Here is a 72,089-nt window from a genome sequence, read left to right as displayed (position 1 = left end):
TTAGGTGCCTTTGAGTTGGTTCTGACTCATAGTGACCCTACGTACAACAAAACGAAACACTGCCCAGTTCTGCAGCACCCTCACAATTCTTACAATGTTTGTGTGTTCATTGTTGCAGCCACTGTGTCAATACATTTCATCGAGGATATTCCTTTTTCGCTGACCCTCTACCTTACCAAGTATGATGTCTTTCTCCAGGGACTGGCCCCTCCTGATAACATGTCCAAAGTATGTGAGACAAAATCTTTCCATCTTTGCTTCCAAGGAGCACTCTGGCTGTACTTCTACCAAAACAGATTTGTTTGTTCTTTTGGCACTCCATGGTATATTCAATATTCTTTGCCAACATCATAATTCAAAGGCATCAGCCCTTCTTTGGTCTTCCTTATTCATTATCCAGCTTTTGCATGTGTAAGAGGCAATTGAAAATACCATGGCTTGGGTCAGGTGCACCTTAGTTCTCAAAGTAACATCTTTGTTTTTCAATACTTTAAAGAAGTGTTTTGCGGTAGAGTTGCCTAATGCAATACGTTGGTTGATTTCTTAACTGCTGCTTCCATGGTCATTGATTGCAGATTTAAGTAAAATGAAATCCTTGACAATTTCAATCTTTTCTCTGTTTATCATGATGTTGCTTATTGGTCCAATTGTGAGGATTTTTGTTTCTTTATGTTAATGTGTACTCCATACTTAAGGCTGTAGACTTTGATCTTCATCAGTAAGTATGTCAAGTCCTCCTTGCTTTCAGCAAGCAAGGCTGTATCATTTGCATATTGCAGGTTGTTAGTAAGTCTTCCTCCAGTCCTGATGCCGTGTTCTTCTTCACATAGTCCAGCTTCTCAGATTATTAGTTCAGCATACAGATTGAATAAGTATGATGAAAGGATACAACCCTAATGCATGCCTTTCCTGACTTTAAACCAGGTGGTATCCACTTCTTCTGTTCAAACAGCTGCTTCTTGATCTATGTACAGGTTCCTCGTGAGCACAATTAAGTGTTCTGGAATTCTCATTCTTCGATGTTATCCGTGATTTGTTATGATCCACACAGTCGAATGCTTTTGCATAGTCAATGAAACATAGGTAAACATCTTCCTGTTACTCTCTGCTTTTAGCCAAGAACCATCTGACATCAGCAGTGATATCCCTCATTCCATGTCCTTTTCTAATTCAGCTTAAATTTCTGGCAGTTCCCTGTCAATGTACTGCTGCAACTGTTTTTGAATTATCTTCAGCAAAATTTTACTTGTGTGCAATATTAATGATATTGTTCAATAATTTCCACATTCTGTTGGATCACCTTTCTTTGGAACAGACACAAATTTGGATTTCTTCCCGTTGATTGGCCAGGTAACTGTCTTCCAAATTTCTTGGCACAGACAAGTGAATACCTTCAGCGTTGTATCCATTTGTTGAAACATTTGAATTGGCAAGAGCAAGTTTCAGAGTCTCTTCTGACATCCATTTTGGTCTTTTCTTTCTTTCCTGTCTTTTTAATGACCTCTTGCTTTCTTCATGTATGATGTCCTTGACATCATCTCACAACTTATCTGGTCGAAGTATCAAATAGCCTTTTCAAACGATCTGATAAAGTGGTTTATACCAGAGGCCAGAATGGAGCTTCTTCTTGAATTGGAGATAAAGAATTGAACTGCCTTAATTATCCAGGCACAGATGAAGAAGCCAAAACTCAGAAAGCAGAAACCAGCCTCAGACAGCACTCAACATCCTTTCTACACACTGACTTCTTTCCAGCAAGAACTTAAGAGAGGAAAAGAGACAAATCCACTTTTATTGCAATGATCCAGTCCCTATAAAGTTGTCCAACTTCTGTTATATTTTCTTAGATTTTATCCGTCAGATAACTCACTCATCCAGGAGTGAGAAGGAGCAAGTAAAAAGGAGTAGAGAGAGAGGTCGAGGCTCTCTTCCCAGATATTCCCTGAGAAGGTGCACAGGTAGGAAGAAGTTCTTGCTCCATAAGCTAAGGCAAGACAATGGGAAGAGGAAGAGAAGATGATTCCCGAGATAAAAAAATTATCCCAAAATTGCCCATATAAGGAAACTCACTCTGATAGATTACCTAACATTAAAAAAAAGCACAAACAGCAAAAGACAAAATAAATGGGACCGCATAAAAATTAAAAACTTTTGTTCATCAAAAGACTTTAGAAAAAAAGCAGAAAGGCAAGTTACCGACTGGAAGAGTATCTTCAGAAACCATATAACCCATAACAATCTAATAAGCAATATATATATAAAATTTCAACAACTTAAAAACAAAAAGACAACCCAATTGTAAAATGGGCAAAGGAGTTAAATAGATATTTCATCGAAGAGGACATTCACATAGCCACCAAACACATGAAAAGATGCTCAGTGTCATTAGTCATCATAGAGATGCAAATTAAAACCACATGAGCTACCATTTCATTCCCTCTAGGATGGCTAAGGAAAAAAAAAAACTGAAAATAACAAATGTTGGCAAGGATGCGGGGAAATTGGAACTCTTACCCATTGTTGGCAGAAATGTAAAATGGTAAAGCCGTTACGGAAAACAGTGTAATGATTTCTCAAAAAACTAAAAATAGAACTACCATATGACCCAGCTATTCCACTCCTAGGTATATATCCAACGGACTTGTATACTAATGTTCATTGTAGCACTATTCACAATAGCCAAAAGGTGGAAACAACCTAAATGCCCATCAACAGATGGATGGATAAATAAAATGTGATACATACATACTATGGAATACTACTTAGCCAGTAGGAGGAATGAAATCTTGATACATGGTACAGTATGGATGGAGCTTGAAGACATTAGACTGAGCAAAATAAGCCAATCACAAAATGACAAATATTGTATGACCTCACTTAATATATAAAAAGACACGAAAGGCAAATGTATAGAGAACAAAGCTTATTAGTGGTTACTAGAGGTGGGAGGGAGGGGACAAGAGAGGGTTAATGGTGATGGAAATATCGCCTAGATTAAGGATAGGGTTGCGCACCTGATTATTGTAATTGCTGTCAATAAGTTGTACACCTGTAAAAAGTTGAACTGGCAATCATTGTGTGATAGATATATTTACAACAATGATAAGAAAAAAAGTAGTTGCTAAGGCTGCTTATGGGCAACCATAATCCTCATGGGATTTGGTTTCTTGGTTTGGAGGTTTAGGGTCACAGTTTCATGGGACATCCCAGTTAATGGGCCTAATAACATGTTTAGTGCCTCTGTTCTACCTCCCAGTTTGATGCATAGTGCCTGGGGTCTTAAAAGCTTGCAAGTGGCCATCCAAGATGCAACAACTGGTCTCTATTTGTCTACAGCAACAGAAGAAGAAGGAGCATCAGGAATAGGAAAAGGATATGAAATGTGTGGCTAATTGCCTCCATGAACAACTGCCCCCTTTGCCATGAGACCAGAACTGGATGGCCCCCAGCTACCATTTCTGAACATTTTGATCAAAGAGTCTATAGAAGAATCCTGATCAAAAGGGGAAAAAATAGAACAGAATGTCAAATTGCCATGGACTCCAGACTTCTTGGAGCCATGAAGGTTGGATGAACCCCTGAAACTATTGCCTTGAGATAATCTTTAAAACTTAAATCAAGTTGAAGCCTTCTTAAAACTATAGCTTAACTAGTAAAAAAAAAAACTGCCTTGAGCATTATGCTCTTTTAAGAACTATCTACGTGGGATCAAATTGACAATAGCAACCTGAAAGATTAGATAGGAACCTTAGTGGGAGCTGAATTTATGTTAATAGGGAATAACAAATCAGAAAAAAAGGGTGAGAATGGCTACACAACTCAAAGAATGTAATCAATGTCACTAAATGGTACCTGTAGAAATTGTTGAATTGGTGTATGTTTTCCTGTGTATATTTTCAACAACAACAACAAAAATAAAAAATTTTAAAAAGAAACTCACTCTGATTTTCCTGTTCCATAATGAGGGCTCAGACATCCTCAGTTTAGCCTTTTTATTGTTCTATAATCCTGAGTTAAAGAATGTTCCCAGACATTATTATAAATAGATTTCTGGACTGGCTGGGCCCAAACAATAATTACAGTCAAGATGTTGGTCCTTAAAATGCATAATAAGAAGAAGATCATGTAACATTAATTAAGCATTTACCATATGCCAGGCACCATCCTAAAATTTTCATAAATTGAATCACTGAAGCCTTACTTGAACTTGAGAGGTTAAGGAACTTGTCTAAAGCTGCATAGCTAAGAAATAATGGAGTGTTGAATGCAAGCCAATTCTGTCTGCTACAAAATTCTGTATTTTTAACCATTAACTTCCTTATACTGCCTCCTAACCTGAAAATAAAGTAAGCTCAGAAGTTTCCCTTAAAAAAAAAAAATTTTTTTTTTCCCTTAGGCAGGTTTATTTCTACCTCACCAGGCTACACCTTACATTCATTCACACTCTCATTAAACCACCTAAACTAATATCACCCCAGATCCCATTGTTATAAATTAGGTGATTCTGCAAATTAAGAAGGAGTTGGGCAAACTAGAGTATATTCAGAAAGGGTAAATACAGGAAGTGAGAGATCTTGAAAACCATGCAATATAAGAGGATACTGAAAGAATCAAGGATATTCACTCTCATAGGTACAAGACTGGAATAGAAGGAGGAACAAAAACACTGTCTGAAATATTTAATAGGTATTTGTTTGAAAGAGAGAGCAAATTTACTCTGTGTTGCCTCTAAACAGCAATCTAAGCAGCAGTGAATTGAAGTTCTATGGAAACTCATTTCAAATCAGATTGGTGGAACAGTGTGGAAAACACAGAAAAGCCAGAGGAATAAGTAGGGTTCTCATTCTGGCTTTGGTAGGGACACATGACTGTTCCTTGCTGTGAGGTTCCATCCTCCCATGAAATAATCATCCACGCTGCCACTTTCTGCAGTTCTCCATAAGAGCAGCAAAACTATGAGACCAGAATCATGAAGCAGCATATGCCTTCTAGTTTTATTTGTAGGAGGAAGGATAGATTTGGTAGTCTTTAAGTAGGAGTTTTCATTGTCTAAACACAATCTTAATGTCTAATGTTAACTATGTGTGTGTGTTATGTATGCATCTCAGTCCACAAACTCGCATGTTAAGAAATATGCATGTCTTACAGACTATAAATCATCTCCATAATGATTCACACTGTCATTCTGTCACGCTGGTGAAATCCAACTTTAATCATTTTTGCTCCTTAAGCTCTAACCATTCTATCAGTTTCTTAGTTTAGGTTCCCTGGAATCAAAACCCTCTGAAAGGGATTTATTAAGAAATGTTACCAGGAAAAACTGGTGGGGAAGAGAAAGTGGGAAGAAAAAGAAGTTTGTTGTTAGGTGTCGTGGAGTTAATTTTCGACTCATAGCATCCCTATATGACAGAGTAGAACTGTGCTGCGGAGTTTCCTAGGCTGTAAACTTTATGGAAGCAGATTGCCAGGTCTTTCGCTCACAGAGCCACTGGGTAGGTTCAAACAACTAACCTTTTGGTGACCAGCTGAGCACTCAACAGCTGTGCCACCACCAAAAAACTAAACCAAATCAATTCCAGCTCAAAGCAACCCTATAGGACAGAGTAGAACTGTCCCACAGAGTTTCCAATGCTATAAATCCTTATGGAAGCAGACTCACAAATCTTTCTCCCATGGAGTCTTTCTTGACTCACGGGACATACGATGGCCACCTACATTTTCCACCTCTTGGGTTTATGAGAAAGCTACTATCCCACTGACTGTACGTGCTGCCAATAGGCGGGGAACTTATAACTGCTTGAAACAGAAGAAAGGGGTTTGTGCCACAAATTACTGTTTTTACAGGGTGTTATTGTATGATGTGTTGCATATTAGAGGTGTGATTGTGCAAACTTTTTGTCTCTTTTGACTTTTTGTACAGTGAGATAAGGCTTGTTAGTATATTTCCGGGCTCCTATGCATTATTTGGAAGTTGCGTTTCTTGCAATGATTCCATGTTTGCCCAAATACCACACTTTCAGGCACCATACATTGTATACACCTGTCAAGGGATCTAGAGGGCAATGTAGAGGACAGACAGACATATATGTCTCGTATAATTCTATCCGAGAGTTCAGAGGCACATATATGTCCCACAAAATATGTACCAATATCCATATTACCTACCAAAAATTAAGACACACATAATGATTCAGCATGTATTCCATTAATGAAAAAACATTATATCAACAAAAAGTTAAAAGTAGAAAATAATTCAGTCATGAAAGGGTCAGTTAGCAGATAAGCACTTAATCACTGTGCCACCATGGCTCCTTAAAAGAAGCCTAGCAAGAGAGAAATATCAAGAAAAGTTCCATGTAGGGTAACTTCAGCTCAATCCCTCAGAGGAGCTTTAGAGATAGTGTAGGTCATACTCGTTGTCCTAATCAGGAATATAGGAGCCAGAATATTTATATTCTGCCCATCCATCAGCCAGTGGTTAAGGAGACCCACTGGGGCATCTCCTGGAGGATTCTGAATTCCCAAGAATAACTGGCTCTCCATGTGGCGACAAAGCAGTTTCCAGAGACCTGAGGGCAACCCTCTGACAAAGAGATGCAGAGGCTGATATACAAATGAGATGGAGAAACTGGTATAAAAGGGATCCAGTGGGATATAGGCAGAGTATCAACAGTGTCTGCTACACTGCAGCCCTGTACTGATCAGATCTACTAATGCCGCTTGCTATCTACTCCCCTGAGTTTTCAAAATGGTGGCTGGTCACAATCTCTGGGGAAAAATAAAGACATGAAGAGAGCTAGTGGCACAGGCTATATAGCCCCTGCTACCGTAGTTGGTCTCAAGACCATAACTGATATTTACCCTCTACCTCCTTTACCGCTCGTTTCAGATTCCCCTCACCCTTGGCCAATATTCTGTCCTGGGTTGCTTTCCTAGTGTGTTGCCGTTGTTAGTTGCCATTGAATCCATTCTGACTCATGACTGCCCCATGCATGTGGAGTAGAACTGCTCCATAGGGTTTTCAAGGCTGTGGCCTTTCAGAAGCAGATCATCAGGCCTGTCTTCCGAGGCACCTCTGGATGGGTTTCAACCACCAACTTTTTGGCTAGTAGAGTACAGCACTTAACCGTTTGTGCCACCCAGGGAGGAGCCTGTCGTTATCTTGTGCTTGTCAGGTCATCTTTGTTGGAATTACCACAGTTAAAATGTGGCATGGGATCTCCAAATAATGCCCCAGTGGATCTCTTGGGTTCCATATATACTCCTTCATGCTTCCATGGAATAGCGGCAATCTTAATTCCTCATGGTGATCAAGGTTAATTATCCCGCAATATGGTAACTCCTTTCTTTATCTGCTATTCTACTGGCATGAGGAAAAAAAAAAAATCACCAGGCAGCAACCAGAGCTTTAGATTTGATGGAGCCCTGTCTGTGCCCTTGGTGGAAGCATACCTCCCCTCCCACGAATCTATCAAGTGATAGGGATAGGAATAGGGAACAGTCCCCTCCCTATGGTGAGGCCAGAGATAAAAAACCGAGGGAGAGCATTGGTGTAGAATCGGAGGTCTGGGCTACCTATTCCTGTAACTTACTTCTGCCCTCTGGACAGGCTCAAGTCTCATCCTGGATGAATCACTACCATTATTGGATGGCTTCTGGGCCAGCCTAACCTTACGACTATTCAGAAGAGGATATGGAAAAAGGGATATCATTGCTGATGTCAGAAGGACCTTAGCTGAAAGCAGAGAATACTGGAAAGATGTTTACTTGTGTCGTATTGACTATGTAAAGGCATTTGACTGTGTGGATCATAACAAATTATGGATAACATTGCAAAGAATGGGAATTCCAGAACACTTAATTATACTCACGGGCAACCTGTACATAGAGCAAGAAGCAGTCGTTCAAACAGAATAAGGGTGATACTGCATGGTTTAAAAACAGGAAAGGTGTGCTTCAGGGCTGTATCCTTTCACTATACTTATTCAATCTGTATGCTGAGCAAATAATCTGAGAAGCTTGACTATATGAAGAAGAACATGGCATTAGGGTTGGAGGAAGACTCATTAACAACCTGTGGTATGCAGACAACACAACCTTGCTTGCTGAAAGTGAAGAAGACTTGAAGCACTTGCTGATGAAGATCAAAGTCTACAGCCTTCAGTATGAATTATACCTCAACATAAAGAAAACAAAATTCTTCACAACTGGACTAATAAGCAACATTATGATAAATGGAGAAAGTATCGAAGTAAAAGATTTCATTTTACTTGGGTCCACGATCAACACCCATAGAAGCAGCAGTCAAGAAATCAACCAACATATTGCACTGGGCAAATTTGCTGCAGATCTCTTTAAAATGTTGAAAAGCAAAGATGTCACTTTCAGGACTCAAGTAAGCCTGACCCAAGCCATGGTATTTTCAGTTGCCTCATATGCATGCAAAAGCTGGACAATGAATAAGGAAGACTGAAGAAGAACTGATGCCTTTGAATTACAGAGTTGGTGAAGAATATTGACTATGCCATGGACTTCCTGAAGAACAAACAAATCTGCCTTGGAAGAAGTACAGCCAGAGTGCTCTTTGGAAGCAAATTGGCAAGACCTTGTCTCACTTACTTTGGACATGTTATAAGGAGGGACCAGTCCCTACAGAAGAACATCATGCTTGGTAAGGTAGAGGGTCAGCAAAAAAGAGGAAGACCCCCAACAAGATGGATTGACACGGTGACTGCAACAATGGGCTCAAACAGAGCACTGATTATGAGAATGGCTCAGAACCAGGAAGTGTTTCACTCTGTTGTACATAGGGTCAGGAGAAGTTGGAACTAACTCAATGGCACCTAACAACAACAACAACAGTTTTCAACAGCAGACAACAAGGTTTTACTATACAAGCCTGTGTTCTACGCTATGTATCTTCTATGTGGGCTTTCCAAAGACACCACACAGCATTTTTTATCTATGATTGATAGCTCTAGAACAAATGAGGTATGTGTGGTGATTTGGCCTGAATCTCAATAAGGCTCCTTGAACCTTAGCCTAGACCTACTGCTGAGATTTCTCTTTCTCAGGGCTCTGTTTGGGCAGCATTCTTTTACCAAAAAATAAAAATAAAAAATGGGTTGGAGCAGCAGTCTAATTATAATATATACTACTTAACTACCAAGTATCATGTCTGTTTCTTACCATAGTGTAAGGTACAGTAATTTGTCCTTTATTTTGGAAGGATGTCCCAGCATGCCCCAGATCATTAGACCTTAAAACTTCACCAATGGGTCAGCACCCTGAATGTTTGTAGAATTTATTTCTCACCCTCTGGAGCATATATATCTTATATGGGAGCCCAGAACACTTTCTAATTCCTGCTTAACAAGGTCAACCAATATGACATCATCAATACATCAAATCAATATGATGTTCTGCAGTAACTTTGGACTGTATTGTGAAAGAAAGCAGGAGCAGACCATGGAGCAGATTCATAAATTTGAACTGTTGTCAATCCCAAGTGAATGAAAACTGCTTTTGATGCTCTTTACATAAGTGTATTGAAAAAAATGTATTTGTCAAATCAAGAGAAACATAACAAACAGAAGAGCTGCTTATCTCAATTCTTGAAAGTCTATGAAAGATTTATTTAAAAAAAAGAATTCTACAACTTTAAAGATATTTAAAAATTACTGTATTATATTAAGCTTGTTAATTATATGATCAAGAAGTCTAGGGGCTTTTTATTTATATAATCTCAAGGACTAAGATATGTGGAAGCCTATTACTACTATTGTGTTATCAACTTCTATTATTTTCTCAGATACTCTAATACAATAGGTATGGGGTGGAACCCAGATTTCTGTGTTTTTAAATAGCTCCCTGCATAATTCTAATGATTGCTATTATGTCACAGAACTATGAATAAAATTCATTTGTTCATATAACAAATATTTGAGTACCTCTTATATCTCAGTATTCTAGACACATTTTTTTGTCAGTGATATATATGTGCTAACATCTTACATAAGTGTAGTATAATTATCAAAAACAGGAAATTAACATTGATATGGTATTATTTATGTCTAAAAGATGATCATTTTCTTCCTTTTCTTCTTACCTTGGTTTTGCCAATAACCTTTTTCATTTCCCTCTTTGTAAAATCTCCTGCTGATTTCCTGTTTTCTTTAATTTCCTTGAATGCGTAAAACAATTATAGTTTAATGTGTTTACTGTTTCCTAGAGTAAATGTTGCAAAATGTTCTCCTCATTCATCTTTTGCACAAAATGTCCCTTTGGTCCTTTCTTCTATAAAATGTTTACATGGTTTTCATTCTGAATGTTTTCCTGCATACTTATCTCTTAATGTAAGCTTAATATGTGCCTCAGCTTAATATGGGTAGAATCTCCTTAACCCTCTATCCTATTCATTTGAGCATTATTTTAATCTTTTCATTAGCACTAAAGTTAAAGGGCTAGATATTTGCAATATGTATTCTCTCTTCTACAATTTAGCTGCCTATGAATGGATGGCTGGGTAGGGAATTGTGCCCCTGTGCAATTGTAGCCTGGGAAGTTTGACTCTGCATTTCCTTTCTGATTTTATTGAAAATCTTGCATCATTGGCTTGTTTTGTGCTATTTCCTATTCTACGAAAGGAGTACTCCTTACATTTGGGCTTATTTCCCTGCTTCTGATATAAGATCTGTTTTCAGTATTAAGAGTTCCCATTAAAGAGTTAGCACAGGAATTCTGGAAAGATGGCATGTAAACAGACCATCGTTCCAACCCTCCCCCACAAATACATCAAGAAAACAGCACTCAGCTTTGAGGGAATTTGAATCAGAAAGCAGAGGAAAGCAGCAGGGAGCTGCAGAAAGGCAAGGATCAACAAATCAACAAGGAGTCCCCTGCTGTAGGAAAACCTCTTCTCCCACTGTATCTGCCCCTCCCCCTAGTCATGCGGGCCACCTGCTGCTGTGAACTGGGGAAGTGGCCCCAGAAAAAGAGCCCGTTTCCCTAACCACTACACCTCCTGCCTGTATAAAGAGACAGGACCCCAAGCTTCTGCTCTAAATTCAACAAGGCAGACCTTCCTGGGGGTCCATTTGGAGTGTGCCAGCACCTCTCCTGCCCAGACACTGTGGCAAGCCTACTGTGAATTGTAACAGAAGTGTAGTCTATCTCATAGTCAGCACTCTACCTGCCTCCCTGCTCACCCCATAGCTCAAGCTTTTGAAATCAACAGGAAAGTCCTCCCAGGGAGTCAATTTGCATCTGCCTGCTCCCTGTTTTGGTCAGTGCTAAGGACTGCTGACTGAGACTTCTATGTACTAGGAAGCAGACACCTTGAATGGAGGCTACGCCCACAGCCAACAACTACAAGGGGGGCTCTGATAGCAACAAGACAGACCTCCCTGGGGGTCTGTTCAGAGCATGACAACCTCTCTTCCACTTGGACACTGTCACCTGCAAGCCTGCAGTGAATTGCTAAAGAAGGCCCCTTACGTGGAGTCTGCTCCAATAGTCAGCACTCTACCTCTCTAGGCACCCCATAGCTCAGGCTTCTGAAACCAACAGGACAAATCTCCTGGGGGTCAACTTGGGTTAATCGGCCACCACTTCCAGTTGGCACTGAGGACTGCTGTCTGAGGCTGCTGTGTGCTAGGAAGGAGATATCTTGAGTGAAATCTGCGTTCACAGCCAACGATCTACTGGAAGGTGGGGGAGTACTGTGGCAACCAGGCAGACCTCTGTGGGGATCTTACCAGAGTGCAGCACCCCCTCACCACCACCACCAGCTAACTGTTGGTTGCCAGGGGGTTGCAAACTGCTACAGAAGGCTCCTGGAGTGGAGTTTGCTCCCACAGTCAGCACTCTAGCTGCCTCCCTGTGCACCCCATAGCTCAGGCCTCTGAAACCAACCGTACAGACCTCCCTGGGTCTGCCTGCTTCCCCTTCTAGTCAGTGCTGAGGAGTGCTGGTTTAGGCTGCTGTGTGCTAGGAAGTAGGCACCTTGAGTGGAGGCTATGGGACGGCTCTGATAGCAACAAGGCAAACCTCCTGGGAGTCCACTCAGAGCATGACAATCTCTCCCCTACGCAGTAACTGTTGGCTGCCGGACTGATACAAGCTCCTATAGAAGGCCCCCTACAGTGAATCCAGGAACAGAGTCACCTAAGAGGAGACTGCCCTTGCTCCAATCACCGCAAGAACACTGGAGCTCTGAAGCCAACAAGATAGATCTCTTGAAAGTCCTACTAGGGAGTGCCAGCCCCTTCTCCTGAAACAGAGGAAAGTCAGCTTGTGCTGTCCCTGAAAGCCAGCTTGGATAGCAGCAACCTCCACAGAGTAGGTAAGGAAGGCTTGGACAAAACCAGAAGGCAACACCCAGCCAAAAAGCGGTGTCCTTGAGCATGGGTTCTCTGACTGAAAAGTGGTCACAGAAACAGGGAGGGGAAGGGAGTAGTAACCAGAGAGAGAAGACTGAGCCCCCTGGTGGACAAACTAATTATCGTACAATATCTTGCCTGAGTGGTAGGGCTGACTGGTAGACGGACTGATCACAGCATGTTTTCTGGTGTATTTGGGAGATATTGAAAGTTGAAAAACTGACATCTGGAACTTTCAAATACTAGTTAAATCCAGGAGGGAAAAGGAGCTATCACAGAGGAAGAGGAAATGGTAAGCAAAACCTGAAGGCGCCGCCCACCTAAGAGTTTTTTGCAGAAAGTTATGTGGCCAAAACCACAAAATACTGGGGAGAACAGAGAAAGTTAACACCTTCAAAAACCAATGCCCCAACAAAAAAAATCACAAGACATGCAAAGAACATAGAAACAATGACCATCCAAATGAACATGACAGAGGGAATGAAAGTGCATCTAAGGATGACCAAATAATGAAAAAAAAGGAGGAATATAATAAAACAATGTTAAACATAATGAAAGACCTAAGAAAAAACATAGACAAAGAGCTAAAAGAAATAAGAAAAACACTGCAAGAACAAAATGAGGCTCTAAAAAAAGAAATATTGCAAATGGAAGGGACAACAACTGAAGCAAGAAAAACAATAGAAAGACTTAACAACAGATTTAATTAAGCAGGAAAAAGAATCAGTGAATTAGAGGATAAGATACTTAAAATTACAGAGACTGAAGAGCAACAAGAACAAAAGCTCAGGAAGGCTGAGCAGAGTTTAATGGAATCACGAGACAACAAGAAACCTAATATGCGTATCATATCATGGGAACTCCAGAAGGATATGAGAGAAAAGGACAGAAAGAGTATTTGAAGAAATGACAGAAAATTTCCCCAATCTAATGAAGGACATGAATCTACAAATCCAAGAAGCTCAAAGAACCCTAGGCAGGATAAACCCAAAGAGATCTACACTGAGACACATCATATCAAGCTCTCAAAAAGTAAGGATAAAGAGAGAATCCTACCATCCCATCCCAACATTACTAGCACTAATCAAAAACAAAAAAAGGATAAAAAAAAATTTAGGCTGTGGGGAAACTGGAACTCTTATGCATTCCCGGTGGGAATATAAAACGGTACAACCACTATGGAAAATGATATGATACCTCCTTAAAAAACTAGAAATAGAAATATCATACTATCCAGCAATCCCACTCCTAGGAATATATCCTAGAGAAATAAGAGCCATCACATGAATAGACATATGCACACCTATGTTCATTGCAGCATCATTCACAATAGCAAAAAGATGGGAACAGCCTAAGTGCCTATCAACAGATGAATGGATAAACAAATTATGGAACATACATACAATGGAATGCTATGCAATGACGAACATTGATGAATGTGCGAAACATCTCACAACATGGATCACGGTGGAGGGCATTGTGTTGAGTGAAATAAGTCAATCACAAAAGGACAAATATTATATGATGCCAGTATTATAAATATTCAAGAAAAGGTTTATACACAGAAAGAAACAATCTTTGATGGCTATGAGGAAGGGGAGGGGTGAGGGGAAAATAACTAGATAGTAGGCAAGTGTTAACTTTGGTGAAGAGAAAGGCAACACACAATGTCGGGGAAGTCAGCACAACTCGATCAAGGCAAAGTCTTAGGAGCTTCCTAGACACTTCCAAACACCTTGAGGGACCAAGTTGCTGGGGCTGGAGGTTGGGGACCATAGTCTCAGGGGACAGCTAGGTCAATTGGCGTAACATAGTTCATAAAGAAAATGTTCTTCATCCTACTTTGGTGAGTAGCATCTGGGGTCTTAAAAGTTTGCAAGCAGCCATCTAAGACACATCTATTTGTCCTATCCCACCCAGAGCAAAGGAGGATGAAAAAAACAAAGCTGCAAGGAAAATATTAGTTCAAAGGACTAATGGACCACATGAACCACAGCCTCCACCAGCCTGAGCCCAGAAGAACTAGATGTGCCCAGCTACCACCACCTACCACTCTGACAGGGATCACAATAGAGGGTTCCAGAGAGAGCAGGAGAAAAACGTAAAACAAAATTCAAATTCATAAAAAAAAAAAAAAACAGACTTACTGTTCTGACAGAGACTGGAGGAACACCCAAGAATATGGCCACTGGATGCCCTGCTAACTCAGAACTGAAGCCACTCCTGAAGTTCACCTTTCAGCCAAAGATTAGACAGGCCTATAAAAAATAAATAAATAACACATCTAAGGGATGTGCTTCTTAGTTCAATCAAGTATACAAGACCAAATGGTCAACACCTGCCTAAAAGCAAAGAAGAGAAGGCAGAAAGGGACAGGAAGACTGGGCAAGTGGATACAGGGCACGAGGGTTGGAAAGGCAGAGAGTGCTGGCACATTGCAGGAGTTGTAACCAATGTCACAAAACAATTTAAGCATAAATTTTTGAATGAGAAACTAATTTATACTACAAACTTTCACCTAGAGCACTATAAATTTTTTAATATAAATATATAAAACCCAAGGATAAAATTATGTTAAAAGCAAGGATAAAATTATGTTATAGGGCACACAATATGTAGGGAGATAGTTAGTGATAACAACAACAAAAAACAGCAGAGGAATGGTATAGATATAGAACTTCTTGTGTGTTACTGAAGTTCAGTTGGTACCAACTTATCTTAGAATATTATAAATACAAGCTGTTAAATGTAATATTCTAGGTAAACACTAAGAACAAGGTAAAAGACAAAGAAGGTTTAAGATACCCAAAAAAGAAATAACAAAAAGCCCCTTCTTATCAGTAAATACAGTGAATGTAAATGGACTAAATGTTCCAGTCAAAAGACAGAGAGTAGCAGATTGGATTAAAAAAAAAGATCCAACTATATGACCCTATAGGTAGTAAATTCCAAAGAGTCCACAAGAAAACTTCTAGAGCTAATAGAGGTATTTAGCAAAGTTGCAGAGTACTTGGTCAACAAATTAAATCAGTTGGGTTTCTACACACTATCAATGAGAGATTTGAAAGGGAAATTAGGGAATCAGTTCCATTTACAATAGCATCTAAGAGAATAAAACGTTAGTTGCTGTCCAGTCAGTTTCAACTCATAGTGACTCTGTGTACAACAGAATGAAACACTACCCAGTGCTCACAGTCATTGCTCTGTTTGAGCCCATTGTTGCAGCCACTGTGTCAAATGAGGGTCTTCCTCTTTTTTGCTAACCCTCAATGTTACTAAGCATGATGCCCTTCTCCAGGGACTGGTCCCTCTTGACAACATGTCCAAAGTAAGTGAGACGAAATCTCACCATACTCGCTTCTAAGAAGCATTCTGGCAGTACTTCTTCCGAGACAGATTTGATTGTTCTTCTGACAGTCCATGGAATATTCACTATTCTTTGCCAATGGCATAATTCAAATCCATCAGTTCTTCTTGGTCTTCCTTATCCACTGTCCAGCTTTCACATGCATATGAGGCAATTGAAAATACCATGAGTTGGGTCAGGCACACCTTAGTCCTCAAAGAGACATCTTTGCCTTTCAACACTTTAAACAGGTCTTTTGCAGCAGATTTGCCCAATGCAATGCATTGTTTGATTTCTCGACTGCTGCTTCCATGGGCATTGATTGCAGATCCAAGTAAAATGAAATCCTTGACACCTTCAGTTTTTTCTTGTTTATCACGATGTTGCTTATTGGTCCATTTGTGAGGATTCTTGTTTTATGTATGTTTAGGTGTAATCCATATTGAAGGCTGTAGTCTTTGATCTTCATCAGCAAATGATTCAAGTCCTCTTCATTTTTAGCAAGCAAAGTTGTGTCATCTGCATACTGCAGTTTGTTAATTAGTCTTCATCCAATCCTAATGCCCCCTTCTTTATATAGTCTAGCTTCTTGGATTATTTGCTCAGCATACAGATTAAATAAGTATGGTGAAAAGATACAACCCTGATGAACACCTTTCCCGATTTTAAACCACATAATATCCCCTTGTTCTGTTCAAATGACTGCCTCTTGGTCTATGTACAGGTTACTCATGAGCACAATTAAGTGTTCTGGAATTCTCATTCTTTGCAACGTTATCCATAATTTGTGATTCATGTAGTCCATAATAATCCATAATTGTGATCCACACAGTCAAATGCCTTTGCATAGTCAATAAGATACAGGTAAACATCTTTCTGGTATTCTCTGCTTTCAGCCAAAATCCATCTGACATCAGCAATGACACTTCTCCTTCCACATCCTCTTCTGAATTTGGCTTGAATTTCTGGCAGTTCCCTGTCAATATACTGCTGCAACCACTTTTCAATAATCTTCAGCAAAGTTTTACTTGAATGCAATATTGATACCATTCAATACTTTCCACATTCTGTTGGGTCATCTTTCTCTGGAATGGGCACAAATGTGGATCTCTTCCAGTCGGTTGGCTAGGTAGCTATCTTCTAAATTACTTGGCATAAGCAAGTGCACACTTCCACTGTTGTGACACTTTTTGTTGAAACATCTCAATCGGTATTCCATCAATTCCTGGAGCCTTGTCTTTCACCAATGCCTTCAGTGCAGCTCAGACTTCTTCCTTCAATACCATAGGTTTTTGATCATATGCTACCTCCTGAAAAAGGTTGAATGTCAACCAATTCTTTTTGGTATAGTGACTCTGTGTATTTCTTCCATTGTCTTTTGATGCTTGCCTCATTGTTCAACATTTTGCCCTTAGAATCATTCAATATTGCAACTTGAGCCTTGAATTTTTTCTTCATTTTTTTCAGCTTGAGAAATGCCAAGTATGTTCTTCCCTTTTGGTTTTCTAAATCCAGGTCTTTGCACATTTCTTTATAATCTTTACATTGTGTTCTCAAGCCACCCTTTGAAATCTTCTGTTCAGCTCTTTTATTTCATATTATCCTATCACTGACAGTATTGTACTTCAGGATAGATTTTGAAACACTCTTTTTTACACTGAATATGACGCTTTTCCTCTCCAGTTTGTCATTCCCAGGATAATAGACCACATGATTGTTTGATTAAAAGTAGCCAATACCAGTCCATTTCAACTCACTAATGTCTAGGATATCGATCCTCAAGCATTCCATTTCATTTTTGACAACTTCCAATTTTCCTAAAATCGTACTTCATACATCCCACATTCCAATTACTAAGGACATTTGCAGCTATTTCTTCTCATTTTGAGTCATACCATATCAGCAAATGAAGGTCTTGAAAACTTTACTCCATCCACATTATTAAAGTCAACTTTACTTTGAGAATAAAATACCTAGAAATATATCTAACCAGGGACATGAAGTTCTCATACAATGAAAACTACAAAACACTGCTGAAAGAGTTTAAAGAAGACTTAAATAAATGGAAAGATACTCCATGTTCATAGAATGGAAAACTTAATGTTGTTAAGATGTCAATACTGCCTAAAGTGATCTATAGATTTAACGCAATACTGATCAAAATTCTAACAACCTCCCTCACAGAAGTGGAAAAACCAATCCTCAACTTTATATGGAATGGAAAGAGGCCCCAAATAATTAAAGTAATGTTGAAAAAAAAGAACAAAGTAAGAGGACTCACACTTCCTGATTTTACAACGTGCTATTTTTTTATACAGCTACACAGTAATTAAAACAGCCTGGCACTGGTGTAACAATAGACACATAAAAAAAGAAAAAAAAAACACGTAGACCAATGGAATTGATAATTCAAAAACAAACCCACACATTTATGCCAACTAATTTTTTACAAGGATGCTAAGTCCATTCAATGGAGAAAGAAGAATATCTTCAATAAATAGTGTTGGGAAATTGGATTTCCACATGCAGAAAAATGAAACAGAACCATGCCTCACACCATCCACAAAAACAAATTCAAAATGGATTAAGGACCTAAATGTGCAAACTAAAACCATAAAATTCTTAGAAGAAAATGTAAGGGCAATATTGTCAGGCCCAGCTTTTAACAATGGATTATCTAATATAACAACAAAAACACAAGGTGCAAAAGACAAATTAATAAATAGGACCTCATAAAAATTAAAATATTTGCTCATCAAAAGACTTTACAAAAAAAGTGAAAAGACAAGTTACTAGCTGGGAGACTACTTAGGAAACCATGTATACGATCAGAATCTAATAATCAAAATGTACATAAAACTTTGACAGCTTAACACAACAGCAAAAATAACCCAATCATAAAATAGGCAAAGGATTTGAATAGATATTTTACCAAAAGAGACATTTTTGGCCACCAAACACATGAAAAGATGCTCAGCTCATTAACCATCAGGGAGATGCAAATCAAAACTACAATGTGATACCATTTCACTCCCACTAGGATGGCTAAGAAAAAAACTGAAAATAACAAGTGTTGGTGAGGATGTGTGAAAATTGGAACCCTTACCCATTGCTGGTGGGAATGCAAAATGGTAAAGCCATTGTGGAAAACAATGTGGCAGTTCCTCAAAAAACTAAAAATAGACCTACCATATGGCCCAGCAATTCCACTCCTAGGTATATACCCAAAAAACTGGAAAGCAAAGACTCAAACAGAGATTGTACACCAATGGTCATTGCAGCATTATTCATAATAGCCAAAAGGTGGAAACAAACTAAATGCCCATCAACAGACAAATGGATAAACAAAATGTGGTACATACATACAATGGAATACTACTCAGCCAGTAGGAGAAATGAAGTCTTGATACATGCTACAGCATGGATGGAGCTTGAAGACATTATACTGAGTGAAATAAGCCAATCACAAAATGACAAATATTGTATGACCTCACTTATATAAAAAGACACGAAAGGCAAATGTATAGGGAACAAAGCTTATTAGTAGTTACCAGGGGTGGGAGGGAGGGGACGAAAGGGGCTTAACAGTAATGGAAAAATCACATTGATTAAGGGTAGGCTTGCACAACTGATTATTATAATTGCTGTCAATAAGTTATATACTTGTGAAAAGTTGAATCGGCAAAAGTTGTGTGATATATTTATAACAATTACGAAAAAAAAAAAAAAGAGTAGCTGCTGAGGCTACTTACATACAACCAAACACTTCATGGGATTTCGTTCCTTGGTTTGGAGGTTTGGGGTCATAGTTTCATGGGACATCCCAGTTAACTGGCCTAATAATGTGATTGGTGCTTCTGTTCTACCTCCTAGTTTGTTGCATAGTCCCTAGGGTCTTAAAAGCTTGCAAACGGCCATCAAAAGTCAAAGGCACAAGAATTAGTCTCTATTTACCTGGAGCAACAGAAGAAGGAGTCAGGAACAGGAGAAGGATACAGAAACTGTGACTAATTTTTTTTTTGTTTTTTTATGAATAACTGCCTCCTTTACCATCAGACTGGAAGAAATGGATGGTGCCTGGTTACCATTACTGAACATTTTGATCAAAGATTCTGAAGAAGAATCCCGATCAAAATTGGGAAAATGTAGAACAGAATTAAAATTCTCAAAGACTTCAGACTTTCTGGAGCCATGGAGGGTGGGTGAGCCCCTGAAATCCCTGAGATCATCTTTAAACCTTAAACCAAAAACGCCCCCTGAAGTCATCTTAAAACTGAACAGTAGTTTAGCTTATAGCTAGTGAAAAAAAGTTCTACCTTGAGCATTGTTCTTTTAAGAACTATCTATATGGAATCAAATTGACAACAGCCACTCAAAAGATTAGGTAGAAACCTTAGGCGCAGCGAGTTTATGTTAATGAGGGGGGAACAACTCAGAAAAGGAGGGTGAGAAAGGTTGTCCAACTCAAAGAACATAATCAATGTCACTAAATGGTACATGTGGAAACTATTGAATTCGTGTATGTTTTGCATATATTCTCGACAACAACACAATTAATAAATAAAATTTAGCAATAAAAAAAAGTTTAGTTTTATGTCAGTAATATTATTTCTGGTTCACAAGCTGCAAAAAAGATCCATCTATAGGTTCTTACTGCTTAGGAAGTTAGGTCAGAGAAACATAATGGCATTATTTAGTCACACACTTTCTCTTCCAGCATCCTCTCCACTCCAAGTAAAACTTCCATTCTTCCTGCAGCCCATCAATATCACTGGTCTCTGCTCTTCTAGTTGGTAAGTACCACTGAGGTTCTTCCATACCATCTCCTCCCACTTCCCATCCCAACCACAGCCCAGCCTGCCATGCTCATGAGCAAGCGAATCATATGACTTCCCTTAGCATCCTTCTCCAGAGACTATACTATGAAGTAAGCCCTATATTCAGTATTAATGAAGTTTTCTTCTTCTTAATTGGTTCTTTTGTTTCATGTCAGTAAATACTGAGCGTGGATAAATGTGCGCTTACGCCACCATCTTTCCCATTAATCCAATTACTTTCATAATCAAAAACAAACAAAAAGGCTTTTTCATTTTTGAAAATAAAATCCATTAGACAAGATATATGCTGGTAATTACAATTCCAGGAAATGGGTTTTTCTACAGAACAATCTAGTTTTCTTCTGAATATGTAATCAATGTGTTATTTCCATTTTCATCCTATCTGGATGTAACAAGTTACCTGAAATTTCGTACTGGGAATTTTTCCTGCCTTTAACCGTTTTTAACCATCCCTGACAGCACATGACAAGTATTTAGTAAGAGGAGCATCTCTAAGCTTCCTGATCCATGCAACTCTCTCTGTACTGGATTCCTCAACCTGTGTATCAACCACTTAAAGTTAAAAGATACTTATGAGTGTGTTTTTAGATCCAACATATTTTATCATAGCTATAGTTTTTTTAGAGTTACTTTATAGCTGATCTATGATGATGAACACAATTTACAACCATGTTAAGCCTAAGAAAGATCTCTGAAATATTTTTACTCATTATCCCTAATTCCCCACTAGAATGTTAACAAAATATTTCTAAAGGTCATTAAAGCATTTGAAATTGTGAAATTTTTAACTGGCATATATAATGCAGAAATGCAGTTCCCTTTGATACGTGTATACTACATTGAATCATCTATTTATTGGGAATTGGATTTTCATAGGTGGGGTGGAGATAAAACCTTATATCTAGACAGGTTTTTTTGTTTGTTTTCATTGTTTTGTTTTGCCAAGGAACTAACAAGAGAGACTACTTCCCATTTTTCAAATGATCTGACTTAGTTCTAGATCAAAGGACTACTCTGAATGTTAGTGGAAGAAAATTCATCTCAGGTGAAGAATGAATTGCTTAGGCAAAATCTCATGGGATGGTATCATTGTCCAAAATTGTGATCTCCTTTCCTGGTCTATAGGGTCTCTATGAATCTACTTGACGGCGGTGGGTTTGGTTTTTTGGTTCCTGGTCTTGAGTTAACCGTGAATCAGAGCTGATGGGACTCAAAATCTCAAGAAATGATGAGTAAGCCAGAGGTCCAATTTACTAATTTAAACTAAAAAACATGGCTATCGAGCATGCTGTAAACCCAAATTCATCGATAACATCATTTCAACCCCATGAAAAACATATATTCTTTTACAGTAGAGAATATACCCCTACTGTGAATAGTAAAGTATACTTGCATCTGCTTCTCGGCAGCTAGTTAATCAAGAGGCAGATGTAGAAATAAACAAATGACACGGAAAGTGTACAAGCCAGAGAGATTTTTCATTCAAGCCATAATAAAACCTAACAAAGAGTCTCTGCCCCATAATAAAGATGTAAGTAACAACCAGTTCTTTGTCTCCCTACATTCAATGTCTCTTCCCCAGATTCAGCCTCTCTCCACTCCCTAAACAGTATTGGACAAATGCTGCCAAAACCTTCCTCTTTGACTCTATACTTTCCATATTTCATGCTTACCCTTTCCATTCCTTTGATGCATCTTTCTTTTAAGTATATTAATACTGTCAAGAGCTTTTTCTGTTTATAGCCTAGAACACTTGCTGTCATTTATATGACTTGCATAGATATCATCTATTATGTATTGATTTATCAGTATAATTCAGAATGCTGCAAGTGCTTAATTGTAACCACTATTTAGTGCTGGGATAGTCAACAACATTCAACAGTTTTAACTACCTTCTTTTAAAGACCCACCTTGACTAATGGGCCTCTGTAGTCTTACCCCCACACATTAGCACCGTGTAAAGGAAAGGGCCAAGAGTGGAGCTCAAGCGTTTTTTTCCCCCTTCACTGCTGATACTGTATGCCTGCGAATGTTAGGGTCTCCTGAGATTGTTAGCAACCACAGAATTTTAAGGACAGGTTACTGGAGCTTTTGAAATCATTTTTTTTCAGGGTCTGTTCTGGTGCTGCTGCCATGGAAACAGACATCTCATTATTTTTGAACAGGTCGGTTTCACTTTAAATTAACTGCCATAGCAAAGCTTTGTTCTGGGAGTGAATACAGCAAAATGATATGACTTTCACTTAAATTTTGTCCACAGGTCAGGATAAAATTCTGCAATTTTTTTGAATCTTCCTAGATCATATCATCTATATCCTAACAATGCATACATCAACTCATCCAAAAAAAAAAAAAAAAACCCCGCCAATAGAATCGTGGATTTGCCATCTGATGTTCTGATAAAAGTGTAGAGTGAATAAAGCACGTAGCACAGAGCAGGGATTCCCAAACTTTCCAAATATAAAAATTTTCCACTAGAATACGAGCCCCATGAAGGATGGAATTTTTGTTCTGCTTCTCCCATCCCCACTGCCATCTTTTGGAACTGTGCCTGGGATATGGTAGGTGACCAATATATATTGAATGGATGAATGAATAAATGAATTAATAAAATTTTCAATGGCTGCCTATATGATAGCTGTGGCAATGTTATTTATTCCATCTCAGACAAACACTGAAGTGCATAGTCATTCCTGAACCCTCTGAAATAACTCCTTACACCTCTTGTAGTCTGTGGCCCACAGATTGGAAACCATTGGTATGAAGGTTGACCTTGTTTTCATAGAATCTCAGGGTTAGTTACCTAAATGTATCTAAAATTCTACTTATTGAATATTTGTCCATTTTCAGACAACTCAGAAAATTCATGTATGCTCATAACATCTTTCCATTGATCCCAGGAAGAATTTCCTGAATTGTCTGAAGATGGACCATTTCAAGTGGTATTTAAGTCCTCAAGTAGACTGCGGATGTCATAAAGGCAGAAATAGAATCTCTTGTCATTGCTGAAACCCAAGTTTCTAGTACAGTTAAAAATATAATTTTACTTCAGACCAAAATTCTTTTAAAATTTGCTCAATGTTATTTAATGGAGATGGGATTAAAAATGATTTTCTATTAGTAAAAATAGTATGCCTCTTTCTTTATGCCCAGAAAAAAAGCTATGTTGAACATAACATTTTAGCTCATTTAAAGTTAAAATATTTGAAATTGTGTTTTTTTTTTTTTTTTTGTGAAAACTGACTACTTCTTGAGTTATTTTAAAGAGATGAAAAGTTAGACAACAAAGCAAACCACTTATTCCTGGTATAAAGCACTATACCATGTATTTCTATGGTTTGGGAATTTCAGTTGACTATTTTTTTTTTTTTATAATAATAGGTTGAAGGCATCTGTCAGCTGATGGGCTCAGGGCTGGAGGCACGGGCTATTATACACGCTGTCCAATAGAACTTTCAGGAATGATGGAAATGTTCTGTATCTGTGCTATCCAGTACAGTAGCCACTAGTCACATGTGGTTGGTGAGCACTTGAAATGTGACTAGTTAAACTAAGAAACAGAATTTAAAATTTTATCTAATTTAAAGAAAATTACAATTATACGGCCCTAAGTAGGCTGTTGTTAGGTGCCATCGAGTCAGCTCTGACTCACAGTGAACCTGTGTACAACAGAATGAAACGCTGCTTGGTCCAGCACCGTTTTTGCGATCATTGTTATGCTCAAGCCCGTTGTTGAGCCAATGTGTCAGTCCACCTTTTTGAGGGTCTTCCTCTTTTTTGCTGACCTTCTACTTTACCAACTATTATGTCCTTCTCCAGGGACTGATCCCTGCTGATAATGTGTCCAAAGTATGTGAGATGTAGTCCCACCATCCTTGCTTCCAAGGAGCATTCTGGCTGTACCTCTTCCAAGACAGGTTTTTTCGTTCTCCTGGCAGTTCCTGATATATTCGATATTCTTCGCTGACACCATAATTCAAAGGTGTCAATTCTTTTTCTGTCTTCCTTATTCATTGTTAAGCTAGTGGCCAATATTAAAGAATCAGTTTTAGTAGGTTGCTATGAGGCAAAATCAACTCGATGGCACACAATATTAGGTTGACACCAGCAAGGAGAGTTTTTTTGTTTCAGCAAAAGTAGAAACCATGTACATTTTACCATTTTCCATCTGGTAGTGTAAAACAAAGGGCTCTGGTGGTGCAGTGGTTAAGCACTTAGCGACTAACCTAAAGGTGAGCAGTTCGAACCCACCCTCAGCTCCACTGGAGAAAGATGTGGCAGTCTGGTCTCGTAAAGATTATAGCCTTGGAAACCCTACGGGCAGTTTTATGAGTTGGACTTGACTCAACAGCAATGTTTTTGTTTTAAATTTTTAGTGGAAAACAGAATGAACTGGCACCGTACTTCCAACTGATCCTAGAGATGTTTTACCCTCCTTATAGATTTAGATTAGGGCCCCAAGCAGCCATCCAGCTGGTCTAGCCCTTAATTCAATTATGACTCTTCCTCCAACCTCATTTCATATACTAATATGATGAACAGTGCTTTTAGGACATAGAACTGATAGGATACCTGACTAAAGAACAGAAATTCACAAGCTAATGTTAAATGGAAAATGTTTAAAAGTAAATGAAGGAAAAAAATACTCTGCACAAGTAAATTTGCTTCCCCTTAAACAAAATTTAAAATTACATTTAACTTAGACTCTTTTTCAGAGCCTTTACTATATTAATGTTATCATGAATTTCCAAGAAAAGGATTTAGGATTTCTCAAGCTTTCATGACTACGGAGTCTTTATTCATGGAGCATTTATTAACATCTATTAGAACCAGTATTTTCCACAAAACAGAGTTTGGAAAGCACTAGAAAGATTTTTCTAGGATGAAATTGATTTATTAATTATTACCCTGCAGACATGCTCATTAAACACCGTTATTTGTCCACAGTTTTGTGTCCATCCCATTTATCTCCACTTGATTCATAAAGATTTCACACACACACAGAGCCACAAACTCTGTTATTAGTGGTCACTGTAGCCTCTAGGGAGAATCCAAGCTCACCTCTTCATTCTTCACTCAAAATTTTCATGGATATAGTCAAGGAAGAGTGGGTGCAAGTTTCAATGGGAGGTGCCAAGATTTTTAAAAGCTCTTTAGTATTGAGTTTCTTTTTGGATTATCATGATTTTGTAGTATCTGTCTTTGGAGTCTCTACTGAATTCTCCCAAGCAGTTGGTATGGTAATATCACGTTGGAAATATCTCCTTCCCCTGAAATGTCTACCTTGTTCTCCTCTCTTTGCTTATGGCAAGGTGTCAGGTGATAGTCAGAAGGCTTGTAAGGTAGAAGTGAAAGTATGGCAGTTGAAAAAAATACAAACAAAATGGATTTTCTGGAGCAAGAAAGGCACCCCAGAGTTGTTTCCACCTTGAGGCAAGGAGGCCATGCTTTTGTGCTCTGTGATAGTGTGGGGACATAACATTGCAGTAGAGCATCCACTGTATCGCCGCTCAACCCCTAATTTTTCTTGGGATAACCTATTTAGATTTGGATCATTTTTTTTCTTTTTTAACTATTGTATAATGTAGTCATTTCTTCCTCTTATTTCTGGTGCTGTCTCCAGGTCCCATTCACCAGCTGCTGTGAGTTTTGGCTGCTCACAGCTGCATTCTTCTCCAGAGAGTGGCTTTCACTGATGACTACCACCTTGCCCAGAAATGCCTAGATTACTCTTCCCCCACCAGGGGCGCCCTCATCCAATGACTGGCTGCTACAGGTATGAAAGCCCAGCCCCCTGATCCCAAAGCAGGAAAACTGTGTGAAGCCATTTACACTGTAGAGCTTCCCTGTGTGATGTGGCTGAGACTAGACTTGAATTGAATCCATTATCTTTATCTGGCTTCCTCCCCCTGGCCTATCTTTCTTTCCTCATTCACTTACAAGTTTCTGCTGAGAATGCTTTCTCAATCACTTGCAGAGAATCCCCATTTCAGGCTCTTCTAGGAACTCTGACCTAAGACCAGGGCTTTGAACCAGTTCATCCTGGTTTGACCCCATGCTGAGAATTTACCTTTCCACTGCAGATATTCTGAATCAGAATCTACAGTTTCATACACTTCTCAGGTGATTCTTATGATTCATAAGAATCACCTGATCCCCACCTGATTCTTATGTATACATAAGGTTTTGTTAAACTGTAGATTCTGATTCAGCATATCTAGAGTGGAAATGCAAATTCTCAACAGGGGTCAAACCAGAATGAGCCCGTTTGAAGCCCTCCCTAAGACAGGCTCCCCTTTTATCAGTTGCCGTTGAATCAGTTCTGACTCTTGGCAACCTCATGTGTTGCAGAGTAAACTGCATGCCACAGGGTTTCCAATGGCTGTGAATTTTTGGAAGCAGATCTCCAGGCCTTTCTTCCTAAGTACCACTGGGTGGGTTTGAGCCACCAACCTTTCGGTTTAGTAGTGGAGCATTTAACCCTTTGCACCAGAAAAAAAATTTTTTTTTTTTTTTACCAGCCAGGGACTCCTCCTTTTTTATCTAATGAAGTGGCTATTGTACCACCCATCCTGGATTTCCCAAGTCCACATTCTGATAGTGATCCTTGACTTCATTTGTCCCTCTCACTTAGGTCATTTGGTAATCAAAGGCAGTCCATTCTACTACTTAACATTTTTCTAATCCTCCCATTCTCCAACTCCAATATGCATAAGAATCCTCTAGGGTACTTGATGAAAATGTAGATTCCTGACCTCACTCATCAAAGATTTGCCTTTCATTTCATCTGGAAATCCGCACTGTCTTTTAGATGCACCTCCAGGTGACTGTGAAGCAGAACCACATTTATAGAAACTCTTTTTAACCTCCCCATCTGTAACATGGAGATAAATATTTTTTAAACAAAACTCACATAGATTCGTCCATCGGATGAAATGACATATGATTGAAAAGGGTTTAACACACATCATCAGACACATAGAAAGTTCACTATATGGAAGAGGAGAGGAATTGCTTTGTTTCATGTTCTGGCTCTGCCACTAAATTTAGACCCAGGTAAATCTCTTTGTCTTTGGAATTCTTTGCCTGTACTCACCCTCCCCATGTACCCAGGGTTGCTGGCATCACCTCAACGTTTTGCTTCCATAGCCTCCCTCATTGGAACTGGGGCTGGCCTTACTCCATCTTTCTTGGGCAGGTCAATTCAAGTTGGTTTACTCACTTGGAAAATAAGAGAGGCCAGAGCAAGTACTCACTGAGAGCTTATTTTATGCTAGGACTTTTTTCATCTACTATTTCATTTGTTTCTCAGAGTACCCTGTAAGTTTAGTATAATTATGCCCACTTTTTCAGGGTAGGAAATTTAGATAGAGATTATTACAATACACTTTACATTAGCTTAGTACAACAGTCTTAAATTATTTGTGCTCATGACCCTCTTGAAGGAGTCTCTGGGTGGTGCAAATCCTTGCCATGCTTGACTGTTAAGCTGAAGGCTGAAAATTCAAATCTACCCAGAGGTACCTCAGAAGAAAGGCCTGGCAATCTACTTCCAAAAAATATCAGCATTAAAAACTCTATGGGCCACAGTTCTACTCTGACACACATGGAGTCTCCATGAGTTGTTGGAGTAAGCGGGGTGGCAAACTGGTTTTCCTCTCTTTAAGGTGATAATCTAAAATGTTTCTTGTAAGTTTAAATAGTTGTAACACATGTACTTTCCAGCATATTGTAAGTATTGACATTTTAAACTATTACATTGCCCTTCTAACTATATCTTTTGGAATCTAGATACCACAGAAATTCGACAATGGCATCATGCGTTTTAAAAAAAGAAGAAAATGCTCTATCAGAAATTTTACATTGTCCTTTGTCCCTTGAATTTCACTACAATGCATTATATTTTAAGCCTGAGAGTCTTTTATATATTCTATTATATGCTTCTCTGAAAAAAGAGAGGAATATATTCTTTTATTTCTCATGTGGCATAGCGGTTAAGATCTCAGCTGCTAACCAAAAGATCGGCAATTCGAATCCACCAGCTGCTCCTTAGAAACCCTCCGGGGCAGTTCTACTTTGTCCTAAGGGGTTGCTATGAATTAGAATTGACTTGACTGCAATGGATTTGGGTTTTTTGTTTTTTAGTGTCTATAAAATTCTAAGTATAAATTTTTCTTCCAAATTGAATTATTATAACTAAGATTAATAATAGATTTGATTAAAACACCTCAAATTTGTTACATATTTTGACAAATAATTACTAAATATAAAAATAACTTTTTATTTGAGACGCATTCCTTAAGATGGATGGGGATTTTTCAATCAGTTCCAGTATCCTTTGACAATTCTCACTTATTACTAAAAGGTGACAACGTTCAGCAGCAGTTCTATTCCTAGGTGGTGGTGGTGTTGTTTTAATAGATGAGAGCTGAAAACCCTCATTCACCTGAAAAATGAGAATGTGAATGGAAGAAGTTTTACTATAGCAATACCACAATTCTTTGAACTACTTCTGAATTAAATGCTAAAACACTCCTAGAGATCTAGCTTTAAAAATAATTTTTAATGATCTATAAGATATCTTCATTAGGTCCTTTTTCAATTTTGTTGAAAACAAGTAATTGGAAACCATTTAACTTGCCTATGAATTTTTTAACCCAATCTTTCTTAATATCAGCACTAAAGTTTTCAAGCACTAAAATTTACAAGTAACTCTTTCGGTTCCCCAGAGGTTTTTATACTTCTAAAGGAATTCACCATAATAAGTAAAAGATATTCTCTGCTTTCAAAATGTTTCTCTTTTCCTCAGATATGCTGGGTTCTTTTCTAGTGAGCTGATTTGGGTAGACATTATTTTGAAATACCACCTAGCTTGCAGTTAACTGGTCTCTTTTCAGCCTTTTCCTATCTTGAATTCCTCTCATGCTTTTTGTGGCCACTACTCTTAAGTTGTGCTAATGACAGTGAGCACTCAATAAAAGGTAGTTACATAAAACAAACAAAAAAAAAAAAACCAAACCCATTGCCATCAAGTCGAACTGCCCCCCCGGGGTTTCCAAGGGGCGCCTGGTGGATTTGAGCTGCCAACTTTTTGGTTAGCAGTTGTAGCACTTAACCACTATGCAACCAGAGTGTCCAGTAGTTGTATATATATATAAAAAAAAAAAGCTCTATATAAATATGGGGCAGGGGAGTGGAGGGGTGTACAGAGTCTGAAAAAGAAGTCAGCAATTGTCAAAGTCTAGGCAATTTGTATGGAGTAGATTGGGAGGATGGAGCAAAATAAACTGTTTTCAAAAAGCACCACAAAAGGCCTTCAGATTTTTATTTCATCCATCAATCTTTGTCCTTTCGGTGATCTTTTCTGTGATGCTCTGAGAATACTCTTTGTTTAAGTGGTGTTGCAGTGATCAGTCAGCACTAGGCAAAAGCTTTAATAGAAAGGATCGAACAAACTCACCGAGAAAATCAATACCCTCCCAGTGATCTTTACACATCTAATCATGCCCCAAGCAAGCTATATCATCTTGTGGTTTATAAAGCAGTTGCTTTTTCTTTAAGATTCTTTTAAAGTTTCACAGTAATTGTTTCTTACTCATTGAGTAACAAGTTACATAATGAAACGCCTAATGAAAAAAATGAAACAAAAATCTTGAAGAGGGGAAGGAAAAATTATTTCAAAGCTGGAAGGAGTTTTCTTTCTCAAGTTGTGATCAAAATCACATATTGTAATCAATTCCATAAAGGAAAAGGCCTGTGTGCTGGGAGAAAGCTAAGAGTGGTATCCTAATTTAGACTGGAGCATAAGATAAAAAAAAAAAAAAATAAGATAAGACCTCTCTAAATAACTCTAAGTTATCCTTAGGTCAAGGCCCAAAGAATGAACAGGTTTCAGAAAAGACCTCACAGAAGAAAAACAATTCTTAGATAAAGCAAGAAAAGGATCCATTAAAATTCACTCCCAGAAAGCAAACAATCCAGAAAGTAAGAAAGAATAAAGAACCGAGTCTGGAAAACAACATCGCAATAGACACAGAAATAAATTGCCTGCAAGTGCTGGGCTTTATGGAACTACTTAGCAGAGATAAAGTCTGTAAAACAAGAGCTTAAGGACTAAGTGGAGAATAAAGTAGCAGACTGGAAAGAAAATTAGGAATTTTAAAGTTAAGACAATAAACTGACATGCAAACAAAATGATATTAAAAAATAGATAGGGAGGTCAGAGAAAGACAAGCTCACTTAAGGGTAATACTGAGCCCAACAGAGAGAATTAAAAAAAAAAAATTTTTTTAGAAATAGAATACAGGAAAATTTCCCTGAAATAAAAGATAAATATGCAAACCAAGATTGCAGCTCAAAAAGATATACCATATACCAAAACAAAATTTATACATGGACATCAATGACAGGTTCTATTTACTATTAAGCTTTAAGGATAAAAATAGAAGTCTTCAAATGTGAGGATAAAAATGTGAGCAAAAAATAAAAATTTAATCACTGATGAACAGAACTGGACATCAGGTTGTCCTCTCACAGTAGTATTCAATGCCAGAAGACAATAAAGAAATATCTGTAAGTTCTAAGGGGAAAATGCATATGGCTCACAAATATCAAACCCACACAAACTGTTATTAAAGTAAAAGGGTTAGCAACAGATATTTTCAAATATGAAAGATCTCTGGAAAAGTAGCATCCATCAGCCCCTAAAGCACAAAGCAACATTTCAGGCTAATAAAATCAGCTACCCAAAAGTTGATTCAAAATTAACAACTCAAAAAGGTGAAATGATAAGTAATCATCACCATATAAACATAAAACTAAGATTAACCAAAAAAAGACAAAATCCATTGCCATTGAGCCGATTCCAGCTCATAGTGACCCTAAGACTCAGCAACTAGAAAAGAATGATTTCAGAAGACAATTCATATACTGTAAGCTATGCTCACAGCCATTAAGAAGTAAAAGGTCTAGGATTTATTCTCCAATCATAACCAATTAGAAAGCTGGCCAAATATATATAAAGTGACTGTTTTTTGACATTGGACAATAGCCAGTGAAAGATCCGATCAGTGAAAGAAAGGAAATAAATGAGGTGAGCACCACAATCACCCCAGCTTTTACCCTATAGACAATTTCTCGCCCATGGGCACAGGTAGGGGAAACCCAAACAAAGTCTAAGGATTTTTCACTAAGTTGAGAAGACAGAAATTAGACTTCTAGGATGCCTCAGGCAACTAGAATTTTCAGGGTAGAATACTGGAAAGAAGGGAAGTATGCAGAAAAAGGACTCCATATATCTGAATAGGGGTCCCTTTCAGTCTTTGGTAAGCCCCGGTAGTGTAGTGGTTAAGGACTACAGCTGCTAACTAAAAGGTCAGCAGTTCGAATCCACCAGGGGCTCCTTGGGAACACTATGGGTCAGTTCTCCTCTGTCCTATGAGGTTGCAATGAGTCTGAATTGACTCAACAGCAGTGGGTTTTTGGTTGTCTTTGACAGAACACTAGTCTACCCATGAATAGCATGAAGTCCAATGGGACTGTACAAAGAGCAACATGTGGAGAAAGAGAAATTACCAGGGACTGGAAATCAAACAATGTTCATAGCTTATACAGGGCCAGAATCATTCAAGCTCCTCCAAACCTGAGGGGAAAAACATTGTTGAATGCACTAGAGGCCCAAGAAGAGTCACATCTGGAGCTAAACTGATACTACGGGAACATCTACTCTAGACATGTCCTTGTTGTTGCTGTTGTGTGCCATGGAGTCGATTCCAACTCATAGCAGCCCTGTAGGACGAAGTAGAACTGCTCCATAGGGCCTCCTAGGCTGTAATCTTTATGGAAGGAGCCCTGGAAACAGAGTGGTTAAGCACTCAGCTGATAACCCAAAGATGGGCAGTTTGAACCCACCAGGTGCTCCATGGAAGGAAGCTGTGATAGTGTGCGTGCATAAATATCACAACCTTGGAAACCCTATGGGGCAGTTCTGCTCTGTCCTATAGGGTCACTGTAAGTCAGAATCAACTTGGTGGGCTTGGGTTTGTTTTATTTAATCTTTATGGGAGTAGATTGCCAGATCTTTTCTCCTGTGGAGCTGCCATGGGTTCAAACTGCTGGCCTTTTAGTTAGTTCCTCAGGGATTACCCATTGCACCACCAGGACTCCTTAGACACACTCTTAAAAGCCTTTACAATCTTTAAAACATGCCTAGAAGAGATCAAACTAAATCACAAGTAATGTAATTGCCTGTTGGAACAAAATACACACACTGTAAAGAAATCCAACAAAACCTAGCACTTAATAATGAAATATTTACAATGCCTAGCATCCAATAATAATTGCTAGACACTCAAAGGTAAAAGAAAATATTTGAAGACAAACAACCCAACTGAAAATTAGGCAATAGATTTGAACAAACACTTCACAAAAGAAGACAAGTTTATAAAAAGACTAAGCATATTCTTATTGTATGACCTAACAGTTACAGCCCTATGTATTTACTCAAGAAAAATGAAAACACGTTTCCACAAAAATATATATACAAGAATGTTCACAGCAACTTTTTTTTTAATGATAGACAAAAGCTGGAAACAGACAAAATGTCCATAACAAGTAAATGGACAAATGTAATGTGATATACCCATACAATGAAATACTAAAAAAAAAAAAAAAAAAAAAAATTTTTTTTTTTAACTACTCAGCAATAAAAAGGAACAAACTACTGATACACACAACAGAGATAAATCGCAATGCAAAAGCTAGGCAATAAGTACATACTGCATGGTTACATTTATTGGAAACTCTAGAAAATTAATCTGTAACGACAGCAGATTGGTGGTTGCATAGGGTACGGGGAGTGATGGGCTGGGAAAAGGCAGAAGGAAAACTTTTGGAGTGACAAAAATGTTCTGTATCTTAAATATGGTGGTGATTACATGTGTGCATACATTTGTCAAAACTCATCAAACTGCACACTTAAAATGAGTGCAATTGATTGTATGTAAATTATACTACAATAAGGTTGGAAAAAAAAATAGCAAAGATATACATAACACTTTATTCTCAGTATCATATCTCCTAAATAATAAGGCATGTTTTATGCAAGATTTTGGGTTAAAGAATATATATTTCAAATTTTTGTTAATTAAATCCTATTTTCCTAATTAAACAAAAAATACTGTATATTCTGACAAAACAAACATAATGTAAGTAACAAAACCGAGAAGGTATGAGGAAGAATTTGCTAAAGCAAGGTGAAAACCTATATTGTTTCAAAAGGAAACCCGTACTAAAAAAGAATGTACATTTGAAAAGAATATGTATTTTGTTGATGGTGGTATTCTAAAAACATAAACTAGGTTCAGTAGCTTTTTAGCGTTGTTCAAGTCTTCTCCAACCCTACGGATTTTCTGGCTGCTTGTTGTATCAATTACCGAGGGAGAAAAACTGAAATCTCCCATTTTAATTGCAGATTTGTCTAGCTCTCCTTCCTGTGCTGTCAGTTGTTGCTTCAGGTATTTTGAAGCTCTGTTATGGAGAATAAGCATATAGCATAACTCTGCTTCCTTTAATAATTGATACCTCTATCATTACAGAAATGCCTCTTTGCATTCCTGTTAATATTTTTTGTTCTGAAGTCTCCTTTGTCTGACGTTAATACAGTCGTTCCACTTCTACCTTTAGAGGGATCAGTGTTTACATGGTGTGTCTTTCTCCATCCTTTTACTTTTAATACATCCATAGCTGTATATGCATTCTGACAATCTCTGTTGTTTATACTTAGAGTTCTTAGACAATTTATATTTTATGTTAATAACAATATTATTAGGTTTTAATCTACGATTGTGGTATTGTACTATCTGAATTTTGTTGCTTTTTTCTTTTTTCCTATCTCCTTTGGATTGAGTATTTCTTGTTATTGCATTTTATCTCCACTATTTCATGCATTTTACTGGTTGCTGTAAGGTTTACAATATACATCTTTAACTTATCACAGCCTATCTTCAAATAATATACCCCCTACCACATAACATAAAACCATTGCAACCATATACTTCCATCCCCTCTTGTCCTTTGTGCTATTGTAGTCATGTTTTAATTTTTCATATCTTATGAACCTTATAATACAAACAAAAAACTTTATTTAAATGAATAACCAGAAATTGTAATTGACTAAAAGGTAAGGCTATATGATTGTCACTACATTAAATATTCCCACCTAATCACGTCTTCAATGTTTGGTGGCTCTGGAGGGCTAATTGCTGTACCAGGAATATTGTTACATCTTTTCCCAAAGTAAAGATATTAGGAGAGAAAACAGATGAAATCTCTGCCATTTTGTTGAATTTCTTGTCTTATTCCTGTAAATGGTAGCTCACCAGTGAGTAAGACGCCTGAGAAATGCTTCTTAATTCCACCCACGTGGGCTTCTCAACCCTTTTCTTTAATGGACAGGAAATTATCCACCCTGTATTCTCAGTCACATCAGGACACCCGAGAGTTCCCTTTTTATAATACAGAAACATTGCCTGACATCTGTTTACTTTAAGGCTGAAGCAGAAGCAGGCAGAAGCTTCTGACATAGCAGATTCAGTGTCTGGCAAAGAGGAGAGTAGAAAAAAAGAGTCCAATAAAGGCACCAAATTATACCCACTACCAGCACTGATGACATTTATCAATAGGCTCTGTGATCCCTCGGGGGCAGGTTCATGTGTGCCATATTCCATATCTGTGCCCCCCACACAGAAATGCTCAATAAATCTGCATTGATTGAGTGAATGAAAAAAAATTCCCATTTAATATGGAGGTAGTCAAATTGGCATTCCCTATACTTTACCGAGTTTCATTTAGGACATATGGTATATTGCCACAGTGCCGGAACATCCAAGTGGAAAAAAAAAAAATCAGCTGAAACATTGACTATTTTAGTTGAGCAGCAACAAAGGTCTAGAATCTGCACTGTCCAAAACAGTACACATAGTACCCATGTGGCAATTTAAATCTAATAAAATTAAGAAACCAGCTCCCTAGTTACCCTAACCAATATCAAGTGCTCAGTAAGCACAAGTGACTAGTGGCTACAGTACTGGGCAGCACAGGGATATAACATTGCCATCATTTTAATGTCCTATTGGACAGTAAGTTCTAGATGATTCCTAGAATTTTTCCATTTTATCTAGATGTTCTATGCTTTTATAAATATACCAGAGGTCTAAGACCTTGTCTAAATATATAGTAGAGCCCCTCAAGAGAAATGATTTGGGGAGTCAAGGTTTCTTGTGGCTTAGCTTGTGAAAATTATTCCAGTGTTGAGAAAAGCCTCTTAATACACCTTGAAGTAAATCTAGTATCCCAAGAGGGCAGGGTCCTTTTCTTAGTCATCTCTCTATTTCCAGCAGTTATGAAATTGATGCTTAGCAAATCCTAAAAGATGTTAAATATGTACATGTCCTAATAAATTACACGTTTTCATTTAAACATTTCACATACCTCTCCTATATAACATATTTATTTCAAATTTCATGGGCTTAGTAAATCCTGTTGCATAAGGGAATGAAGAAAGGGCCTGCCTATAAGCTGCTCTAACTTATGAGGTATGTCTTCTTTCTTCTTTCCACCTCTAGGGCAGTTTTGTTTTTTCTGTCCTTTATAATACCTGGTCTAATCTAATGATTGATTACACTGATTGACCCCAGGCCCTAGACTGGTGATCATCAGGTGACAACAGAATTTGTTACCCATAGCAGTATCCTTCAGAGAGTGAACAAGAGTGGTATTAATATATTCACTGAGACACCAGGTATGTTAGTTTCCTAACAATATACTATAGCAAAGTACTATAAATTGGGTGTCTTGGAACAACAGAAGTGTATTGTCTCACAGCTCTACGTGCTAGAAGTCCAAATCAGGGTATTGACTACGTTGATTGCTTCTGAGGGCTCAGAGCAAGGAATTGTTCCATGCCTCTCTCCAAGCTTCTTGTAGCTCCAGGTGTTCCTTGAAACTTCAGTGTCACATGGCATCCTTCCTCTGTTTCCCTGTCTCTGTGTGTCTTCTCTTTTATAAGGACAAGATTCAAATTGGATTAGGACCCATCTACTCCAGTATGACCTCATGTTAGTTTAACTGGTAATATCTTTAAAGACCCTATATCCAAACAATGTCATGTTCATAGATACAGGGGTTAGGACCTCAACATATCTTGTTTGGGGATACAACTCAATCCATAATACCAGGCACAACCCAAGATTACCCAACTGGTTTGGTTTTTATCACCCAGCAATTCTATGCTGTGATGGGTAAGGTAGTGTGTTACCTTTACTGGGTCATGATTCTCAGTGGTTTGCCTGGATGGCCAAGGACTTGGAAGGAACATAATAGGAAAATTGGAGACAAGGGGATATGGGGAAGAAGTATGTGAATAGATCTCTCCGAACAGGCCAAAGAAGTGAAGATATCTGTGTCTCATGTGAATGCTCACCAAAATGTGTCCTCCGCAGTGGGGGATTTTAACAATCAAGTAGATAGGATGATGCGTTCTATGAAAGCCAACCATCCTCTTTCCCCAACTACTCCTAAAGTGGCCATGGTGGCAGGAATGGAAATTATGCATGGGCTCAGCAACATGGACTTCCACTCATCAAGACTAACTTGGCTACACCCACTGCTGAGTGCCCAATCTGCCAGCACCAGAGACCAACACTGAGTCGCCGATACGGCATCATTTCTTGAGGTGATCAGCCAGCATCCTGACGGCAGGTTGATTATATTGGACCACTTCCATCATGGAAAGGGCAATGTTTTGTTCTCACTAGAATAGATACTTACTCTGGTAAAGATTTGCCTTCCTTGCATGCAACGCTCCTGCCAAAATTACCATCCATGGACTTACAGAATGCCTTTTCCACCATCATGGTATCCCACACAGCATCACCTCAGATCAATTCTGTTGGCCCATGCTCATGGAATTCACTGGTCTTACCATGTTCCCCATCATCCTGAAGCAGCTGACTTGATAGAACTATGAAATGGCCCTCTAAAGACACAATTATAGTACCAGCTAGGTGGCAATACCTTGCAGGGTTGGGGTAATATTGTCCAGGAGGCTGTACTTGCTCTAAATTAGCATCCAATACATGGTGCTGCTCCTCCCATAGCCAGGATTCATGGGTCCAAGAATCAAGGAGAGAAAATGGGAGTGGCACCACTCACTCTTACCCCTAGTGACCCACTTGAAAATTTTTGCTTCCTAGGCTCACCACCCTACATTCTGTGGGTCTAAAGGTCTTAGTTCCAAAGGGAGGAATGCTCCCACCAGGAGACACAACACTGATTATATTAAACTGGAAGTTCAGAATGACATCTGGCCACTTGGGGCTCCTCATGCCCAGGCAAAGAAGGGGGTTACTTTATTGGCTGGTGTGATTGATCCCGATTATGAAGGGGAAATTGGATTGATATTGCATAATGGAGGTAAAGAAGGGTATGTCTGGAGGACAGGAGCACTCTTAGGAAGTCTCTTAGTACTACCACGCCCTATGATTAAAGTCAATGGAAAACTACAATAACTCAATTCCAGCATGACTACTAATGGCTCAGACACTTCAAGAATGAAGACTTGGGTCACCCCACCAGGCAAAGAACCACGAGCATCTGAGCTGCTTGCTGTGGGCAAAGGGAATATGGAATGGGTGGTGGAAGAAGGTAGTTCTAAATACCAGTTACAACCATGTCACCAGTTGCAGAAACAAGGACTGTAATGGCTATGAGTATCTCTTCCTTGTACATGTGCATCAAATAATTTTGTTTTCTTCACTTATAAAATATAAGATGTAAATGGGGCTAATGCATTTATAGTTGTGCGTGTGTCACTGCTACTGCCTCTCTAGAGACCTTAGCCTAAGACATACACCTACCTTTATCTTTAAGCTTTTGACTACCAAGAGCTGCCAATATTGGGGGGTTTTAGACCATGGTTTCAGTAAGCTTCGGCCATCCTCAGAAACACATTCCTATACACACAGTCAGATTTCAAACATTCGTTATATTCATTGAGCTCATATCATTTACAGAGGCTTATGTAACAAAAGTCTACCCAATAATGCCAAATGAAGATTTCTCCATTGCCTATCCAGCTGCTTGATACTCCACAATAAGACCACCATTTTGGTCAGGACTTTGTTAATCACTACCTGGGGATAAGGCCGTTAGAAAGTTCCCATGAGAACAGAATTTAGATTGGAGCTTAGATGAGGAAGAAGACAGTAGGTGGAGGGAGAGATCCAAAATACATCCTTGAGGTCATCCTTGACTGAATTCCATGTCAAGGAAGTCTAGCCTAGTCACAGTCATTGTTCAGGAAAGGGTTCTCAGACAGATAATCGCCCACCATTTTTTTTTAATTTAAAAAACTATTGATTTCCATTTCGTAAATTTCCTCCAGTTCACTTAAATTAAGGAGTGTTCCTTCTTTGGCATTCTTCCCCTGGCTACATTAGCAGAGGAGAGCTCACAGAGTTACGTTCTCTAGCTGACTGTCTGACTGACAATGCTGTTGAGATGCTCCTACCCCCACTACCCCTTGGGATTAATAGAAGGGTTCTCAGGAATAAAAGTCTTTCAGAACACAGAGCCTTCCCTGTAATCATTTATCATGTTCTCCAGTGCTCAGCAAAGAGATATAGCTCACTGAGCTCCCCCTCCTTGCATTTGCGCATTGAGTGATAGAAAACGATCAATAATGTTTGTATGGTTTTTATTACGACAGGGATGTTTGGTGGAACGGGACGTGAGAGATTTCGCTATTTCATGGCTGGGATTCCATCCTTAATATGCAGATGGACTGCGTGTCTAGAGAAATGTGAATACACTGGAAAGAGCACTGGCATTTCTGTGTGCAGAAAGGGAATGGCTTCAACAGAGAACAGTGCTGTTGTGTTCCAGCAAGAGCCTTTCTCTAGGTCCTTGGGAACCATTCCTCCAGGAATTAACCTGAGGTGCAGCATCATGTCAGAGTGTCTTGTGAGCTCCCTGCTAGTTCTTAGATACTGAGGCCCTGGCCTGGGCCCTGGATGCTTGCCCCATGGTGCTCCCCCAGCACGGAGTGATGCAACAAACAAAAAATTTTCTCCTTTGCACATTCCATTACATAAGCTTATGGTGTGTTTCCTCAGAATGGAGTGAAGTAAGGACCCTCGATGGTAAAACTTAGTTGATAATCTCAATTATAAAATTACACATGAGAATATATTGCATGCTTGAGTAGTAAGAAATGGAAAATTAAGTGAAGCTTTTGCCCTTTATTGGATATTCATAACCGTAAGGTACTAGTGGGCCAAAGGTAAAATTAGCACAGAATCTTTTATGTGTTGACCTCTGAAGAGGTCTTCTATTAATAACAAAAAGAAGAGAGTTCCCCTCACTGATGGATGAAGTTCCGTGATTAGAGATCCATTCCTTTGGTTTAAGCCTTATAGATGATAGATTAGGAATCTTCAAAGTACTCAGATATTATGGTGAAAATGGTGTCAGTGCACTCCAGCCCTTCCAGCAGGCTGTGCCTAGACACCCTTACAGCTAAGGTCTGAATGCAAATTTTGTCCAATGAGATGCTGTGTGTGAGACTTGAAAGGCAGGAGGGAGACAATGCTATCTTCCTGCTCTTTCCTATGTTTCCTCCTGGCAAGCACAGTCAAGCAATGGGGCGTGGGGTGCTGGAACAACATTCCATCTTCCGGTATTGAAAGGCAGTTGCTACAGCAACAGCAGCACAACTTCCTGCTCCCTGGATCACAATTTTGGTGGGGTTTTCTTGACCGGAAGTGTTTTGTTCTATTGTACATAGGGTCATTATGAGTCGGAACCAACTCGACAGCATCTAACAACAATGACAACAACAGTTCAAGTGTGTGGCCTCCTGAGTCCTCACCTTTGCAATTGTAGTAAAGGTAGTATCTTTCAAAACGTCAAACATTTTTTTAACACTTAATTCCCTGTACGAAGTTCCTTTCTGCTTAAAATATCTAGAGTAGCTTCTGTTTCTGAAACTGAATGGGAATCTTAACGGATATGAATAAGGGTGCCTACTGGGGAAAATGGATGAAGCTGGGACAGGGAATGAAATTCCTGATGAAAGCAGGAACTCTGAATCTGGAGGGGAGAAAACAAGGTTCATAAGAGAAAGTGGTCCCATATCACTCTTTGACTGAAAAATGGCCTCCTTGAAGACCTTACCAGGAACTGAGGCTAGCCTTCCCCACAAAAATAATTACCAGTTTTTTCCAACTAACCTCCAAGAAAATCTAATTGTCATCACATAATGTCCTTCATTTGTTCTTTGTTCTTTTATATCCACCTCCTCTATTCTACTCCCCATTTTAATAAAAGCATAAAACTGGAAGGGGCCTCATAGCTACTTTAGTTAAATGTTGCTATTTTCTAGGTAGATAAGCAGAGGCCTCAATCAGTAGAATGACTTGCCTAATACAGCCTATATATGGTTTAAAATAAGTTTATTGACTACATATTATCTAATTTTATGCACATATCTAGTAGGACTGCAGAGAAGAAAAATAAATGTCAGGTTTTTTTTTTAGTCTAGGCATTTAATGCTCACATATATGACAGAAGTAGGAATAAAATAAAATTTCTCAATAACCTCACTCTCATGGTCTGATGGAGCCTGGCATCCTAGATTCTTCCAGAGGGAAGAGAAAATATTTCTTAGCACTGTTTTGGCCAATGAAAATTGAAATTCTGAGACAAAGATAAAAAGAACAAGTCATTCTCAGGCTTATCACAAGGCAAAGCAGGAAGGAAGAGAAAATAGCCATCTTCTGGTGTAGTGTTTAAGAGTTCGGCTGCTAACCAAAATGTCGAGAATTGGAATCCACCAGGCACTCCTGGGAAACCCTATGGGGCAGTCCAAAAACAACTCAACAGCAGCGGGCTTGGGGTTTTTTGGCTGGCAACTTGATCTTCACAATCTCACTTTAACTGGAGGCTTTCTGTGAATAGTATGTGTTGGTGCTTGTCTTAGTTCTTTAGTTACCTGTTTTTAGTCACCTAAATACCACAAGTGGGTGACTTTAAAGGACAGAAATGTATTTTCTCACAGTTCTGGAAGATAAAAGTCTAAATCATGGTCTCAACTATGTTGATTCCTTTCTTGTCAGCAGCCCGGGGCATTCCTTGACAATCCTCACATGGCAGCTATCTACCTCTGTATGTGTGCATGTTCGTATGTGTGCACGCACACCCACAAGCGTGCATCTCTCTCTCTCTAATCTGCTCTTTTATAACTCAGAAGTGATTAGATTTAGAACCTGTCCTACTCAGGTATGGGAAGAAAAGCCTGGAGATCTGCTTCCAGGAAATCACAGCTTTGAAAAGCGTGTGGACTGCAGTTCTGCTCTGCTACACATCAGGTTGCCCTGAGTCAGAATCGACTCCACAGCAACTACTTAACATAACAAAAAAAACCTCTTTCCAAAAAGGATTACATCCATAGGTATAGGGGTGAGGACCCCAACCTATATTTTGTGGGGGACACAATTTAATGTAACAGCGCTGAAGAGAAGTCAGGCATTGATTGCATTAGTGTGTTTGACTATCCCTTCAAGCGCCACCCAGGACAACCGGCCCCAGAGCTAAGGAGTTCCCAAAGGGCCTTTTAAGATCCTCATGGATCTTTGATGCCAAAGAGTGACTTTGCACTATAAAAATCAATGTAAGTCCTGAATATCTCAAAGCCAATTGATCTTGCACCAGTTTTAAGGACCAATTACAGATTCACCTGGCAATGAAAACACAGTATCTACTCATGTCCTCAAAGTCCTATTAACCAGGGACATACACCTCATAAGACTGCAGTCTGGAGAGCTGAACCCACCCCATATCATGGACTTTGTCTTTACCATTACCATGCCTCCTGAAAGAAACCATAAAAATGTCCTCACACCCACCAGGCATCACCTTCCTGGCTGCTTCCCTTAAACCAGACAAAGCCGAGAACAAAGAAAAGAACAAGAAAATAGCCTCTGATTAATTCATGTAAGTGTCACACAATCTATTATTACCCCTCATAACCATTACACCTCTGTTCTCACTCCATGTCTATAGGCTCTTTATTCACATACAGCTCTAACTTGATGGGCTATTTTCTGTTTGTTTACTTGTCCATTTCCCTGACCACAAGTTCGTTGAAGATGTTGTTACTAAAGGCCATGAAGTTCCTGACCACTATTCTTAAGTGCTTGCTCAGCATCTATTTGTTCTTAGTTCACACGTAATTCTGAAAGCTTTATTTCTGTTCTCTTGAGCACAAATTAATTGAGCAAACATCAAAAAAGTCCACTTTTTGTAGTCCTTGACCAGTGTTATGGATTGAATTGCATCCCCGAAAAAGATATATCAAAGTCCTAACCCCTGGTACCTGTGAACGTGAGGTCATACTGGAGTCATACTGGAGTAGTTTCGGTCCTAATCCTCTTTTATAAAGAGGAAGAAAGAACAGAGATAGACAGAGGAAAGATAGCCATGTTAGTACAGAGGCAGAGATTGGATCTATGCTGCCACAAATCAAAGAATGCTTGGGGGCTACCAGAAGCAGGAAGAGGCAAGGAAGGATCTTCCTCTACAGTCTTCAGAGAGAACATGGCCCTGCTGACCTCTGAATTCAGATTTCTAGCCTCTAGAACGATAACACAATATGTTTCTGTTCTGAGCTACCGAGTTAGGGTACTTTTTTTTATGGTATCCCTAGGAAACTAATACAACCAGTATTTACAGGTTCCCCTCATTGCCTATAGACTCTTTGTTCCCATACCATTTGTCATGGATTGAATTGTGTCTCCCAAAAATGTCTTTCAACTTGGCTAGGCCAAAATGCCCAATATATGCAATTGTCCACCATTTTGTCATCTGATGTGATTTTCCCGTGTGTTGTAAATCCCATCTCTATGGTGTTGATGAGGTGGGATTAGCGGCAGTTATGTTAATGAGGCAGGACTCAATCTACAAAACTAGACTGTGTCTTAAATAAATCTCTTTTGAGATATAAAACAGAGAAGTGAACAGAGAGACATGAGGACCTCGTACCACCAAGAAAATAGTGCCAGGAGCAGAGCGTGTCTTTTGGACTCAGGATCCCTGTGCTGAGATGCTCCTCAACCAGGAGAAGATTGATGACAGGGACCTTCCCCTAGAGCTGACAGAGATAGAAAGCCTTCCCCTGGAGCTGGTTCCCTGAATTTGGACTGCCAGCTTCCTAAACTGTGAGAGAATAAACTTCTATTTGGTAAAACCATCCACTTGTGATATTTCTGTTATAGCAGCACTAGATGACTCACACACCATTCTAACAAGCTTATGTTTTGGGTGCTGTTGTTTTGTTGTTTATTTTCCCTGGGTACCAAATTAAAATGGAAGTGGGTGGGTTGTTGCTAAAGACAGCTGCAGTGATGCAAGCAAAAAGTGATACTTGACAACCTGATGAGAAGAAAGGAATAGAATATCCATAAAATACACATATTAGACCTCAAAAGGAAAGATAGACTGGTATCGCCTTGTTCAGGGCTGTTAGCTCTATACATTTTATAGTCCCTGAGAGAAACACTGTATTAGTGCTCAAAACATTAATTGATATTCTTATGATGGTGACAATGAATCAGCAACAAAGGGTTGAAATTATATTCAGTTTATTCTTTTTAAGAAGGCAGAGGAGTGTGCAATGCATTTTATCTGATTTTTCCTATTTGGTGATATAATTTGGTGCTTGAAGGTGTGAGCTTTTGTTGCAATGATAATAATAACCACCGATATTGAGTGCCTGTTCTATGCCAGGCAGTGTGCCAGGTATTGAAAATATGTTGTCATTAATACTGCTGGACAATGAGACTGCAACATGGCCAGGCCTGGATCTGAGATAGTTGGGGATGGTAGATTCATTCTGCTGTAGTCTTGTGATTGGTTTTATTCTGAGAATTAGACTTATAGATTGCCATCTCTTTAAGAAGACAGAGGACTGTGTAATGATCTTGTCTAATTTACCTTATTAAGCTGATGTAATTTGGCACTTGAAGGGGTAAGCTTTCATCATAATAATAATAGCCACCACTCTGTAGTGCCCACTCCACACCAAGCAATGTGTCAGGTGTTTAACATAAAATATCTTTAATCCTGAGAATACGTTCTGTATTCTACTTTGGTGAGTAGCATCTGGGGCCTTCAAAGCCTGTAAGTGGCCATCTAGGATACTCCACTGGTCTCACCCCTTTGTGAGCAAAGAAGAATGAAGAAAACTAAAGATACAAGGGGAAGACTAGTCCAAAAGACTAATGGACCACATCTACCATAGCCTCCACCAGACTGAGTCCAGTACAATTAGATAGTACCTCGCTACCACTACTGACTGCTCTGACAGAGATCACAATAAAAGGTCCCAGACAAAGCTGAAGAAAAATGGAGAACAAAATTCTAACTCAAAAAAGAAAGACCAGACTTGCTGGCCTGACAGAGACTGAAGAAACCCTGAGAGTATGGCCCCAGACACCCTTTCAGCTCAGTAATGAGATCACTCCTGAGGTTTACCCCTTCAGCCAAAGATTGAACAGACCCATGGAACAAGACTAAAGGGGTGCACCAGCCCTGTGGCAGGGACTGTAAGGCAGGAGGGGACAGGAAAGCTGGTAATAGGGAACCCTGTGTTGAGAAAGGAGAGTGTTGACATGTCATGGGGTTGTTAACCAATGTCATAGAACAATGAATGTGCTGTTTGATGAGAAACTAGTTTGTTCTGTAAACCTTCATCTAAAGTACAGTTAAAAAAAAAAATTGAGGTGGGGTGGTAATAAACTAGTTTCTTTGGAAAAAAAATATATCTTTAACCCTGGCCGGCAGTTATTATTATCCCCAATTCACAGATTGAGAACTGTGGCTTAAAGAGATTATTAACTGTTGTTTAAGGACAGTAAGTAGTGGTAGAGCCAAAACTCAAATCCAGTTGCATGGGACTCCAAAGCTATATTCTTCACAGTCCCAGGTGGACTCCAGTTACATGGGAAATCCTCTTATATCAACCAACCTATTATTACCTGACAGTGCCCACAAAGGAGTTATCTTTAATGAGTTTTCTGGTACAGTGGGAAGGTTCCTATTTCTACCTCTCTTGTTCCATGGGACAGTACTCTCAGCCAGGGAGGAGAGACTTATTCTGGATTCTATGACTCTGAGCCAAGGAAGAATTTTAACTATCTTGGAGGAACCCAACCTGAGTAATTCTGTGACGTCACTCACTGAGCATGTCCACCTCTCACAGTGACCACCTGGCCCTCTGCCACCATACTCAGCTCTTGCCCTGGCAGCTGAAGCCACCCTAAAAACAGCCTGTGGACCTTGGGAGGGACATCTTCTGGTGCTTACAGCAAAGAAGTGCCCTTTGGTGTTGGGAAGAGTATTCCCCTAGGCAGCAGTTAGCTCTGCTCTGAAAGAAAGTCTGGGGAAGGGGGTGAGATCACATTTCCAAGAACAAGGGCCCAGGAAAATCATTCCTCCTGTCTATTCTGAAAATCAATTATTCATTATATTGAAATGTGTGTGTGTGGTGGGAGGGGAGCAGACACAATCTTTTCTGATTGGGTCACTCAATAGAATGACATATCCTTCCTCCTTCATGTTGACTCCTTCAGCTATACTTTCAAAAGACTAATAGTACTTATCAGGGCATGCGGAAAAAGCCAAATAGTGAGTGAGCTGATGTTATAATAAAAACGTACTGTAAAGACAGTACACTTACAGGATGTCTGAATTAGAAGGGAATTAGGACTCTCTCAATCCAATAGATTCATTTGACAAATGTGGAACAGATTCCCAAATGATTTTCTCAAGGTTATACCCATTAAATTCGGAGTAGAAATTAGAACCCTACATCCTGACTCCCAGCACTCTTTCCACTAACTCCTTGCTACCTCCACTGGCAAAACAAAACACTCTGTAAAATCAACCACAGTTTCAGATAAGCAACACATAGCGTGAAATATAGGAAGTTAAGTCATTTGGATTTTTGTTTGTTACAACATTGAAGCATTTTTAATTTTCGTTTTATGAATATTGCTATGAATCATATTTGGGTTTCATTCTTCAGCAATTTACTTATCTTAAGTGGCAGCACCAGCATTTATTTTCCTGCTGCAAAACTGTCTGTCAGTCTCTCAAATGTTGGTCCAGAAATTGCAAACAATTTATGCCTGGTCATTGGTCCTCTCACTACAAATCACATTAGCCTTGAGGCAGGCAGGCATGACCATATCTTCCTCCAAGTCAGCGCCTGGATCCAGAGGACCAGACCTCTTACCCGATGTGCCAGACAGATAAGATGTGCTCTGGCATTTCAGGTCCTCAGAAAGAGCCTGGGAAAGAACATTATTAATTAATCTCAGCCAAATACTCTTTACTATTTCCTTGTCTATAAAATGACGACAATAATACCCATCTCAAACTATTAAGAGCATGAGATATATATATAGTGTCTGGCACACAGTTGGAACTCAATTGATGGTAGTTTTAATGTTTATCATTATTTTTTGCTTTGTTTTATGTCAATATGGCTTACATAACTTTTTATATTCACTGCACATAGCAACATCTTTCATATAATTTTATACCTAAGTTATTATAAAACATTCCTCCTCCTCCTCCTCCAATGTTTATAGAGATCCACCACTTCCAAAGGGCTCAGCAAAATCCCCACCAGTGTTCTCCTCCAGCTGTCTATCTGGCAGCCACTTCTGTATCCAAATTCACCAACCGCTCCTTGGAAACTCTGTAGGGCAACTCTACTGTGTCCTGTAGGGTCGCTATGAGTCAGAATTTACTGGACCGGCAACGAATTTTTCTGTCCCCTCCTCCCGCAGCAGGGGATTTATTGGGTTCAAAAATGTCTTAGGGAAATGATTCAGGGCAATCACTTCTCTTCCATGTTCTTCAGTCACTCACTGATAGAAAGCTTTGGTTTCTGCCCTCCTTTAAATACTCCAATTTTTAGTTGAGATTCAGCAGTTAATTTGACAGCCCAAAATTTCTGCCAGGTTGAAGACAATAGGTTTACACTGCTACCGCTGTTGTTGTAATTATCATTACCTTGTTGTTGTTGACTCTATATAATACCTGAATGGTATAAAAAAAATACCTGAATGGTATAGCAACAATAAATTTAAATTGAGCTCTGAATTTTGAAAGCGCTTTTTTGCTTGTTTTGGGGGGCTGTTTTGCTGCTGTTTGTTTGTTGCACAATTGGGTTGCTAAATTAAAAGAGTAAGGTTTTAGGCATAACCCTTCTAATTTAGATTTAAAAAATTTCAAACAAACTCGGGTCTGACCAAACCCAAAAAAACCAAACCTAGTGCCGTCGAGTCGATTCCAACTGAATAGCAACCCTATAGGACAGAGTAGAACTGCCCCATAGAGTTTCCAAGGAGCGCCTGTCGGATTCCAGCTGCCGACCCTTTGGTTAGCAGCCTTAGCACTTAACCCCTACACCACCAGGGTTTCCTCGGGTCTGACACGCCCAGATAAATCATCTTTATGTTTGTTTTTTAATCAAAGAGTAAAAGTACAGGAATCTGATTTAAACGAATTGAAATAAACATTACAGTTATAATTTATGGGTGTGTTGGAAAAAAATTTTTTTCAAACTACATTATTTCAAAACTGACCGTAATATACAGGTTTAAAAGTTATGAAATAAAATCGTAAAATCAAAGGTCAACTAGTGAAGTGACTACTTAAAAATCAGTATTTTCCTTATCATCATGCTTCCGAAGCTCCGAGCCTTTTCAAGGATGGCGGGACGAAATCAATGCTCCGCGCATGTGAACATTGGATCCCTCAGTAAATGAGGCATGTGCTAAGAGGAGAAGAGTTTTGCGTTTCGACCCGGGATACCCCAGCCTTTAGGAAGAACCCTAGGGGAAACTTCCCTGCCTCATTTCTGGAAACTTCTATCAGAGAATCAATTTCGCGTTCCCAAAAAAAAGGGGTGGGGGGAGCGAGGAGTCTGGCTGAAATATTTGCGCTTCAAATTTCGGAGTCTTAACAGAAATGCCGCACTACTGAACTGGGTCCAGATTTTCTGTGGAGCCTTGTAACACCAATGAGAACGACTGGTGAATTCGCTCCAATGAATTAATTTCCATTCATTTAACAAACACTAGCAGAGTACTAGTTTTTTTTTTTTTTTTTAGCAGAATGCCTACTAATGTGCCTGGCGGGGTGCTAAGTGGCCATGAAATGTTGTTCTTATTGTTGTCGTTAGGTGCCCTCAAGTCGTTCTAACTCATAAGGATCCTATATACAGCAGAATGAAACACTGCCCCATCCTGCGCTATCCTCACAATCATTGTTATACTTGAACTCGTTGTTGCAGCCACTGTGTAGTCCATCTCATTGAGGGTCTTCCTCTTTTTTGCTGACCCTTCATGTTGCTGGGAAGCATGATGTTCTTCTCCAGGGACGGGTCCCTTCTGACAACATGTCCAAAGTAAGCGAGATGAAATGTCTCCATTCTCACATCTAAGAAGCATTTGGCTGTACTTCTTTCAAGACGAATTTGTTCATTCTTCTTACAGTCCGTGGTATATTCGATGTTCTTCGCCAACACCATAATTCAAATGCATCAATTCTTCTTCAGTCTTCCTTATTCATTGTCCAGGATTTGCATGCATAGAGGCGGCTGAAAATACAGTGGTTTGAGTCAGGCACACCTTAGTCTTCAAAGTGGAACCTTTACTTTTCAACGCTTTAAAGAGGTCTTTTGCAGAAGATTTGCCCAATGCAACACGTCATTTGACTTTTTGGCCGCTGCTTCCCTGATGACTAGTGGTTAAGTGCTATGGCTGCTAACCAAAAAGTCGGCAGTTTGAATCCACCAGGTGTTTCCTTGGAAACTCTATTGGGCAGTTCTACTCTGTCCTATAGGGTCGCTATGAGTCAGAATCAACTCAGTGGCAGTGGGTTTGGGGTTTTTTGTTTTTTTTCTTCCATGGGCATTGATTGTGAATCCAAGTAAAACGAAATCTTTGACAACTTCAGTATTTTCTCCATTTATCATGATGTTGCTTATTGGTCCAGTTGTGAGGATTTTTGTTTTCTTTATGTAATCCATACTGAAGCTATAGTCTTTGATCTTCAGTAAATGCTTCAAGTCCTCTTCACTTTCAATAAGTAAGGTTGTGTCATCTGCATATCACAGGTTGTTAATGAGGCTTCCTGCAATCCTGATGTCATGTTCTTCTTCATATAGTGCAGCTTCTCAGATTATTTACACAGCATACAGATTAAATAGGTACAGTGAATGGATACAACCCTGATGCACACCTTTCCTAATTTTAAACCATGCAGTATTCCCTCGTTCTGTTCAAATGACTGCCTCTGTACAGGTTGCTCATGAGCACACTTAAGTGTTCTGGAATTCCCACTCTTCCCAATGTTATCCATAATTTGTTATGATCCACAGTCAAATGCCTTTGCATGCTCAATAAAATACAGGTAAACATCTTTCTGACATTCTCTGTTCTCGGCCAGGATCCATGTGACATCAGCATTGATACCCCTAGTTCCACGTCCTCTTCTGAGTCCGGCTTGAATTCCTGGTAGTTCTCTGTTGATATACTGCTGCAACCATTTTTGAATGATCTTCATCAAAATTTTACTTTCCTGTGTTATTAATGATATTGTTCGATAATTTCCACATTCATTTGGATCCCCTTTCTTTGGAATGGGCACAAATATGATTCTCGTCCAGTCAGTTAGCCAGCTGTCTTCCAAATGTCTTGGTATAGACGAGTGAGCGCCTCCAGCCCTGCATCCGTTTGTTGAACCATCTGAATTGTATTCCGTCAGTTCCTGGAGCCTTGATTTTCACCAATGACTTCAGTGCAGCTTGGACTTCTTCTTTCAATACCATCAGTTCTTGAGCATATATATAAAAAAAAATTTGCCACCTCCTAAAATGGCTGAACATGGACCAACTCTTTTTGGTATGATGCTTGGCAGGGTGCTAAGCGACCATGAAAATGGCTATTTTTTCCCTCTGAACCTTTGGCCCCCAGCACAGTGCCAGGCATTTCTTAACAAGCTCAAAGAATGTTTATGGGATAAATTAAGTTTCAGTCCCTCCCTAGCTGGAAAGAACAACACTAAACTAAAGCTTGGAATTGCTCTGGGCTACACTAGTACCCTCTGGGTGCCGACTCGGGTTCTTGCCCTAAAGCACCAGCCTGTGGTTTGTAAGTTACCAAAGATTTTCGCGTAAGAAATTAGAGTCAGTTTTGAAGACTGATGGTATATACGGCAGTCAGGGGTGAATTCCGAGCCCACAAAGTGACATGGCCACGAAATCTATCTCTAGCATAGTAGTTTCTTAACCATTTTGCTGCCACAATTGCACTGGTGAGAACTGTGTGTTCTAACCCAGAAAAATGCACATTCGCGTACACTCATATTTACAAACGATTTCAGAAAGTCCGTAAGTTAGAAAGCTTTAGTCTTGGGGAAAGTTATTTCTGCAAAAGTATTTGGCATCTGGGCGCAAATGTGCGCCCGGTGTAGCGGCAGCTAAAGCACTGCCGCCACACAGTGGCCACATGGCGGCCTTCACCAACTCCTTCAAGCAGCTCCGCACGCAATGCCCAGGCCAGAGTTTTGAACTGAAATTGCTGAAAAACCCTAAAGCCCCAGACTGGGTCTGACACCGCTGGATTGCGGGTGTGATGGGAGCAGGTTGTCTGTTTCCAGGGCACTCTGTCTCAGGGATCCGCGGTCCGACACCTAGCTCCCTTGTGTCGGACGCGCCGCGTGCTCCCAGGCCAGTCCTAGCTCTCGGGTTCTGCAGCTACCCTGCTTGTAGGCCCTGCGGAGAGCCAGGAGCCAGAGCGAGCATCAGACACCCGTTCGCCAACCCTGAGCTTCTAGTTCCTCACTGCAGCGCCGCCCTAGGGGTTAAAAAGGAGAGTGGAGTAAGGGAAACTCTGAGGTTAGGCGTCCCTGCTGCTTCCCCGAGCTGAAGGCCACCAACCTAAGGAAGAGGGGAGAGGTGTAGCGCTAGGCGGGTGTGTGCCAGGAAATGCCAAAGCTGCTGGGGACCGGGGTGCGGACCGGTCTGAGGGTACCTGGAGTTCCGTGGACAGGGTCACTCACAGTGCACCCCGGGGCTGGTTTCTGCTCTGCCTCGGGAAATCACAAAGTGAGGTCCTTGCCTCCCCCCACACACCCCTCGGAGGCCTCTGCTGCGCTCGCTGCACGGGTACAGGCAGCGTCTGGAGCTGCAGCTAGGAAGCCAGCGCTGCAAGCTCAGACAGCGCGGAGAAGCTTCTTTCTCCTCACCCTACCCGCTGCCGGCAGCAAGGGCTTTAGTCGGGACTCGGCACCTTCCAGCAGTTGCAGACCCCAACACTCAGGCAGAGCGGTCCTGAGAGCCGGCTGTGCAGCGCGAGAAAGGGTTCGAGGCCAGGCGCAATATGAGTGTGAATGTAGGAGCGTGTCCATTCACGAGAGTGGGTGCGGGCGCAACGGGCACAGGTTGTCATCATCCAGTGTGTGGATGTGACTGCATGAGAGACTCGGAGGCTGGGTTGCAGTGAGTTTGACAGTGAATCCCTGCGATGATCCTATGCGCTAGGGTCTATTTTGTGAGTGCTAGAGCTTCGCGGAAGGTCACAGTCTTCCAAGACCGAGGCGCATAGTTCTCCTCCGCTAACGCGAGCTCGCCAGGAATCGGAATCGACTCCGCCAGCGACGACTTCGGGCGTTCATTTGGTTTCTTGGTGGTTTGCGGAGTGGGCACGCTTGGGGACAGTGATGAATTCGTGCAGAGACCTGGTGGTACAGTGGTTGAAGCTATCGCCTGCTAACCGAAAGGTCGGCGGCAGCGGCTTCTCGGGAGAAAGATGAGACAGTCTCCTTCCATAGAGATTTAAAGCCTTGGAAACCCTGTGGGGTCGCCATGAGTCGGAATCGACTTGAGGGCGGTGGGGTTTTTTAATGAGCTTGTGTGTGTGGATGAGGCTGACTGGGAGTGTGAGCTTTGATCTAGGCAGGGACTTCGCAGCCCTGCCAAACCATCCCTGCTCTTTAGTCCAGGACCGAAGTGTGGAGGATGGGCGCGGGACCGGAATCAAACGCCGCGAGGGCATGTTGGCAAACGGCGGCCGGAAGCAAGGGACAGCTGTGCAAATGGCTCAGGCAGACAGATTGAGCGCAAGGTGATGGATGACGGGGTAGAAAGGGGGAGGAGAGGTCTGGACCGAGGTTTCAGAAGCGTCGGAGATTTCTGCCTTCTAGCTCAGGGTCAGGGGGCCATAGGCCCTCTCCTCACCCACCTTACGGATCTGGACCGCGCCCCCGGACTGCCCAGTGGGGATAGGAAAGTGTCAATCGAGATCTTACGAAATCCACTGTGTGGGTCAGTGTAACTATTCGAGATTCCCTACCTAGCTAGGGGCCAGGCGCTCGGCTACTTCTCACAAGATGGGAACATGGTTCCAATTTCCGAGATGAGTACATCGAGGCTCTGCGCAGTTACCTGCCCAGGAACAAACAGCCTGGAATTGGTGTAGCTGGAATTGAGCTCAGATCTGACAAAGTTCTTGCTCCCACCTCCACCTCCTTTTGCAGGAACTCTGCCCCTTTGTGGGTAATTCCAGCTGCGGGAGTCAGACACTGTGCTTGCACTGGGACTCCACCCCGCCACGCATTCACCCTCCAAGCCTCACTAGGGTGCGAGGCTAGGGTCAGACTCTCAGGGGGAAGCAGGAACTCCTGCAGTCCCGGACCCTGCTCTCCAAAACCACACAGCCCGGGGTTGCTGTGAGACGCGTGTTCAAAACCAGTTGGGAATGACGAGGTGAAATCTACCGTGATGTCAAACTGCCCTCAAATTCCCGCTTACTTTTAGGGCATTTCTCGTTGGTCCCCACCATCCTCCACTTGCAACAATGACCTCAATGCAAATCCGAGTGGGGCCATCCTGAAGATGGGTGTTCCAGGTTCTAGAAGTGTGGCGGGTGACGCAATCCGGCTGGGGCACGGGACTCTGCCGCCCATTGGTTGCCCGGTGCTCAGGGTACCCCCCCGAATGAAGGCGGTGAGAATAAGAGAAGCCTCTGGAGCTGGGAGACATTGAGTCTCCGCCAAACCGAAGTGTCGCCGCCGCTTCTACAGCAGCGCCCTTGCCGTACGCTGCTGCCGCCACCTCTGCTCCAAACCAGCGGCTGCCAGGTGAGCCTCGAGATCCCTGCTCAGGTGTGTCACATCCTATTTCTCTCTCCCTCTTTTCCCCTCTCTCTCTCTGCATTAGTCTATCTCTTGGTTTATCTTCCCACCAATCTCTGTTTCCTTCTGTCTAGGATCCTTCATCAGTCTCTTGGCCTGTGGGTTCACCCTAGGCTCCTGGCCCGGGTAGCACTAGATAGGCTCAATCCGGAGGCTCTCCGCTCCGCTCCCGTGGGCGGCTGCGGGGCCCCATTCTTGCTCTCTCCCGCTGCACGCATGCCTAGGCCAATCTCGGGACCCATGGCACCCCACCCCCACCCCCGGCACTGCAACCAGGGCAGGTAGCAAGAGCAGCTTTCTGGATTGTGCGCTTTAGGGATCGCGTCTGGTGCCTGGTGGTCCCTGGGAAATTGGTTCAGAACCTAGACCAGCACGAATGGGTGGCGAATGGGTGGCAAATGGGCGCAAGGACTGAGGGACAGTCAGTCCTAAACTGCAACCCCGGTTGCTTAGGAAGCACACGGCGAAGTCTCCAGTCCCAACTGAAACTAAGTTTGGTTCTTGTAGGAGACTGAGTTGCCAGAGGTCGGAGCTGCCGAGCTCTAGAATCCGACTCTTCAGTTTCTCAGAGATTCCTTCAGTGGAGAGATTTCCTCTCTACCTATAATCCTCCCACGTCCCTCCCTCCCCCGCCCTTCCACGCACCGATGCAAAAACCCCACACAGGCAGGACAGCTCCAGGTTTCTCAGACCCTGATGTGACAGGCGTTAATGGGAGCAGCTGTTGTGACAGGGGGTTCTCGGAGTGACCTCAGCAGAAACCTGCCCAGCAGGAGGGAGGGGGCGGTTCTGTTTTTTTTTGGGGGGGGGAGGGGTGCATTAGAACTGAGACCTCCCCACCCAGCTGTTCCGGTAGGACAGCTCCTCCACCTCTGCCAAACCGTGCGCACTACAGGCTCACCGGACCTTCCAGCAGTCCACTTAGCTGATGAGGAAACACAGGTGAAGAGAAATGAAGTAACCAGCTGAAGCCAGGGAGTTAGAGGCAGGAGCAGGACCGAAGCCCAGGTCTGTGGGCTCGTAGAACTTTGAACTGGTTCAGGCGATGACGTCATTCCTCCCTTGCAGAGACGCGTCATGGGTTTCCGGAAGTTCTCTCCGTTCCTGGCTCTTAGCTTCTTGGTCCTGTACCAGGTTGGCAGCCTACAGGCCGCGCCATTCAGGTGAGAGACAGCGCTACAGAAGCGCACCCCCCTCCCACTGCTCCTGGGATCACACAGTTCTCTGCCTCAGAATTGTAGTGTGTGCTGAATGGTTAACGACCAACTCTCTGAAAAAATATCTATGTATACAGGCATATAAGTTTATTATAAACTTTTCTGACATAAGGATGTTTAGCACATAATTTACAAATATTAATAAAATATATAATACTCCTTATTGGAAATTTTGGGGCCCTGGTGGTGGCGCAGTGGTTAAGCATTTGGCTGCTAACCTAAAGGTCGGCAGTTCATTTTCATTACAAATTTCACATAGCCCACTGAGGTTCACAAACGCTTTCCTTACTTTTTACGGAACTCTTTTATCTGTGGCCAACTTATTTATCCAATCTAACCATGATTTGAAGAATGAAATTGCATCCCAATTTGCTATTTTGTCAATAAATGTATTTTTATTATATCTGACATGTGAACTACTGTTAACCTGTTTCTTACCCTCATACAAATTGTATTTATTAAACAGAAAACTTTTTCAACTTCAGCAATAGCTGTAAGCTTATGTAATTTAATTTGTGATGGTTATGTTTAACAATCAGTTTGCAAAAACGCTGAAAATTTATCAGCTTTTGTAAGCTGATATGACCTGGCTCCAGGACACCACTACTTGGAGGCCACACCAGGGCCTGGCTCCCAGTGAATCAGCGTCCTTGGATGGACACTGGCCTAAGGTCCTGCCCACCTGGGAGTCAAGGTGGCCACGTGCTCATGGTTGTTTTCCAGGGGAGGGGGCAGGCAGGGGTCTCAGGGCCTGCCCTGGCTTTGGTTCCTCTCCATAGGTCCGCCATAGAGAGCAGCCCAGACCTCGCTGCACTCAGTGAGGAGGAAGCGCGCCTCCTGCTGGCTGCACTGGTGAAGGACTTTGTGCAGATGAAGGCCAGTGAGCTTGGGCAGAAGCAGGAGACAGAGGATTCCAGGTAACGCTCTGACCCCACCCAGGACAGGTCCTCCCCATATTCCCGGCACACCCAGAGAGATGGATCCCGAGAGGTAGGGGAGAACACACCTGGCCAGGACCCCTGCAGGAGTTCACCAGGCCCAGCTGTTCTCAGGCTTCACTAAAGACAAAGGTCCAGCTGCAGCTGGAGGGACAGTGGTTAGACTACATTAAAAGTTCTACTTTCTGAGAGACTGACTTGATTTGTAAACTTTCACTTAAAGCACAATAAAAATTATATTAAAAAAAAAGTTCTACTTTCAAAGGCTGTTAGGAAATGAATTGGGAAAGTGTAGGACCACTGACTCTGGGAATTGGTCTGGCTTGTTGAGAAGACCTCCCAGAATTGAATGAGTTAGAACTGGTAAGTGTGAGGCCCCGTATATCTCAGGAGCTTTTAGAAAATTGGCCCCACTTGGTTAACACGCATGTGGTTTTTTCACACCTGCAAGAAGCCTTCACTACACATTTGCAAGGTGAAGGTAAGGCCTTGCAGAGGGTGGGGCCACATAGAGCAGTGTCTGAGGTAGGCCTGGGGTCTTTAGAAATGAAGGACCCACCTGCTCTCTGTGGAGCATCTCTGGAGATATGCATGTTGTCATGGGGCCAGAGAGAGCACCCTTCCCCACCCCACCTCCCAGTACACCCTGAGCTTGGAGCAGAGACCACTCCCTGACCTGCCCTCAGAACTGCCCTGAAGAGACATGCATTGCACCTTCATCCACCCTGAGAACCCCCTCTGCAGAGCATGAAGGACTGAGCAGCATGTGGAACCTGGGGAAAGGTCACCCCTTCCCCCCCCCACCCCCAGCCCTTTCCCACACTGCCCTGGCCGGTCTACCTCTGAGCCTCCCAAGGGAGGATGTGTGAGCTGCCCACCTGCCTGCCCCTCCTGTCCCTGCAGGAGGTCTCACTCCCTGGTCTAACCTTCTGTGTGACTGCCCCCGGGGACAGAGCCTGGTGCATGGTACTGTCTGGCATGTCTTTTCCGAGCAGTCTGGACCACCCCAGAACTAAGTGGTGTGGTAATCTGAGTACCTGCATGTTGGGCACATACTCGCAGGAACTGAACAAGTTTCACGTGTTTCCCCGAAGTGCAATCGGGGTTAGAGCACCTGGCAAGAAAAGGAACATGGCCAGTACCTTGGGGAGAAACCACAGCCCTCAGTTTGGCATGCCCCAGGGTGCCAACTAAACTTCTCCCTCTCCTTTCTAATTTCCCCTTCTTGCTGCCTTTCCACAACTTGATGCATGTGGTTCCTCTCTGGTTGCTCTTTGGGCTGGTATCTGTGGCTTTGCTTGTGGCAGAGGATGTCTGGAGCCTTATTAGGTGGGACATAGAGCATAACTCATAGGTGGGAAGAAAATCACCCAGGAAGAGATCAGAGGGAGAGGGCAGCTCTCTCAAAGCATCTCATAGCAGAGCTTCCTAGTCCTGCCTCTGAACATGCTGGTCATTTGGGGAATAAAACAATTTTTCTAAAAAGACCTGAGCTGTGCTGGTCATTGCTCAGGCCCATGTCCCAGCCTTCATGATGTCCAGGACCTGTGCTTAGAAGTGGCCTTAGGCCCAGGATAGCTGAATCCAGGGTTTGGTGAGTGTTCTCTGTGAACCAGCTCAAACAGCCAGAACAGGCGTGCCAAGGAGCAGGTAAGCACTTCTGGGACTGGATGTTGTAAACTCTAATCGTCTTCCAGGTAAAACCGGGGAATTTTTATTTTCCTATGAAGAGATATTTGGTACCTGTGACTAAGGTGTGGCTTGTAGATAGTTCCTGTGAACTTTAACGGGATTGGGTGTGCCACCATAATTTGCTCTAGTCCCATAAGCCATTGTTGATTTTTAGTCCATTTATATAGGAAAGACTGGAATTTATAGCTCTATTTTCCATGGCCAGAGGCCCAGAGCCACCTTTGGGTTTTTCAGCACCCCTCGGAAGGTAGCCTGGCATTTTCCCTAATGGCCCTTGTGGTTTTCTGCTTTGATAATTGTGTTTAGGAGAAACACTTAAAGTTAATTGGTGCCTCTCAGAACAGCAACTTTACCATGATGGTCCCATGAGGCAGGCTCCTTCCCCAGCCTCTCACTGACAGGCCTTTTCTTCTTTCTCCGTCCTGCAAATCAGCGTCACTACCCAGAAGAGAGCCTGCAACACTGCCACCTGTGTGACCCATCGGCTGGCAGGCCTGCTGAGCAGATCAGGGGGCATGGTGAAGAGCAACTTTGTGCCCACTGATGTGGGCTCCAAGGCCTTCGGCCGGCGCCGCAGGGACCTTCAGGCCTGAGCAACTGAGGGACACTCTGGAGAAGGTAACTGCCTTTTACTGTTGGTTAGGAGGATGGATGAATGGAGGATGGAAGGTATTGCAGGGATATAGTCAACACGCAAAGGAGCCCTGGTGGTGCAGTGGTTAAAGCACTCAGCTGCTAACCAAAATGTTGATGGTTCGAACCCCCAAGATGTTCTGCAGGAGAGAGATGTGGCAGTCTGCTTCTGTAAAGATTACAGCCTTGGAAGCCCTATGGGGCAGCTCTACTCTGTCCTGTAGGGTCATGATAAGTTGGAATCAACTTGACAGTGGTGAGCTTTTTTTTTTCAGCCAACATACAGTGGGCCCATACGGTTGAAAAAAAATCCATGGGAAAGGTACTTACTCCAGTGTGTGTGTGTGTGTGTGTGTGTGTGTGTTAAGGAAGGTGAGATGCAATGCCTGAAGAAGGTCCCAATATCTGAAATCCCTAGAATTTGGGTTTATCTTCTGTTTTTCCAGTCTCTCCTGGTGGCACTGAGGTCATCAGTCTAGAAAATATAGATCCTGTTATTTAAAGAAGTCACTGGTGGTACAAATGGTTAACTCGCTAGACTGCTAACTGAAAGTTGGCAGTTCAAGTCCGCTCAGAGGCACCTTGGAAGAAAGGCTTTGCAAGTCACTTCTAAAAATTAGCCATTGAAAACCCTGTGGAGCACAGTTCTACTCTGACTGACATGGGGTTGCCATGAGTCAGAATTCACTTGATGGCAACTGGTTGTTTGTTATCTTTAACCTGGCTTATTTAAAATGCTGCTCCATGCAGTTATAACTGTGCTTATTCTAGCATTTGAGTTTGAAAAATGATACTATATTCTTGGAGCATACACTACAATGTCACGTACCTCTGAATTAAGAGCATAGACTTAGGTTCAAGAACTATGTTTGCCTCTTACTAGCTATAGGACCAGGAGCTATCACTTAACCTCTCTGAGCCTCAGTTTCCCTATCTGTAAATCGAGAGCAACAACAGTACCTACCTCCTAGCATTATCGTAAAGAGTAGATGAGATAGTATAGGTCAAGGGACTGACAAGTAAATAAATGCTAGCTTTTTTTTTTTTTTCCTCCTAGGTCACCATGAAGCTGAAAACTTCATTTGTAATAAAAGCAACTTATAGGCAAGGCTCCATGGAAGACACATATATTTGCATCCTTCTTGATAACAGAAAACTATCTTCTTTGTTTGAAAGGAACTAAAGCTAAATGCAAAATAAGCTCATTACAGTTATCTATTATGCATCTTTCTTATATTCGATTCTGTACCCAATAAATATGACAGCATGTCTCATTGGCTTATCTAGTAGTAGTTCAGTCCCCCTCCCCCATCAGCCATTTGTCAATGTGGCAGCTCTGCTAAACCTCAGGGGGACATGAAATCACTGCCTCTTGGGCATCTGGGGACACATAGTAATGCTGTGCCTTGACTGAACTATTTGTTTAAAGAAATGTCAACCTTGTCATGTGTGAACTTCATCAAGATTAAAAATGTATTTTGATACACTTAAATGGAGTCCCTGCTGCTCTTTATGCTGTTTTTCCCAGGAGAGCTCCTGGAGCCTGTGAGCAGTTTGTTGACCAGGCTGACTCACTCGAAGCAAAGGTAACACGCTTGAGATGGAGCCTCAGTGTCCTATACCCTCAGTTTCCAATGAAACATCCCTTATCTGAATTAAAACCCCCTGAGTTTCAAAGGGGGTGAATCACATTGATTTTCAGAGGGTGCCCTGATCCCCAGCCCCCGAGACTATCCAGGCACTTCTCCTTGGGTCAGGTTTGCCCTTCCCATCTCTTCCTTTCCTCCCCATAAAAGTCCCTTCATGCACCCCTTAACCTGCAAAGCCCTTTAGAAAAAAATGGTTCGGTGTTTGAAATGGGGACCACAGACTGGCAGATTTGGGAAGGTCATCAGATGCCATCCAATCTAACTTTTTTTATTCTTTGAGGTGCAGTGAAGTGCCTTGCTCAAGGCCCTGCAATATGTTTAACTGAGACATTCATATGTTTGATAAGTATTTATTGATGTCTGCTATATTCCAGGCATTCTTCTAGGCACTGGGAATATAGCAATGAGCAGAACAGACAATACTCTTTGCCCTCATGGAGCTTACATTCTAGCTGGGGGAGATTAATGTGATCATGCCATGGAGTCATAGACTCTTCGCATTGGAAGGAATCTGAGATGCCATAGGGTCTAGTGCCATACTTGATGCAGAAATTTCCCAACATTAACAACTCTGTCTTCTGCTGGGACCTCTAGTGACAGGCTGCTGACTCTAACTCCCAAGGTGGCTCAAGCAGCCAGGTTCTCCGGTGGGCAGTCAGTTAGTTAGGGTTAAGTACATACATAATTACAAAAGCCAGCCCCTTCCACCTGCTGACTCTAGTTATTTCCTCACGATCACATAAAATTATGTCTGTGTTTCTACCTTGCTTCCCTTCAGTCTGTTCTTAACACAGTAGCCCAACTGTGGCCATAAAAGGTAGATCAGACGATGTCTCTCTTATGTGCAAAATCTTACTGAGTAAGCGCCTAAGCCAGTGCGATGGCCCACAAGGTCCTACTTGATCTTACCTCCCCTCCTCCCACCACCATCCCCATTACCCTCGGGCCTCATCTCCTATTACTCTTCCCACACACTGGCTTCCTTACCATTTCTCGAACCCACAAGTCTCAGCCACCTCAAGTCTTTGCACTTGTTGGTCCCTCTGTGCAGAATCCACCCCTCCCCCATCTCCTCCAAATGTTCACTCAGATGTCACCTGCCCTGACCATCCTTTCTGAAATTGTACCCCACCGCCACCAACACACCCTAGGCTTCTTTTTTTACTCTATGTTTTTCTCTTTATCATCACTTATTACCTTCTACGATATTACATGGACCACTGGTGGCGTAGTGGTTAAGAGCTTGGCTGCTACCCAGGAGGTCAGCAGTTCAAAGCCACCAGCTGCTCCTTGGAAACCCTATAGTTTGCTAATTTATTTTCTTTATGGTTTGCTTCCCTCACCTGTCCCATTTCTGAGAATGTAAGCTGTATAAGGTGGGGAGATATGACCTATTTTCGTTATTGCTATATCCTCAACCCTGGTGGTGTAGTGGTTAAGTGCTATAGCTGCTAACCAAAAGGTCGGCACTTTGAATCCACCAGGCACTCCTTGGAAACTCTACGGGGCAGCTCTACTCTGTCCTGTAGGATCGCTGAGTCTGAATCGACTTGATGGCAGCAGTTTTGTTGTTTTTTTTTTTAATCCCGAACACACAGAGCAGTGTGCCTGCCACAAGTAACACTCAATAAGTATTCGTCGAATGAATGAGTACATGAATAATGGAGTTGTCTTCTACCCTTTAGTGTTTGTGGTCAACTCTCAGTTTCCCTCTGGGCTTTATTTTCTTCAGGCAAAATTGCCCAAGGGTCTTTGTCTTCAGCAATTACATGACCTGGATAGTGAATCCCTTAACCTCCTGGAAACTTCTGAAATGTTCACCAGTTTGTCAGTGATCTGCTTCCTGCTGCAGGCCTTCACACAGGCTGTTTCTTCAGGTTTTCCTCCATTTGATTAATTTTGATCAGCTTTTATACTTCTTTCCTTGCAGTAAAAAAAAAAAAAGCAGGCAGGCAGGATGCACTACAGGCATAATGCCTATAACTGTGTAGGTAAATTCAGATCAGGATGGGAAATAGTGGAAAGGTCATTTTAGTCTTGGATCCAAGACAGTTTCACCAAAAATTCTGTATTAAACTCCCACCTGGACCCTGTGGATATTTCTCAGTTGATTCAGAGCTCAAACCATAAGGTGGGATGCACTTGCTCAGTGTTATAGATTGAATTGTGTCCCCCCAAAATGTGTGTCAACTTGGCTAGGCCATAATTCCCAGTATTGTGTGATTGTCCACCATTTTGTCCTCTGATGTGATTTTCCCATGTGTTGTAAATCCTGCCTGTGATGTTAATGAGGCAGGATTAGAGGCAGTTATGTTAATGAGGCAGGACTCAATCTACATGATTAGGTTGTGTTTTAAGTCAATCTCTTTTGAGACATAAAAAAGAGAAGCAAGCAAAGAGACAGGGAGACCTCATACTACCAAGAAAGCAGCACTAGGAGAAGTGCACATCCTTTGGACCTGGAGTCCCTGCACCTGAGAAGCTCCTAGACGAGGAGAAGATTGATGACAAGGACCTTCCTCCAGAGCCAACAGAGACAGAAACCCTTCACCTGGATCTGGTGCCCTGAATTCAGACTTCTAGCCTCCTACACTGTGAGATAATAAACTACTGTTTGATGAAACCATCCACTTGTGATATTTCTGTTATAGCAGCACTAGATAACGAAGACATTAAGAAATCTAAGAATAGATATAAGGAGTGCATAAGGCAATCAAAGCACCACATGAAGAGACAGAGACTCTTGGTGTGGTTGCATCATCAGTCAATTGCAGAAAAAAAAAAAAAAAAGAAGTCTTCTAGTGCTAGTTACAGCTTACCCCCAACAGTCAGAGTTTCAGCATTTATACTGTAGTTGACTGAAAGATTGACCCCAATTCTTCACTACCCTACACCACTGTTGATGCCAACTCGTAGTGACCCCATAGGGTTTCCAAGGCAATAAATCTCTACAGAAGCACACTACCACATCTTTCTCCCACAGAGCCACTGGTGTTTTCAAACTGCTGACCTTTCAGTTAGCAGGCAAGTGTTTCAGGGCTCCTTATAGCAGTAGTATTATATACTCTCACTCTTGCCAGGACCTTTCAGTGGGTGAAGTTGAATACTCTGTCCCTTGACTGACTTTGGGCTTAGCCATGTGACTTATGGCTAAGGGATGTTGGCAGACAAGACGCAAGCAGGGGCTTGAACTGTGTTTATAGGTTTGGATTTTACACTCCTGTGCTTCTTCCAATGCTGTGAAAAGAACATGCCTTAGCTATTCTTTGACCTATTCGCTGGGGCTCCAAAATGAGACATGTGGACTTCAACTTGATCTGTAGCCTGGATTCACACTGGGCCAACTCCAGATGAAGTAAACCTCATCCCAACCTACCCACAAACTTCATGAGCAAGAAAAATAATTATTTGTTGCTGTAAACCACTGAGATTTTGAGGTTGTTTTTTATGTAGCATTATTGTGGCTATAGCTAACTGATATATAAACTTTGAGAGAATTAGTGAATAGAATCATTTTTGCTACCACAGCTTGTTTTTCATATTGAGATTTTGGGCTCTAGGTTAATATGTTGAATGACCAACAAATTGGTGCCTCTCAAAGAAAAAAAAATTAATTTTGTTGAAGTCTGATTTATAAATTTTTATTTCTATGGTTCATGGTTTTGGTGGTTTATCTTTTAAATCTCTGCATATCTCAAAGTTGCAAAGATTTTCTTTTATGCTTACTTCTAGAAGTTCTAAAGTTTTAGCTTTTATATTTAAGTCTATAATAATTTTCTTTATGCTACAAGAGTTGAGGTTAATTTCTTTTTTTTCCAAACAAATATTCAGTCTTACCAATAACAGCATTTGTTGAAAAGACTACCTTTCCCTCATTGAAATATCTCGGCACTATGTCAAAAATCAATTGGCTATCAAAAATCAATTGGCTATATATGTGTGGGTCTATTTCTGGATTCTCACTTGTATTAAAATCTCTTTCCCCTGGTTCCCAAGCCCAGATCAGATCAGGTGCAATGGCACAGCAGCTTCCGCTCTATAATGAATGAAGTCCTGTTCTCCCTCATTTCTGAGTTCTTTTTACCAGCACCCTTTTTCTGTCTCTGATTTGTCATTTCTCCCCATCCTGTAGCTACTATTTCATATCTTTTCATTCTGCCTCCAAACTCTCAAGGCTGGAAGAAACCTTTAATGCCATGTAGACCAGCTCACATGCTTGAATCTCCTCTATAACATTCCCCAAGTGGTCTTGTAGTTTATTTTTGAAATTTTGAGCTCACTACCTCCTGGGTGGTGCAAACAATTAAGCACTTGACCACTAGCCAGAAGGTTGGGGGTCAAACCCACCCAGAGGCACCACAAAAGACAGACCTGGTGATCTGCTTCCAAAAAGTCATAGCCTTGAAAATTCTATGGAGCGGTTCTATTCTGCACACATGGGGTCACCACGAGTTGGAATCAGCTCAGTGGCTACTAATAACATCTCCTGAGACAGCCCATTTTGTTTTTGAATCACTTTGACTCTTACAAAATCCTTCCTCTATTGAGCAGAATTTACTCTCTAGGCTCTCTTGCTTCATTTGGTTCTCGAAGATTCATTCTTGGGCAGCTGCATCAAGAAGAACCGGCTGTGGTTGAGACTAGGCGTTTTAAGCAATGACTGGGTATTAATACTCAGGGATTTAAAACAGATCACATTTTCTATTTACTATGGAGTCCCTCTTTGGACTTTGTTTTGCTTGAGCCATCTCATTCACTGTTTACCCGGTCAATTATCTGTTCATTCCCAACAATGTATATGGGGTTAGGAATAACGCTCTTCAATTATTCAGATCTTCAAATTTCTCTGCTCTTGGTGAAATTTTCTGGATATTCCTATAGCAACTGCTGCATATAAGTGATGGGTAGAGCTAAGAAATGTCTTGTCCTTGTCTCCAGTGGGGCCCTGAGCCAAGCACTATAAATCTGGGCCTCATCTCTCCTACTCGGGCTTGCCAGGACAATGATAAGATTGATTGTTTCCACAAAGTGGGGTACTTTAGAGATTTCCTGGAGAGCTTGGCTAATCTGTAGATTTAGGAAGTTTGTAGGAATGTATTTTTTCCCTCATTAAGTGTCTCAGTTATCTAGTGCTGCTGTAACAGAAATATCACAAGTGGATGGCTTTAACAAAGAGAAATTTATTTTCTCACAGCTTAGAAGGCTAGAAGTTTGATTCCAGGGTGCCCACTTCAGGGGAAGGCTTTCTTTCTCTGTTGGCTCTGGGGAAAAGTCCTTGTCATCAAACTTCTCCTGGTTGAGGAACTTCTCATTGAGGGACCCCGGGTTCAAAGGATGAGCTGTTCTCTTAGCTCTTGTTTCTTGGTGCTATGAGGTCCCCCTGTCTCTCTGTTTGTTTCTCTCTTTTATATCTCAAAAGAGGTTGACTTAAGATAAAAGCCAATTTTATAGATTGAGTCCTGCCTCATTAACATAACTACCGCTAATCCTTCCCCGTTAACATCATAGAGGCAGGATTTACAACACATAGAAAAATCATATCAGATGACAAAATGGTGAGCAATCCCACAATACTGGGAATCATGGCCTAGCCAAGTTGACAGGTATTTTGGGGGAACACAATTCAACACAATGGAGGAAGCATGGGAGGCTGTGGCCTAACCTAATCCAGATATAAAAGATTTCCTGGGATGGTGGTATCATACTGAGTCTCTAAAACTGAGCAGGAATCTGTCAGGGAAACAAAGCAACTGGAGAAATAAGAGATGACAAGAGTCCAAGTGATCTGTGTACTCATTAGATTTAGGTCATATCAGTTATCTCCCCTCTGCAAATGAGATATATAGGCACTTCTGTCTGGAAACAGGAAGTTACTGAAGGTCCCATGATGGCTGGCAAGAGCTTCAAAATTGGGTGGGACATGAACTTTTAAGGTAGTAGTTGGATTATGCACATCCAGGGGCCAAAGCTAAGGACTCCAAGAGAAGAGGTGATACTAGATCAGGGAAGAATCAATTCTTAGTCTAGATTCTCCAGAGGAGCAAAACCAGTGAAACATATATATAAATATATAAAGAGAGATTTACTTCAAAAAAAAAAAAATGTCTCACACAATTGTAGGGGCTGGCAAGTCTCAAATCCATGGGTCTGGTGGCAGGCTGGAGACCTATGCCGGCCACAGAGTTGCAGGGGCTGGTGAATGCAAATCTGCAGGTCAGGTAGCAGGCTGGAGACTTCTGTAGGCTTATGTTCTAAGAACCAGGGGTCAGGAGACAAAAAGAGTGCAGAGTTAAGGGAAAGCTTTGCCAGAACATCCATTTATACACTGGAAACAGGCCACACCCCCAAGGAAACTCCCCTTTCAACTGACTGGTTGCTTATATCAGATCACAAAATAGAAAGTGATTACATTGTATTACATTACAGAAGAGCATCTAATTCAGTGTCTGCCAAATCACTGAGAACCATAGTCTAGCCATGTTGACAAGTACCATTAACCACCATAAATCACTAAAGCTATTGGTCCTTCAGGCTCTGAAAGGTTGGGCCCATCTACATCATTTCTCCCATACAACTACTACTGGTTCTTGTTGTCGTTAGTTGCCATTGAGTTAGCTTCTACTCAGAACAGAACGTTTCCCAGTCCTGCACCACCTTCATAATGGTTGGTATGTATGAGTCCATTCACATACTACCCTACCACTTGTCTGTCAGTTTGTTATACTGGGTGGCTTACCATTGCTATGATACTGGAAGCTATGCCACCTGTATTTCGAATTCCACTAGGGCCACCCATGGCGGACAACTTTCAGCGGAGCTTCCAGACTGAGGCAGACTGGAAAGAAAGACTTGGCAATCTACTTCCAAAACTTTGCCAATGAAAACCTCATAGACCCAAATAACTACTATTTACCATTCTCCAAATATACCAGTTATGTCTCTATGTTTTTATTCAAAGTGTGATCCTTGTGCCAGCAGCTTTTTGCATCCCCCGGTGATGACTCATCTGCACATTATGTTAAAATAGTTTCTAATTCAATAGGTCTGAGCTGGGGGCCAGTAATCGCGCAATTCTCATAAGATCTCAGATGATGACGATACTGCTGGTTTGCAGACCACGCTTTGAGGAGCAAAGTTTATGGCACTTTAATTATAGCTCACTTAGATGACAGCTCTGAATCCACAATGTTCTAATTGGCTGACATTACTGTATCCCCGCATATATTCTAAATATCTCAAAGGCAGGGATTGCTTATCTCTGTTTTCTTCGTAGTCTCCAGAGTGTTTCTCACAGCACCCAGCACTTGGAGGATGCTAATCACTTAACTGATATTTACATATAGAATGATACACAGAGCTCTAATACAAGCTGCCAGAGTCAAGTGTACATGCTTGAGACTGAACAGTGGGGAGAACTTAAGAAATTGTGCATTGAAACTGGGAAAATTGGAGGTCAGGGACAAAAAAGGGTCAGGGGAGAGGCAAAGGGATCTTAAGCCAATCCCTAGAATGAAGACCCAGAAAAGAGTTAAGATCAAGAAGCATCTTAGAGAGGCCAAACCAGGAGGAAGATAGATGTATGTCACTAGAGAGGGATCATGAGTTGTCAGGATGTGCAAAGTCACCTCTGGAGCCAGAATGGGAAGACTCCTTCCAGGGAGATGTTGGCATACTTGCCAGAGCCCACTTCTGAGAATCCCTTTAACTGGGATCTGGACACCACCATCCCCCACTCCCAAGCCAGGCAAAGAGCTTGACACTAGCTGCTGAGTCACTAACACAATAAGGTACCAAGAACAAAGACTGCAGCAGTCTGGTTCTTCCTGTGTCTCTACTGAGACTGTGTTGACTTTGGGAATAGACTTGGTAACAGGTGGCTCCATCATGGCTCAGGGCACCCAATCTTTGATCAGATTTCTAAAGTCCCCAGGAGAGTGGCACTGAGAAGACTGGAAAGGCAGGCATGACCAGCCATAGCCCACAATCAGCATGCACCCTGATGGCCTTTCTTCCCTGAGCAGATGACAACGCCAGAGTAAGTATAATATAGGGAAAGAGGCTAGGCCTGAGGTGCGGGAGACGAGTCTGGAGTCCTGGCTGTATTCCTGCTCTGCCTTGGCCTCCCTGTGTAGCTTGGCCTGGACAGTCCTCAGGAGGCCTCAGCTTTCCCTTCTGTAAAATGGGGGAATTGGAAATATACCATCTCTAAGCTCCCTTCTAGCTCATATTCTAGAGGATGGTAGCAGGATATGGAGTAAAGCTGGATTCTTGGATAATTGCCCATCTCTCCTATCTTTGGACTTGTCAGACACTATCGTCATGAACTTTTGATCTTTTATCTCCATCACAGGATCTGGGAACTGTCTGGCCATCAGCTATTTTTATGCTAGACTCTTATCTCGATAATCTCTGTGCAGGTGCTGATGGAAAGGACGATGCTATCCTAATCTCAGAGATGTACTAAAACAAAGGGATCCATCACAGGGCCCCCAAAAGACCCACCAAGGAACAGAAGAACTGAGTCTGAGGCTGGGAATACTGAAGTTAGACAAAGAAAAGACAAGTTGATTAGAGGAATTGCAAGATTTCGTTCCTTAGGGAGTTTTCAGGAGAAAACCTCTAAAAATCTGGAATTATATTAGATCTTAACTGTCCACTCGACGAAGGCCCTGGGTGATGCAAATGGTTAATGAGCTATACCGTTAGCCAAAAGATTGGAGGTTCAAGTCAACCCAGAAGTACTTTGGAAGAAAAGTCTGGCAATCCACTTCTGAAAAATCACCTATTGAAAACTCTATGGGAGCCCAGTTCTACTCTGACGCATTGGGTTGCCATGAGTCAAAATTGACTCGATGGTAACTGGTTTTGTCTACTGGAATGGTCTGTGATTTTCTCTGATTTGTTAAGGGTTTTGGTATTCGGTGATTCCCTAGTTTTCTGGGGAAGCTGGAAGTCTTCCGAGGGCCCCTATAGGCCCTTCTTTTTATCACTAGGGGCTGGTTGACCCTCCCCTCAGGAACTAGAGGGGAAGAAGGAAGTGAAGGTTTTAGCCTTGGATGCTCCTGAGCCTCAAAGTAGGGAAGGATAGGGCTGAGGCCTCAGCTGGAGACAGGCCTCCCCACTCCCCACCTCACGGGCCTTCTAAGCACCTACAGAGCCACAGCTATGGCTGAAGGAGGCCTCGCCCTCACTGAATGCCCTTGGGGGACCCACAGTTCAAACTGGGTGGAAAAATGCACCTTCTGGAAGCCACAGAGTAGACAACACCCAGGTTGTCGTGGCCTTAACCTGGATGCTAAGTGGATTTGTGAGTGAGTGTATACATGTGCATGCGTGTGTGTGTGTGTACACAACTTAATGTAGGGCAAAGAACCTAAGATCCAAGTTCTTGTTCTAGTTCTGTCACTGACTCACTTTGGGCCTGATAGGAAAAGTTCTTGGCAAGTAACTTTGTCTCTCCAACCTCAGTGTTTAAAAAAATGAAGGAATTGATGCAGGTAGTGACTGGTTATTAATGTGGGCCATAGGTGAGCTTCATGGGTTAAAAACAAAAGTTGATGTTTGTATATAAATAAGTATATGGAGTAGTTGCTGTGTGCCGTCGAGTCAATTCTGACTCATAGTGACCCTACAGGACAGAGCAGAACTGTCCCATAGGGTTTCTAAGGAGCAGTTGATAGATTCAAACGGCCAACCTTTTGGGTAGCAGCCTGAGCTCTTAACTACTGCACCACCAGGGCTCCTTAACAAGGAGAGTTTCCTTTCTTTCATTACTCTTTTAAAGAGGGTACTTTTGTTTTCCTTCAAGATCAGACTTTATCTCATGTTTATTTGCAGAGATGCTGAAGGGTGGGTGAGACAGCAGGGAAAATATGTGGCATTTAAAGGCCAAGCAACAGGCTAAACCTAGTCCCATCTCTCCAGATTCTGCCATTTCATTTCTTTATGCTTTGTCACTTACAAACAGTTATTACCTGGGCAGGGATAGCCAAAGAGAAGAATTTGGGTCTGGGCTGCCATACATCTGACTACGTGAGGTTCTTCCAAAATTGCTCAGGAATTATTGCATTGTAGAATATTATCTTAAGAGCAGAAAGCAGCAATGTGCTGGAACTGGCTCTTACTGGCTTTTAAGAGTTGATTATTAAACTTTCAGAAATGTTGAGCTGGTTATTAAACACCATTGAGTCATTATTAAAAATTAAATTATATAAACTCACGATTAAATAAATTATATTAAAAAGGGAATAAATACACAAAATTTATCACTTCCTAATCATTTCACTACATTTACTATTATCTATGCTTTTGAGGTTATTTACATCTATTGTATCTGAATGGCGGAAGTACTACAGTGGTGTGCTACTGTACATCTCTCCCCTACTCTGTGTTCATCAATGCCACATTGGGAGCTTGAACTTGACCATGTCAGCAGTGCCTATACCACAGAAATTGGCAAACACTACAAATCAGGACTTAATTATGGTTTTGTTGATTATCGAGATTCAAAAAATGATTGCAAAACATTAGTAATAAAGATTAAGCTTTAAAATGTGTCTTGTCTATAAGTGGTTCATTGCAAATAATATATTGAGGAAATATTCTTTCAGGTTCTAACACCATTACCCAATTCAGCAAAGAAGTAACCTCTGGCACTGATGAATGAATGATGTTCCAATATATGTCATCATTGTCTTATTTACGTAAACAAAAAAAATTAACCAACACTCAAGTCAGAACTCTACTCTTTTATCAGTTGCAAACATAGGTTGACTACAGATACAAGAGTTCAATAAAAATCAATGAAAGCATTCAATGAGGATCAACTGGCTACATGGAATTTATGATAAAGAATATTTTATAATTACTTGTAAATTGTGTGCATCATTTGTATCAATAAAATTTATAGTAAACATATAGACAAGATTGTTTTTTCAGACAGTCAGTAATTGAACATTTACCGGCATACCACTGGAATAGGGCCCTTGGAGCTAATATTTTTTTACAGATGGGGAATTAGATATTCAGATAAGGGGCATGATTATACACATCCTGGTGGAGTATATGGTTTAAATTCAAGTTAGAGGATTTCTTAGGCTGGGTTCTCTAGAGAAGCCAAACCAGTGAAGCATATGCTAGCAAGTCCCAAGTATGTGGGTCAAGTGTCATTCTGGAGGCTTCTCCTGCCTCACGTAGCTTCAGGGGCTGATGAACCCAAGATCACCAGATCAGACAGCAGGTCACTGGCTCATGGGCTGCAGAGGCTGACAAATCCAAGATCAGTAGGTAAGATGGCAGGATGCTGGCTCACAGGCTGCAGAGGTTGAAGAATCCCAAGATCAGCAGGAAATATGGCAGGCCACTGGCTCAAGTTCCAAGAGCCAGCAGTCAGATAATGATGAGCTGGATGGAGGATTCAGAGCTAGTCAGTGAGCTTTGCCAGAACATCCATGTATATATTGGGTGCAGGCCACACCCCCAAGGAAACTCCCTCTTCAACTGATTGGCTGCTCACATCAGATCACAAAGTGGGGGATGACTACATCAGATCACAAGATGGAGGATGATTACATTATTACATAACTGCCAAATTACAGAATTACATAACTGCCAAATTACACCACTACATAACTACCAAATTACATCATAACTGCCAAACCACTGAGAGTCATGGCCCAATCAAGCTGACACATAAACTTAAACATCTTAGTCCACCCCTTGTCAACTTAGCACCTGTACACATCTCCTTAAACCATACACAATCTATAAATAAGGACAATTATAAAGTCATATTTGTACCTAACATGAATCAGCAAACATGCATACAACTGAAAACACACTAGCTCCATTTATACCTTTTATTTTATAAGTGAAGAAAGTAAAAATATTTGATGCACACATACAAGGAAGAAATACTCAACAATTACAGTCCTCCAAATACTATACAGCCTTCAGTTTAGATTGCACCTCAACATAAAGAAAACAAAAATCCGTACAACTGGACCAATGAGCAACATCATGATAAATGGAGAAAAGACTGAAGTTGTCAAGGATTTCATTTTACTTGGATCC

General features: G+C 41.2%; 1 protein-coding gene across 1 annotated transcript; it reads left to right on the top strand.

Annotated features, from left to right (window-relative positions):
- The first annotated feature begins 53,751 nt into the window (after positions 1–53,751).
- Positions 53,752–59,509, top strand: LOC126079488 (calcitonin gene-related peptide 2). The gene is made up of 5 exons (XM_049890513.1): positions 53,752–53,834; positions 54,957–55,051; positions 55,885–56,022; positions 58,169–58,353; positions 59,426–59,509. The coding sequence occupies exons 2-4, from the start codon at positions 54,966–54,968 to the stop codon at positions 58,326–58,328; spliced, it is 384 nt and encodes a 127-aa protein (XP_049746470.1). The 5' UTR covers positions 53,752–53,834; positions 54,957–54,965; the 3' UTR covers positions 58,329–58,353; positions 59,426–59,509.
- Positions 59,510–72,089: the final 12,580 nt, after the last annotated feature.

Source organism: Elephas maximus, chromosome 7, assembly GCF_024166365.1.
Source record: "Elephas maximus indicus isolate mEleMax1 chromosome 7, mEleMax1 primary haplotype, whole genome shotgun sequence".
Lineage (NCBI taxonomy): Eukaryota > Metazoa > Chordata > Mammalia > Proboscidea > Elephantidae > Elephas > Elephas maximus.
The sequence above is the reverse complement of the archived record's forward strand: the minus strand, read 5'-3'. Positions and strand labels throughout refer to the sequence as shown.

Bases quoted from the DNA above. Each gene is read 5' to 3' on its own strand.
- LOC126079488 (XM_049890513.1), top strand. From the start codon at position 54,966: ATGGGTTTCCGGAAGTTCTCTCCGTTCCTGGCTCTTAGCTTCTTGGTC. The intron at 55,052-55,884 runs GTGAGAGACAGC...TCCTCTCCATAG, and splicing joins CTACAGGCCGCGCCATTCAG to GTCCGCCATAGAGAGCAGCC. The intron at 56,023-58,168 runs GTAACGCTCTGA...CCTGCAAATCAG, and splicing joins CAGGAGACAGAGGATTCCAG to CGTCACTACCCAGAAGAGAG.